This window comes from Rosa rugosa, chromosome 7 (assembly GCF_958449725.1).
Source record: "Rosa rugosa chromosome 7, drRosRugo1.1, whole genome shotgun sequence".
Lineage (NCBI taxonomy): Eukaryota > Viridiplantae > Streptophyta > Magnoliopsida > Rosales > Rosaceae > Rosa > Rosa rugosa.
The window spans coordinates 39,068,189-39,140,277 of record NC_084826.1 but is presented as its reverse complement, the minus strand read 5'-3'; the positions used below and the strand labels follow the sequence as shown (position 1 = coordinate 39,140,277).

The 72,089-nt window shown below is 40.6% G+C and overlaps 3 protein-coding genes and 2 long non-coding RNA genes across 7 annotated transcripts; 1 reads left to right on the top strand and 4 right to left on the bottom strand.

Annotated features, from left to right (window-relative positions):
• The first annotated feature begins 14,518 nt into the window (after nucleotides 1–14,518).
• LOC133720668 (uncharacterized) lies at nucleotides 14,519–16,966 on the top strand. Its single transcript, XR_009851963.1, has 4 exons — nucleotides 14,519–14,642; nucleotides 14,719–16,062; nucleotides 16,318–16,349; nucleotides 16,637–16,966. It is a non-coding gene; the product is annotated as an uncharacterized LOC133720668 (long non-coding RNA).
• Nucleotides 16,967–17,145: 179 nt separating this feature from the next.
• On the bottom strand, nucleotides 17,146–21,273 carry LOC133720666 (uncharacterized). Of its 3 annotated transcripts, none has more exons than XM_062147085.1 (10): nucleotides 21,161–21,273; nucleotides 20,365–20,617; nucleotides 20,033–20,237; nucleotides 19,812–19,902; nucleotides 19,557–19,705; nucleotides 18,729–18,972; nucleotides 18,523–18,627; nucleotides 18,189–18,371; nucleotides 17,891–18,095; nucleotides 17,146–17,791 (listed from the first exon to the last, which is right to left on the bottom strand). In XM_062147085.1, the coding sequence occupies exons 2-10, from the start codon at nucleotides 20,606–20,608 to the stop codon at nucleotides 17,304–17,306; spliced, it is 1,914 nt and encodes a 637-aa protein (XP_062003069.1). In that variant the 5' UTR covers nucleotides 20,609–20,617; nucleotides 21,161–21,273; the 3' UTR covers nucleotides 17,146–17,303. The 3 variants fall into 3 exon arrangements, with proteins under 3 accessions (XP_062003069.1, XP_062003067.1, XP_062003068.1); XM_062147083.1 differs by lacking the exon at nucleotides 21,161–21,273 and adding an exon at nucleotides 20,811–21,121; XM_062147084.1 differs by lacking the exon at nucleotides 21,161–21,273 and adding an exon at nucleotides 20,766–20,788.
• A 9,246-nt stretch (nucleotides 21,274–30,519) lies between these two features.
• On the bottom strand, nucleotides 30,520–32,999 carry LOC133722334 (uncharacterized). Its single transcript, XM_062149218.1, has 7 exons — nucleotides 32,716–32,999; nucleotides 31,616–32,496; nucleotides 31,450–31,536; nucleotides 31,302–31,341; nucleotides 31,159–31,200; nucleotides 31,021–31,077; nucleotides 30,520–30,922 (listed from the first exon to the last, which is right to left on the bottom strand). The coding sequence occupies exons 2-7, from the start codon at nucleotides 31,714–31,716 to the stop codon at nucleotides 30,878–30,880; spliced, it is 372 nt and encodes a 123-aa protein (XP_062005202.1). The 5' UTR covers nucleotides 31,717–32,496; nucleotides 32,716–32,999; the 3' UTR covers nucleotides 30,520–30,877.
• A 1,999-nt stretch (nucleotides 33,000–34,998) lies between these two features.
• On the bottom strand, nucleotides 34,999–43,630 carry LOC133722332 (uncharacterized). The gene is made up of 11 exons (XM_062149217.1): nucleotides 43,467–43,630; nucleotides 42,443–43,006; nucleotides 40,893–41,070; nucleotides 40,564–40,792; nucleotides 39,993–40,132; nucleotides 39,385–39,674; nucleotides 39,072–39,284; nucleotides 38,489–38,977; nucleotides 36,633–37,295; nucleotides 35,740–36,279; nucleotides 34,999–35,560 (listed from the first exon to the last, which is right to left on the bottom strand). The coding sequence occupies exons 2-11, from the start codon at nucleotides 42,713–42,715 to the stop codon at nucleotides 35,333–35,335; spliced, it is 3,243 nt and encodes a 1,080-aa protein (XP_062005201.1). The 5' UTR covers nucleotides 42,716–43,006; nucleotides 43,467–43,630; the 3' UTR covers nucleotides 34,999–35,332.
• Nucleotides 43,631–66,143: 22,513 nt separating this feature from the next.
• On the bottom strand, nucleotides 66,144–68,137 carry LOC133723434 (uncharacterized). The gene is made up of 3 exons (XR_009853003.1): nucleotides 67,622–68,137; nucleotides 66,817–66,886; nucleotides 66,144–66,271 (listed from the first exon to the last, which is right to left on the bottom strand). It is a non-coding gene; the product is annotated as an uncharacterized LOC133723434 (long non-coding RNA).
• Nucleotides 68,138–72,089: the final 3,952 nt, after the last annotated feature.

Genomic DNA, 72,089 nt, shown 5'->3' with positions numbered 1-72,089 from the left:
CTCCTTGATCTCTCCTTGTGTGTGTTTCCTCCACCTTGAAGCACCTTGAATTAAGAACTCCTTCTTATACTCCTTCTTGTGCTTGTAATCTCCTCCTTGATGTAACAAGTAAAGCCACAAAAATATATGGCCTCTAAGGATCTTCACCAAGTGAATCAAGAGATGAAGAAAGATGAAAGAAAAGAAGAAATTATGCAAGTGTTCTTCTTTCCTTTAATTTCTGAAAAATGGACCAAGAGAGAACTCTCTTTCTCTCTCTCTAATCTGAAAATAATAGTGTGGAGACACTCACTTTTCTTTGTCCATGCTTTCCCTTTTATATAATAGGAAATAACTCCAATTACTAAAAGAAAAATATTGACTTTCATAAAGCCAATATTTTGGCTGGTCCATACATGTTATTGGGCACTAAAAATGTGTCTTGGGCTTTCATTTAAATCTCATTTAGTGAAGCCCAAGTCCACACCAAAAAACCCGACAATCGTTTAGGCCCAATAGGTTCGGTTTTACCCGAAAATCCTAATTATGTTCAAATAATAAATCTAATTAATTATTTGCTCATAACCAACTCTTGTTTAATCTTCTTCATATACAATCTCAATGATCCACTTATATGGTGTGCGATCTCTTAGGTTCTAATTAACAAGGCAGTGAAGTTTATAGAAACCATTCTATTTTGTTTACGAATCAAAAACTCCATTTTTGATTCTCCCTTGTTATTAGGATAATAAATGTTTATTAATCCTCGGGGACTTCACAAGTCATGAGTGACGTCTTGCAACATATCATGACTACCCTAGTTAATGTAGAATGACAAAGAACCTATTCAATTGGAATTACAATACAATACGGTCCTTCTCTTACACTATGTTCTAAATCACATCATCGGGGTATGGAATTGATATGTCAATCCCCTAATGTGATTTTCATTCTTATGTGATTCTTAGAATGTGATTAAAAACTCCTTTTTAAATCTCATTCAATGCTTTGGCCAAAGACTCATTGAATCACATCTTTGAACATACACCTTATTTACTTAAGGATAGAGATTCCTTGTTGTACACTCACATGTCTCCATGACCGAATTGATTATACCAATGAATGCATCTATTATATCCATTAAGGGACACAATGTTATTGCATCATCAAGAGATAATCCATTCACTCATAAGACAACTATGGTGTCTCAGGTCAAAGGACTAATTTGTATTATTGCAATTTAGAGTTCAAGTTTGACATGTAAGTAAGACTCCATACAAGAACTCTAATGATCGCGTTCAGTATACTCTTTAAGTTAAGAGCACCCACATACTTGTATTAGTGTCTCTACACAAATGACAAGAGACATATCATCCTCCATATTGAGAATACATAGTATGTGCTAGTCTTTCCGGATTATCAATGTCCAAGTGATAATCCTATGACTAGGAACCTTTTAGGATAAGAGTGTGAAAGAGTAAATGTCTCACACATCTAACTCTTTAGATTACTTTCTCTTTAACTCATATTCCTTGGACCTTGTTCAATCAAATATTAAGTATAAGCAATGAACAATAAACTTGCCCTTTTGAATAATAATAATTACAATAATAATTACATCAAAATGATTGTTTTAGGACACAATTCCTTCAATCTCCCACTTGTACTAAACCCAATCAGCCATGAAACGTACACCCATCTTCTCAAGATGTTGTTCTAGCTTTGCTTGTGATAAAGGCTTAGTGAATGGATCTGATATGTTATCAACAGATGCTACTTTGAGAATGTTAACGTCTCCACGATTAACAATCTCCCTTATGATATGGAAACGTCTTTCGATGTGTTTGGATTTTTGATGAGACCTTGGTTCCTTGGCTTGAGCAATTGCCCCATTGTTGTCACAGTAAAGTGGAATCGGTGACTCAATGGTAGGAACAACATCAAGTTCAGTGATGAACTTTTTCATCCAAACTGCTTCCTTTGCAGCCTCTGCAGCTGCAATGTATTCTGCCTCAGTAGTGGAATCTGCAGTAACGCTTTGTTTGCAGCTTCTCCAATTTACTGCACCTCCATTCAAGGTGAAGACAAACCCCGATGTGGATTTTCTGTCATTCACATCAGATTGAAAATCTGAGTCTGTGTATGCTTCCACTTGCAACTCTGATTGCAAATCACCACCTCCATAAACGAGGAATAAATCTTTAGTCCTTCTCAAGTACTTAAGGATATTCTTAACAGCATTCCAGTGTTCTAAACCTGGATTGGACTGATATCGACTAGTTATGCTTACGCCATAACTGATATCAGGTCTTGTGCATAGCATCGCATACATGAGGCTCCCTATTGCAGATGCATATGGGATCTTGCTCATCTTTTGCACTTCCTCAATCGTTTGTGGGCACATTTTCTTAGAAAGGTGAATGCCATGTCTGACAGGCAGAAAACCCTTCCTAGATTGTTCCATGTGAAATCTATTCAGCACTTTGTCTATGTACAAGGATTGAGATAATCTAATTAATCTTTTTGATCTGTCTCTATAGATCTTTATTCCTAGTACATAGGCAGCTTCTCCAAGATCCTTCATAAGGAAGGTCTTGGACAACCAAACTTTAATTGAAGATAACATTCCTACATCATTCCCAAAGAGTAGGATGTCATCTACATAAAGTACAAGGAACACAACAGCACTCCCACTGACCTTTTTGTAAACACAAGGTTCATCCATGTTTTGTGTGAAACCAAAAGATTTGACTGCATCATCAAAACGGATGTTCCAACTCCTTGAAGCTTGCTTGAGTCCATAGATGGACCTATGAAGCTTACACACTTTATGAATGTCATCTCTAGACGCAAAGCCTTCAGGTTGATCCATATAAAGCTCTTCCTCAAGGTTGCCATTCAGAAAGGCAGTCTTTACGTCCATTTGCCATATCTCATAATCATAGTGAGCAGCTATAGCAAATAATATCCGAATGGATTTAACCATGGCAACAGGAGAGAACGTATCTTCATAGTCAATGCCCTCTCTTTGCTTATAGCCCTTTGCCACCAATTGAATTGTGGTGTTCCAGGAGGAGCTAATGAAGAAACAATGCCTTCTTGTTTGAGATAATCAATAAACTCATTGCTTAAGTATTCGCCTCCTCGATCGGATCTTAGAGCCTTAATACTCTTGTCGGTTTGTTTCTCAACTTCATTTTTAAATTCTTTGAACATTTCAAAGGCTTCAGATTTGTGCTTCATAAGGTATATATATCCAAACCGAGAATAGTCATCGGTAAAAGTTATGAAGTATGAGAATCCACCTTTACTAATAGTGGACATGGGACCACATACATCGGTATGTATTAGGCCTAAGAGTTCTTTAACTCTTGTTCTTTGTCCACCATAATGTGACTTGGTCATTTTTCCTTTTAGACAAGACTCACAAGTAGGCATAGGATCAGATCCTAACGACTCTAAATATCCATTTTTGGATAATTTGTGAATTCTATCTTGGCTAATATGACCAAGCTTAAGGTGCCACATCTTAATGGGGTTAACCGTTTCCCGAGATCTCTTAGATCCCAAAGCATTTTCCTTCATACAATTAATACTACCATCTAAAGCTAGATGAAAGAGACCATCAATAATATTAGCATGACATATCATGCGTTCATTAATAGATACAAAACCACTTAGTTTATCAAAAACTACTCTATAACCATCCTTCAAAAGCATGGAGATGGAGATAAGGTTCTTTATACATATAGGAAGATAAAGACAATTATTTAACTCCAATGTATCTCCTGATGGTAACTTCAAAATATAAGTCCCCACGGCTTTGGCGTCAACTCTTGTGCCATTTCCAACACGTAGGGTGATTTCTCCAGCTTTAAGCTTCCTTGCTCCCACTAGGTCCTGCAACGAAGTGCAAACATGGTGAGATGCACCTGAATCAATTATCCAAGTGGAAGTATTATTAACTGTAAGTATTGATTCAATCACATTGATCATACCTGCTGTTGAAGACTGGTTCTTCAAGGATGCAAGATAAGCTTTGCAATTCCTCTTCCAATGCCCATCCTTGTTGCAAAAGAAACAAACACCTTTTGGTTCCTTTTGTTCCTTCTTCTTCTTCTTTTGGACTGCTCCTTTAGGCTTTGCCACTTGTTTCTTCTTCCCTTTGCCCTTGCCTTTGGACTTGGAAGAAGAAGCGACAATGGCCACACTCCCACTCTCTTTCTTGATTTGCTTCTCAGCTGTTACCAGCATATTGAGAAGATCAGAAAGACTATGATCCATTTGTTGCATATTATAGTTCATTATGAACTGAGAAAATGAATCATCTAGGGAGGATAGAAGAAGATCTTGAGCTAGCTCCGCATCAAGTGCAAATCCAAGGTCTTGAATTTGCTCAATAAGGCCTATCATTTTTAGACCATGTTGATGCACAGGAGCACCCCTCACATGCTTTGTCTTAACAAGCTCATTGACAGCTGTGAATCGCACATTTCTATTTCTCTCACCAAACAATTCAGTGAGATGAAGTAATATAGAACTGGCGCTATCCATATTCTCATGTTGCTTCTGAAGTTGTGAGTTCATGGATGCAAGCATAACACATTTAGCTTGCGTGTCATCATCCTTATGCTTTTGATAAGCAACACGTTGCTCATCGGTTGCATCTTGAGCCAATGGAGTGTGAGGAGGTGCATTTTGTAAGACATAAGCGATCTTATCGAATGTCAATACAATTTTCAAATTGCGGAGCCAGTCATTGAAGTTTGGGCCCTCAAGACGATTTTCATTGAGAATTTTGGTGATAGGATGTCCTGACATATTGCAGTCTACATAACATAAAATAAAAGAAGTGAGATTGATTTTAAAACCAAGTGACTCGGGTCTTAAGAATCAAATGGCACCCTCTCACTATTTTAACAAATTCCAAATCCCTCAAGGAATTCGAGAGTATAAATTAAAACTCTTAGTGAGTATGGAAGACTCATTTTCATTAAGCCAACCGCATCATAATAGAACTATAGGTCAACTTAATTTCCATGAGAGGATACTCTTATCCAATCACATCAAATGTGAATATCCATAACTTTGGCCTCTAAAGTAAGTAAGTCTCACCATAATAGGATATTGATAAATTACTCTAGTTAAGCTATACCCATCATCTCATGTAAGTATAGGGATCAAAAATTAAATCTCATCATAATAGAATATTGACCAAGATTTGTCCCTACCTTACAACATCAAATGTTGAATAACCTCTTTTTAATGCTCCTAGCAAGAAATACCCCCGTTCGGAATGATATTCACATGTAAGAACATCTAATAGGAGATTACAATGTTGGAAGGCCACAAAGAAGCATTCATAATGTCTTCTTCGTTTTTCAACTTAATATCACTTTGAGGGAATTTTAAGGTCTCATCTTTAATAATCTCATTAATAACAATCACATTGCATTTGCTTTGATCCTAATGCAATCACATTTTCATTATACTTGATCTATAATAAAATACTCCCACTTAATTGTTTTTCGGAAAAACAATTTGATTTCATCAAAAACATTTTTCAAATGGAATCATGGGAAGTATAAAATTACTTGATCAAGTGCAACGAACATGCAATTATAATAGGTCACATAGGATGATTATGGACTTGTTGTTTGATCCAACATGAGCCAATATGTTGGATCAAGGTCATGTTTGGGTGGTTGATTTTAATTACGCGTAACGATTACGAAAATTAAATAACTAAGCTAAGCTATTACACTTTGCACTTGAACTTATTTCAAGGCTTGATGACTTCAAACTTCTTCTTTGGATCATCATCATGTGCCTCCATTTTCGATTACAAGAGTGGATAAGGGGCATACAAGCTCCCATTTAAATTTAATCAAACTTGAATAAATTAAATAAGCTACTTAGTTACACAACCAAATGAATTAATCAAATTAATTACATAACCCAAATGAATTAACTACTTTAATTACATAACCACATTCATTCAAAATGAATAGTCGGCCAATCTCATGCTCAATTATATTAGGCCATAGTCCATAATCATCCTTTAATTAACCAAGATTAATAAGGTTAATTAAACAAGCATATTTAACTCAATCAAAATAAGTTAACCACTAAATTACTTTAATTTAAGCAAGTAAATTAGTTGAGTGATTTATGAGATGATGTCTTACATCATGCATCATTAACTTTTGGTGAGTAATTTAGGGGATAATGTTTTACATCATGCATCACCAACTTTTGGTGAGTGATTTAGAGATAATGTTTTACATCATGTATCACAAACTTTTGGTGAGTGATTTTAGAGATAATGTTTTACATCATGCATCACCAACTTTTGGTGAGTGATTTAGAGATAATGTTTTACATCATGCATCACCAACTTTTGGAGAGTTATTTAAAGAAACTAATAATAAAGATGACTAACTCTACCAACTATTTGGTGAGAGAAACATGGAAATGATTTTATGTCATCATTAACTATTAGGTAAATAACAATTCATGAATTTATGGATCAAAAGTGAGAGCAAACACCATGGAAAAATGAGCTAGTTCACAACTAGTTTAGAGATATTCCAAAAAGCTGGAAATAAAATTCCAGCTTTATGTTCTTCCATTGAACACTTGTTTACTTCATCTTTGAAGCCAAAACATGCATCCCCTAAAGCATATATCATCTAACATGTTTCTAAGATTAACATTTTAATTAAGAAACATATAGAACCCCTTAATACATATCTCATATGCATTAAAGTTTCATAAAACTTAAACCACTTCTTACATGTAATTTCTAGAAACCTTTTCTTGCTATCATAAAATCTACCTTACATCACATGCTTCATAACTTTTATGATAAAGCAAATTTTATGATCTAAATTACATATTACTCTAAGCTTAAGAAAATCACATCAACAAACATACTTAGCCATGTTTATAACATATCAAAATTAAGCCAATGGCTCTGATACCAATTGAAGGAATGGATGGATTTCAAAACTTTTTAATTAGTGCGGAATAAGTTTAACAATTAAACTACTAACTAAACATAAAATCCATTCCTTTAACCCATGATCTTGGCTTATTGTGATATGTATATAAACATAGCATGCATGGTAAGGAAGAACAAAGAGGGAGTTTATGTTCTACTCACCCTTGGAGCGTGATTTTAATCCGATCCAAGTGAACCACCAAAGTTCCTCTCCTTGATCTCTCCTTGTGTGTGTTTCCTCCACCTTGAAGCACCTTGAATTAAGAACTCCTTCTTATACTCCTTCTTGTGCTTGTAATCTCCTCCTTGATGTAACAAGTAAAGCCACAAAAATATATGGCCTCTAAGGATCTTCACCAAGTGAATCAAGAGATGAAGAAAGATGAAAGAAAAGAAGAAATTATGCAAGTGTTCTTCTTTCCTTTAATTTCTGAAAAATGGACCAAGAGAGAACTCTCTTTCTCTCTCTCTAATCTGAAAATAATAGTGTGGAGACACTCACTTTTCTTTGTCCATGCTTTCCCTTTTATATAATAGGAAATAACTCCAATTACTAAAAGAAAAATATTGACTTTCATAAAGCCAATATTTTGGCTGGTCCATACATGTTATTGGGCACTAAAAATGTGTCTTGGGCTTTCATTTAAATCTCATTTAGTGAAGCCCAAGTCCACACCAAAAAACCCGACAATCGTTTAGGCCCAATAGGTTCGGTTTTACCCGAAAATCCTAATTATGTTCAAATAATAAATCTAATTAATTATTTGCTCATAACCAACTCTTGTTTAATCTTCTTCATATACAATCTCAATGATCCACTTATATGGTGTGCGATCTCTTAGGTTCTAATTAACAAGGCAGTGAAGTTTATAGAAACCATTCTATTTTGTTTACGAATCAAAAACTCCATTTTTGATTCTCCCTTGTTATTAGGATAATAAATGTTTATTAATCCTCGGGGACTTCACAAGTCATGAGTGACGTCTTGCAACATATCATGACTACCCTAGTTAATGTAGAATGACAAAGAACCTATTCAATTGGAATTACAATACAATACGGTCCTTCTCTTACACTATGTTCTAAATCACATCATCGGGGTATGGAATTGATATGTCAATCCCCTAATGTGATTTTCATTCTTATGTGATTCTTAGAATGTGATTAAAAACTCCTTTTTAAATCTCATTCAATGCTTTGGCCAAAGACTCATTGAATCACATCTTTAAACATACACCTTATTTACTTAAGGATAGAGATTCCTTGTTGTACACTCACATGTCTCCATGACCGAATTGATTATACCAATGAATGCATCTATTATATCCATTAAGGGACACAATGTTATTGCATCATCAAGAGATAATCCATTCACTCATAAGACAACTATGGTGTCTCAGGTCAAAGGACTAATTTGTATTATTGCAATTTAGAGTTCAAGTTTGACATGTAAGTAAGACTCCATACAAGAACTCTAATGATCGCGTTCAGTATACTCTTTAAGTTAAGAGCACCCACATACTTGTATTAGTGTCTCTACACAAATGACAAGAGACATATCATCCTCCATATTGAGAATACATAGTATGTGCTAGTCTTTCCGGATTATCAATGTCCAAGTGATAATCCTATGACTAGGAACCTTTTAGGATAAGAGTGTGAAAGAGTAAATGTCTCACACATCTAACTCTTTAGATTACTTTCTCTTTAACTCATATTCCTTGGACCTTGTTCAATCAAATATTAAGTATAAGCAATGAACAATAAACTTGCCCTTTTGAATAATAATAATTACAATAATAATTACATCAAAATGATTGTTTTAGGACACAATTCCTTCAATTAGCACTCCTATACTCTTCAAGCCATCTAGAAGCCCACTAAGACATATATGTTGGCGTGAGTCACTCTCCATAATTGTAGGAATTGTAGTATAATTAGGATTGTATAGTTAAGGAAAATATTATGTAGTTAAGGGGGAGAATATCACGGTTTAATTAGTTTCCTATTAGGAATGTGTATACTTTGTATATGTACGTACTCCATCTTTGGAGAAGATCAATACATCAGAAATTCCCAAACTTTCCCTCTGTCTTTGTTCTGTTTGACTTGGTATCAGAGCAGAGATCTGTCTGGACTCTGTTCGTTTGTTTCCACTGCAAATTTGTCTTTGTACTCTTTAAGAGTTTGTCCTTTGTCTTCATACTCTGTTCCTTTTTCCCTAAAACCCTAAATTTTGCAATACCTTGCCGTCACCCTCTCCTTCCTTAGCCGTGTCAAATTTTGTGGTTTGTGTTGCTGCTTGAAGAAGAAGAATGGCAGATTTGTCCCTTAGTTCGTTGTTCAACAGTCAGGTGACTTGCAACTATTGTAAAACTGTTGGCCACTACAAGAGTCAATGCCCCAAGCTGCTAAGACTCAACTTCAATAACTCTGATTGGAAAAGAAGTAACAATGGTCAGAAAAGCAACGCGGCAATCCAATTGGTGCAGGAGCAAGAACCTGATTTCTATGATGTGGGGGGTCAAGATCAAACTAAGGGTAATGTTTCCCTAAATCAGGAGAATCGAGGTAAAATTGGTGTCGCTTTAAATGTTTCTGGCTTTACTGGTAGTAATACATGGATAATTGATTCTGGTGCGTCTGATCATATGACCTATGATAAGTCTTTCTTCGTCACGTTGTCCTCCCCATCCATAACACATGTCTCTAATGCCAATGGTGAGTCTTTTCCGGTCTTAGGAATTGGGTCAGTCCAGGTTACACCGTCCATTACTCTTTATAATGTCCTTTATGTACCCTCTTTATCTCATCATCTTTTGTCTGTGTCTCAATTAAACACACAAAACAAATGCTCTGTCACCTTTTATCCTATGTATGTTATCTTTCAGGATCTGTGTACTCGGGTGATAATTGGCAAGGGAGATCTGAGGGAGAGACTGTTTCACTTGGATTGCATGTACGAAGGACCGACACAAGCACCATCAAGTCCACAAGGTCCTGTTGCCCTGACATTGAGTTCTGATCGGATGAATGAATTGTGGTTGTGGCATCGCCGTTTGGGTCACCCATCCTTTGGTGTCATGAAGAAGTCCATGCCTTCCCTTTTTTTGGGAATAAGTGATTCTAGTCTACATTGTGAAACCTGTTCTTTAGCCAAGAGTCATAGGTCTAGTTATCCTTCTAGCTTTCAGTCTAGTATAATGCCTTTTGAATTAATTCATTCCGATTTATGGGGACCTTCCAAAAATTCAACTCTTTCAGGAATGCATTATTTTGTTTTATTCATTGATGACTTCACCAGATTAACTTGGGTTGTTTTGCTTAAGTCAAAAGATGCAGTTTTCTCTGCCTTTACAGCCTTCCATAATCTTGTTCGTACCCAATATGATGCTCGTATTAAGGTATTTCGGTCTGATAATGGGGGGGAGTTTGTTAATCATTCATTTCGTGATTACTTCCAATCTCATGGAATTGTTCACCAAACCACTTGCCCACAAACACCAGAACAGAATGGGGTCTCTGAGCGGAAGAATCGTCATTTGTTAGACATGGGTCGCGCCCTTCTCCTTAGTGCCAATATGCCTAAATACCTTTGGGGAGAGGCAGTGTTGTGTGCCTCCCATCTTATTAATCGTCTCCCATCTTCCTCTCTTCAAGGTCGTATTCCATTCGAGGTATTGTCTAGTTATGTCTTTATCCCATCTCTTAATACCCTTCCTGCTCGTGTCTTTGGTTGTGTAGCCTATGTCCATCTCTATAAGAACCAACGTTCTAAGTTAGATGCAAGGGCTCTCAAGTGTGTCTTTGTCGGGTATGGGACTCAGTAGAAAGGATACAAGTGTTATCATCCTCCCTCTCAACAATTTTATGTCACCATGGATGTGACATTCAGTGAGGATACATGTTATTTTCCACCTTCTACGACTTATAGTCAGGGGGAGCAGGGTGTTTTTTATGAAGGACAGTGTCAAACAGGGCCAACGATCGATTGCTTTATCTCAAACGATCGATCGGTTAGTGAAGAGGAAGTGTCCAATGCCCCAGAAACCAACGACACTCCTGCAGAAATAGAAAAGGCAATTGCCGAACAGAGCACTGCGAGTTCCGAAATAGAAAATGAAATTGCTGAATCGTCTAGCCTTCGCCATGTAACTGCCGAACAGAGCATTACAAGTTCCGAAATAGAAAAAGCAATTACTGAATTGTCTACTCTTCGCCATGCAACTGCCGAACAGAGCATTGTGAATTCCGAAATAGAAAAGACAATTGCTGAATCGTCTACCTTTCAAGAAGAAGCTCCTAATCATTCAGTCTCTCCCTCTCCATCAGTGGTCTCCCCTGTTCAATCTTCATCTGAGGTACGTAGTAGTTTGCCTTTGTCTCATAACCCACCTTTGTCTAATAGTGTTACTCCTTTAAATGATTCTACACATGTTCAAACACGAGTCTTACCAGAACGGTCCAATCGTGGCCAGCCTGCCAAGAAATATGAACCAAGTTTGTGTGCTAAGACCAAATATCTTGTAGCTAATTATGTGTCTACTCATAGGTTGTCTAAACCGTATGTAGCCTTTGTGAATCAATTATCTTCTGTGTCACTTCCTAGTAAAGTGCAGGATGCAATGAAGGACGAGAAGTGGGCAAAAGCAATGGCTGTGGAGATGGATGCACTTGAAAAAAATCAAACGTGGGAGTTAGTATCACTACCTCCTGGAAAGAAAACAGTTGGGTGCCGATGGGTGTATACAGTGAAGCACAATTCAGATGGTTCGGTGGATAGATATAAGGCAAGGCTAGTAGCGAAGGGTTATATACCCAGAAGTATGGTGTGGACTATGATGAAACTTTTGCACCAGTAGCAAAGATCAATACAATCTGGGTACTTCTGTCTCTAGCAGCTAATCTTGATTGGCCTCTGCAACAATTTGATGTAAAAAATGCCTTCTTGCATGGTGATTTGAATGAAGAAGTATACATGGACTTGCCTCCGGGATATGGTACTTCCACTGGAGTCAAGGTGGTGTGTCGTTTAAGGAAGTCCCTATATGGCCTCAAACAATCTCTAAGAGCTTGGTTTGGTCGATTCACGACATTCATGAGGAGGATTGGGTACAGGCAGAGCAATTCAGATCATACCCTATTCCTTAAGCATCAGAAGGGTAAAGTTACAGCTTTAATTATTTATGTGGATGACATGGTGGTGACAGGTAATGATCTTGAGGAGATTAAGAAGTTGCAGAGTGCATTGTCAGCAGAATTTGAAATGAAAGACTTGGGGAGTTTGAAATTTTTCTTGGGAATTGAAGTTGCTAGAGGAAAAGATTGTATTATGTTGAGCTAGAGAAAGTATGTCCTTGACTTATTAGCAGAGACGGGTATGCTCGATTGCCAACCAGCTGACACACCCATTGAGCAGAACCATCGGTTAGCTGAGTATCCAGATCAAGTACCCACGAATAAGGCGAGATATCAGAGGTTAGTTGGAAGATTAATTTATTTGTCACACACTAGACCAGACTTAGCTTATGCAGTTAGTGTTGTGAGTCAGTTCATGCATAATCCTAGTAAGGCTCATATGGAAGCTGTAGTTCGGATTTTGAGGTACTTGAAGTCTGCTCCTAGAAGGGGGTTGGTGTTTTCTAAGCATAGGCATTTGGATGTTTTGGGGTATACAGATGCAGACTGGACAGGTTGTATAACTGATCGACGGTCCACTTCCGGATACTTTACGTTTTTAGGTGGGAATTTAATTACTTGGAAGAGTAAGAAGCAGAAGGCGGTGGCCCGTTCTAGTGCTGAAGCAGAATATAGAGGAATGGCTCGTGGAGTTTGTGAGATGTTGTGGTTGAGGCACTTATTGAGGGATTTAGGGTTCAAGCAGAAGAAAGCCATGCCCTTATTCTGTGATAACAAAGCTGCAGTTGAAATTGCTCATAATCCTGTCCAACATGATCGCACAAAACATGTGGAGGTTGATAGACACTTCATCAAAGAGAAGCTGGATCAACAAATCATCTCTTTTCCCTTCGTACCTACTGAGGAGCAGTTGGCGGACATTCTTAAAACGGCAGTTTCTAGCAAGGCGTTTTCTGACTCACTTGACAAGTTGGGCATCCGTGATCTGTATGCTCCAACTTGAGGGGGAGTGTTGGCGTGAGTCACTCTCCATAATTGTAGGAATTGTAGTATAATTAGGATTGTATAGTTAAGGAGAATATTATGTAGTTAAGGGGGAGAATATCACGGTGTAATTAGTTTCCTATTAGGAATGTGTATACTTTGTATATGTACTCCATCTTTTGAGAAGATCAATACATCAGAAATTCCCAAACTTTCCCTTTGTCTTTGTTCTGTTTGACTATATATAGAGGATTAAAGCAACCATTATTCCAAACTATGTCATTCCTCACCGTCCAAATTGCCCAGAGTAGTGTTAAGACCATTTCAACGTCATGGACAGGCAACTCACACACCAACAATCTTACCCACTCGCTCAAGGAAGAGGGTGGATGTGTGGTAGGGTTCATTTTGAGTGGCACATGATGTGGACATTTTTACAATCCTTGAAAAGATGCCTCCCGTTTTCCACTTTATCATAACAAAAGACACAGTTATGCAGTTAATAGTTTTATCAATGCAATGACTTGCAGTCATGTTGTTGACCCAAGAAAACAGTTCCCACATTTCTAATTTTGAACTTTTTTATTTTAATATTTGTTGGTTACTATTCTACCCTTTATATCTTGGAGTTTTTTACCGCCCTATTAGTTTATGTAATGTGAGTTATAAAATCATTTCTAAGATCATCGATAATCGCTTATGCCTTCTTCTGTATAAGTGCATTTCTCAAAACCAATGAGCTTTTGTACCTGGACGTTCGATTTTTTATAATATTCTTATAGCTCATGAGATGTTTTCTAACTTTCATCACACTAAAAATAGACTTAGCTCGCTAGCTAGCTATTAAGTTAGATCTTGAGAAGGCTTATGATTTTTTAATTGGGATTACATTCGCTTTTGCCTTTGTAAGTTTGGTTTTCATTCTACCTAGACAAATTTGATTATGAACTGTATCTCTTCTCTCACTTTTTCAATTCTACTTAATGAAATTTCCCAAACTGCTTTCTCCCCTGCACGAGGGATTCGACAAGGTGATTCTTTATCCCCTTATATCTTTCGATTGTGTATTGAACCTCTCATACATAACCTCAACAACCTTACTTCTAATACAAGAAATCAGGTAGGGATTCTTTCTTCTTCTGGAGGGCTTGGAGTTTCCAACTTCTTCTTTGCTGATGACTGTCTTATTTTCTCTAAGGCTTCTACTACCGCTGCAAAGCATATTTCACCTAACTCTAAAGTTGTTTTCTAAGGCTACTGACCAGCAAATTTACTATATACTAAGCGTCCTACACTGTTCCTAAGCACTGTTCATCACTGTTCCTATGCAATGTTTATCACTGTTCACATCGAAATGACGGTTTTGCCCTCATTCTAAATTGTTTTACGGCTCTGCCATCGTTCTGCCAGACGCTACCGTCGGTTTCTTCTTTTTTCTACAGCAGTATAACCGTATAACCACGATTGCTCTCTCAATTTGGATCTCCACCGTGAATCCGACTCTCAGCTCTCCCATATCAATATCGTCGACGAACAGGTAATTCGCGCCTTCAATTGCTCCAAAATCTTCCATCAATTTTCAGTTTTGACATATCTCCATCTGAACTTTTCAGAAAGTGATAGAGATAGATTGAGAGAGAGAGAGAGACGAAGGTTTTCTGTGTCTTTTGGGTCTTCTCACTCTTCTGCGAGAGAGAGAGAGAGAGGAAGTGAAGGCTAATTCCAGGGAGAGGAAGAACAGGAAACAGGAAGAGGAAGAAGAATTTGATACACCAAGTTCATGCTGGGAATATGTGAGAATTGAATTTCAGAATTTGCATTTTTTTTTTCTCTGTTTGATGAAAGCTCTGTGGGTTTTGAAGAAGAAAGAAGAACAAGAATATAGGAGCTTGAAATTCTTCACTGATTGGTAAGGTTGGTAATTCAATTCCATTTGTTTCCCATAATTGGAAGAGCTGAAGTTATCTGATTGGTAATATATGAAATTAACAGTTGAAGAAGGTAGATAACTCAGAGAAAAGGAAGAGGGGGACGGGAACAATCGGTTTTTTTTTTTTTTCAGAATCACAGCTCTATCTGTTTGTGGCTATTTGTATTTTTTTTTTTCGTCGAGTTTTTGGGGTTGCTGTGTTTGCATGGTTTTTGGGATCATTGATTTTCTGATCTAAATGTCTGTGTTCTAGGTGTTGGTGGCTGTGATCTTAATTTCAGAGCCAATTTGGACTCTAGAGCTTGGAATATCATCTGGGTTTTATCTGTTTTGAGTGTTTGAGTGTTTAATTTTGAGATGGGGTGTAATGATCTTCACAGTCTCTGCAAGCCAGATCACTGGGACAGTTAGCAATGAATTTCTTGACTTCTCTGTTGTGTGCAATGTTGGGAGCATATTTTCATTATTTGTTGACTGATTTTGTTCCTCCCATGTTTTTTTTTTTTTTTTATATTATCATTCTGTTCAATCTTCTTTTTCTTTAGAACATACTCAACATACTAAACAAATACCCAAGCTAACAGATGATGCACCCTGCTCTTGGGGTCTTCTTATGTTTCCTGTGATATCAATAATTCAGATGCTAAAGTGTTTAATCCCAGATACTTAAAGACCCAAAAAAGAATTGATGATACTTCTAATGTGTACAGAACATTTACATTACTTTGTAGTCAACTTTGGCCTTCACTTATTAACATCTAAATTTGTTTTGTTGATGCAGCTTTGGCATCATCTGTATTTGAAGTTTGATCATGTGTAGCTCATAATTGTTGTATCGAATCGTATATCCCAGTTTCAACTGTACCAATGATAGCACAGTGAAACAAATGTTCAATTGATAGGTCATGCATCGATCTTGGGGCAATCGATGTGGAAAATATTATGTGTTTCTTCCTACTACTAAAATATGCTTTTGGATACATGTTCAGGTGCATCAATACGTGATGGAAGAGAAATCCTTTTAAAGGTAATTTTGAAAGACATACCATGCTAAGAACTTAACTTTTATAATATTCAGTTATAATATTACCTTTGGTATTTTTTTTAATATTTTTTTTTATAATATTCAGTTATATGTATCAGTAACTTTAACTTTTCCATACCAGTTATACTCATACATTATAGTATTTAAGTTACTCATATATATACTTATTTGGATTAGATTAGGCTAAGGTTTGATTAGTAAAGCTGATTGTATGTTATGCTCTTGGTTTTGGTGCAGGAAGCTTGCTGATCAGTATACTGTCATTGCAGGTCAGCTGTATTTTTGTTACTGTTTTCAGTTTGTTATTGTGGAGCTCTAATGTTCTTAAATGAATACTATGTAAATGAAGTGGCTGTAGAACATTTGAATTTCGATTCATTGTCCCATTTATTTCTGTGGTTATCTATGGCATCACATATGTTGCACGGTCTGTTTGATTTTGCATTCCATCTTATGAGTATTTTTTTTTTAATGTTCAATTTCTTCTGATTCATTCTACTTCCTGTTTTTTTTTTTTTTTTAATATCTAATTTTTTTTAATTCATTCTTCTTCCAGATTTGTAGGAGACTATTTTGAGCTACAAATTAAGTGCAATCACAACAGTGAAGTGGTCTGCTCATTATTTTCTTTTAGTAGTAATGAAAGTATGATATGTAAGTATAAATATTGACGTGATACAATGAAATTCAAGAGACTCAACTATAACATACAAATTTGAGACAAAAGAAAACCCGCAGCATCGCGCGGGAGAATAATCTAGTTAATTACCATAAGTCTACCTTATTTTTTTGGCAAAATAGTCAAATTACCCCCTGATTTATCCCATGATTGTCGATTTACCCCCTGACATTTTAATTTTGAATATTTACACCCCCACTTTTTCAATTGTTGCCAATTTACCCCCTACCGTTTATTTTTGGATTTTTCATCTAATTTCTCCGTTAGCTTAGTTAGCACATGAGGAGTATTTTCGTCTTCGAATCCGACATAAAACTGCTATTTGCCGTTACCTTGGTATCAATAATGTTGTTCCTTGGAAAGACCTTATTAATTCCAAGGATAAATCCTTTAAGGTTAAATTTTCATAAACTCAAATATTGCCTTTTGCTTAAAGGTTATTCGCTTGATTTATGCTGATAAAAAAAGGGATTCTAAGTCAATTACATTAGCTCACAGCCTCACATATATCCATAAAATCATTGAAGAGTAGCAAAACGATTTCCTAGTTGGCTTTGCTGGGTGTTGTTTTGAGGCCAAATCCAAAGGGGAAGAGAGGGTCATAATGTGGATCCCCAACATTCATAGGCAGCTGATCAACAGTTTTAAACCAAGTGCGAGAAAGCTTGCCGGTGAAACCATAGTCACCAAACAAAACATCAGCAACTCCTTGGCCTTCACTTCCTGGAAGCCACGCCGCAACCAGAGCATCTAGCAGGGGAACATATGGTTGGATCACAACAGGACGACCGGAGATGACGATGACAACACACTTCACAGCACCACAAACATTTGTAATGGTTTTAAGGCCCGCATCAGGGAGAGTCAAATTTAAACTGTCACCAAATGTCTCCGCATATGGTGGTTCTCCTACGACAACGATGGCATAGGAGAAATCATTTGACTTAACATACTCCGCATCAGGATTCTCCTTATACACCACTTCGGTTTCTGGATCAACTGTGTTCTTTATACCGGTTAGGATTGTGGTACCTGCGGGCATGTTGAACAAAATATATAGGTTATAAATAATATGGACATATTTTGATTTTACGGGGAAGAGAAGGGGCTATGATTAATTTAATTAACTACCATGTGTGAGATTGTTGCCACTCAATCCCTGCCACTCAATGGTCCAACCACCACACTGATAACCAAGATTGTCTGCATGACTTCCAGCTACAAGTATTTTTGATGTCTTCTTGGGAAGGGGTAGCAATGGCTTGTCTGCAGATTCACCATTCTTTAGAAGAACTAATGATCGCCTCACAGATTCCCGAGCCAAGTCTCTGTGTTCCTGTTAAATTTATTATCCGAAATGTCATTCAATTAGTTTAAGAATGCTCCCCATTTCTTGTAGAGTGGTAGTGTCAACTGTCAAGTACTTTACCTGACTGCCAAGCTGGTTGACGAGGCTGAGATCAGCCAACGGATTCTCAAATAGCCCCATTATAAACTTAACCCGCAAAATTCTCCTCACTGCATCATCAATTCTGCTCATGGGAATGATTTTATTTTTTGCCTGGAAAGTTAGACCATCAATGAATTCTGTATAGTTGTATGGAACCATGATCTGTAGGTGACAAGCAGTTAAAACAGAAGGACGTGTTAGAAGACAGCCAGATAACATCGATAATCAAGCTAGCTAATTTATTTATACCAAGTAAAGAAAGAAGGAAATTTAACCAATTAATTTGCAGATGGAGATGGACAATAATTATTACCATGTCAATGCCAGCATTGATCCCTGCTGTAATCGAGTATGAGTAGTTGGCATGAGGTGGTGAGGTGATTCTGTCAATACCCTCCCAATCTGAGATGACAAAACCCTGAAAAACAATGCAATGTGACAACGGTATCGTACTCTATACAATGTGAAATTAATGGATGAAAGGGGACGGTGCTGGAATTATAAATCGATTAGAATTACCCTGAAACGGAGAGTATTCTTAAGAAAGCCAGTGACCAGATCACGGTTAGCATGCATCTTGACTCCATTCCAGCTGGAGTAAGATACCATAATGGTTGCAACACCTTCGATAATTGAGTTATAGTAGGCTGGCATGTGAATGCTGAGCAACCCATGCCTGTTTATCACAGTGTTATTCTCATTGATGCCTTTGGTTGTTCCACCATCGCCCACATAATGCTTTGCACAAGCTGCAACCTTTTTACTACAAACACAACAATAATTAAGGTCAATATTTCAAAACTGTAAATATTTTTCTTTGTCAGCCATGTTTAATTGTAATTACTAAAGTAATTACTAAACAGTGAAATACTGCAAAGAAGCTTGTGGATTATGGATTTTTTTTTTAGTCACAATCAGAGTGCAGAAGTTTCTGCAAAGACGCTTGTGGAATACTGCATAATTCCTCAACCATATAAATAAATCCAAACTATAACTTTCACACTATGGTAAACGTATCAATCATCTTTATCCAAGTGGACTGACCAACCACAATTGAAATCAATGAGTTGAGGTTGGTTTCAAACACCGATCAATCAAGCAGAAGAATATGTACGCAAACCTCAATCTCTCAAATCAGATGGAGAAAATCAGAAATGGATAAGGCCGATCGAGGGTCACAAATACTATACAACAAAACTCTCTAATTATAATTATGAGGAATTACCTCATTTGATCAAGGGTGAAACTTAAATGTAGGATACTTTTTACTATTTACTGAGCTTGTGAAATGCTAAAGAATGTTAGGTAACACGTACAAGCAAACAAGTACATTAATTTGTTTCTTACTTTCCAGCTGCTATAAAGGGAACACCCTTTCTAGAGTTAGGTGGTATATCTCCTTGTAATCCAGGTATGATCTGAGTCATTGCTTGAACAACCTTATGATCTTCACTATAGCTTTCGTAACAACGACCCCATCTTGGATCTCTACAAACCTGCGCACGCGCACAGATCGAATTTTTTAATGAATTATATATACAATGAGCATGGATTTCAACTAATTTCACACTGCATTATGAATGTTGTAGTAACAATTATTACCGCTATGCAAGGTGCAAAGACATATGGAATGCCTGTGGCTCTAACTTCAAGTGCAGTTGCAGCTCCAATCTTCTTAACAAGCTCAGGGTCCCTGTAGTTGATCCACCACCGATCGATTCAATATCCATATTCATGAGGAATCATTGAGAACTGGCTAGCAGATTTACGTTATTAATTAAGTAATATATAGATTATGGATTGGATATAGCACTAGTACTTGCCTGGTAGCTCCGAGGCCAACATTGTGGGGAAAGATTGTTGCCTTGTAGACATTATTGTGGCCATGAACAGCATCAATACCATAAATCATTGGAATACCGAGGCGAGTTGATAGAGAACCCTTTTGAAAATCATTCACCATTGTAACCCAAGTCTCTGCAGAAGCTTGTTTTGATGGCACACTCCCACCGCCGCTCAAGACACTCCCTGCAGGCCAAGCCATGCACCCCAAATTGAATAAAGAAGTTGTACACAACACAAAATAATGGACATGTTATTGGATGCAGTGAGTTTGACAGGTAAAACAACAGAATGATATATCCTAGTTAATTACCAATGTAGTACTTGTTCATGACCTCAGCTGAAGCAACACTGCGGTCTATCTGCGTCATCTGGCCAATCTTTTCCTCCAAAGTCATCCGGCTCAGTAGGTCATTGATTCTAGTATTCAAGGGCTGTTTGGGGTCCTTATATTTCATGTATCCTCCTCCACCTGCTGCTTCTGCTGTTCTCATTGTCGCCGCTGCTATACACAAGCATAACAGAAGAAGCCCCCTCGTCAAGGAGACAGGCATCATAGCTATTTCCTGTCACAAATTACATATATCAATATTTACAAAGTCACTTTTGAGGTAAATATATGAAGAAGCAACCATCATTGAATTAAAAAACCAATAATGAATATATGCAACAGGAGAAGTAGTTGAACACTTGAACTAAAGTCTAAAACTAGACCGGTAGGCAATTAACAGAATGATGGTTGCTCTGCGCGCGACTTACAGAGCTCTAATACCAGTAGGCAATTAACAATCAATCTCTGCTCTGTTCAAAGCAGAGAGTCGTCAGAGGCAGAGAGACTCAGAGAGAGAGAGAGAGAGAGAGAGAGAGTTGTGAAGTTGAGATTTCGAAAGACGGGGGTGGAATTTATAGAATTTTATGGGCTTTTTTAAATTATTGATGGACCAATTTGAAGAAATATGACTAAGACTATTCCCTTGTTTGTTTTGTTGATTCATGAACTGGACTGACATATAATCAGCTTGCGAGTGCTTTTTACTTTGACCGGGAAACAACAAAGAGAAAAACAAAAGAAAAGAAAACTCATATACTCCAGAGGACAAGGCACACACTTCTGTAACCACAAACAGATCGGAGATGATTCCTTGTAATGGAAGAGTTCTACATATCCAAGAGTTCCTACTTCCTACACGCTTCTATATTTGCCAAGTAAATCGGGTATGAAAAAGAATATAAAAGCGGCCCATAATGGTATATGGAGTTGATTCAAAACTATTTCAACCTTTGCAATTGATGCATTAATTTCAAAATGGGTTTTTACAGGTCACATGGGGTCTACCCACCCATAGTGTAGAAAATCATGACTATTTTTTATTCATAATGTGAATTTATTGAAGTGAACAAAATAAATCAGTGTACATTAAGTTTCACTCACTCAACCAGCTATTTTCAATACTTCATTTGAAATTTAAGTTGATGAATTTGTATTTAGAGTTTGAATGATCAGTAAGAGGCACTGTACTATTCAAAATTTGAATGATCATGCTTATCTTTTTCTTTTTAATAACACGGACTAGGGCATCTCCAACATGAATACTTATTTTTAAAAAATTGAAATTTAATTAATTTTTGGCTAAGGCCCTTTTATGATTGCTTTGCTTTAAAAAAAAAAAAAGGTGCAGCTATTTCCACCATACTAAACACTTTGTTCACCCTATAACCAAATTTTTATTTTAAAATTTCAAAATTGTCCTTAACTACAATTATTAACAAAAACAATGAAATGAGAAAATAATTTTATCAATAAATAAAAGTTTAGCCAACAGACATTCATTTTATCATCTCAGCTTTCTTGACCCAAAAAAATAAATAAATAAATAAATAAAATTATCATCTCATCTTCTTCATCACTAGCCTATCAAACAATTAGTTAGACGAAATTTTTCATGTTATAGCAACAAGTGAAAAGAATTGTTGGTTAGTATTATTTTGTTCTACTTCATGTGATTCTATGTCACAATAGTTGATGAAGGGAGAAGATATAGAAGAGGAAAAAAACCGAAAGAGTAAAACATGGGATTGCAGCACGACGGTGTGCTTATTTTTTCTCTTTTTTTTCTTTTCCAGTTTCACATTTTCAATGGTGATATCTCTTTTTTTTTTTTAATTTTTTTTTTGTCTAAATTATTTGATGTGAAATTGGAAGTTTCAAGATAAAAATTTAATTGTAGGGTGAACAAAGGATTTGGTAGGGTGGAAATGAGAAATTTTTCTCTACTACCGTCACACCAAATAGATTGTGTGACGGACCAATAAAAATCTTCCATGTGGATATTTTCACCAACTCAGATCCACGTTGAAAACCAATTTTCTAGAATACCCTCTCTTCTCTGTACCGAAACCTGAGTTCTCTTTCTATTCTTTTTCTTCTCTAACCCCTCTGCAATTCATTAGGAAGAAACCATAACCTCAAACAAGATGAGCAATCGAATTTGAATGTCTTATGGGATAAAAGATCTCATAAAATTTATTTGAAGAACTAATCTCCCTGATTTGATCTATGTCCTTGAGCTTATGTCAAAAACCTCATGAATCTGATTCACATAACTATTCTTTTGTTTGGAGAAAATCATTTCAATTAAAATGAGAAACTGTGCTGTAGAAGATTAATTAGAAATAATTGAATTTATTTAGACCTGGGTTTGTAGAACTGGGTATTTTATCCAACTGAAGTTCATAAGCAGAAACTGCGTTGCATTGATCCACCCACCTAATTAATGTCATCTTCCATGCGTGGTCTTGACTTTCTACAATATGTTTGGTTTGTTTTTTTTTTTTTTTTCTTTGGTGAAGATTATGTTAATGGATATCAAAATTTCTCACTAGTTCATTTTTTTTTATGAAGGGTTGCTTCACAGAACAGATTCACTTCTAATTGATTTATGGTTTTACGATTGAGTTTCTTCTTGATTTCATCTTTTTTAAATTTAGTGCTTCATGAATTTCAGTTTGGTGGTTTCGTAGGGAGCAGGTACCAGTGGGGATGGAAGAAAATTTTCTGGTGTTTGGAGAAAGATTGAAGGGAAGGGGAGCAGGGAAAGGGGGAACAGGGAAAGGGGGAACAGAGAGGGTATTCAGAGAAATTGGTGTTCAACGTGGGTTTGAGTTGGCAACAAAATCCACATGGGAGTTTTTCATTGGCCCGTCACATAATCTATTTGGTGTGACGGTAGCATGGAAAAATTTCTCGGGTGGAAATAGCTTCACCCAAAAAAAAATCAGCTTCTCTCTAAAATTTTAGATTTTATTGTGTTTAGTAAATAAATAAAGAGTGAGGCTATTGTCACCTATAATTTTCTTTGTTCACCCTACTTGCTCATTACACCCTACATTTTAATTTCAATTATTAGATTTACTTATCAACCCATTTCTCTTTCTAAGAATATCTTCCATCATATGACATATAAAATTAAAAAAGAAATTTTGTTTAACGAAAATTTCTCATTTAATTTATAACAATTAAAAAGACGTCCTAAAATATATTAAAGTTTCCTAATAAAATCATAATTTGATTTACTTCTATTTTTTTATTTTTTTTCATTCAGTTTCAATATTCGTTTATTTCAATCCATATTAAAAAAAAATTAGTAAGTGCTACTATGAGCAATGAAAAAAAGATTGATTTTTTTTTCGTGTTTTAAATTTTTTACTTTCAGTGTTTATAAAGGTATTATAAAGATTTTGATGAAGTTAACACTAATGATTTTGTGAATTGAATAACGAATTAACGATGAAGACGCAACAAAAAGATAAAAAAGAAAATTGTAATAAATTGAAATTTGGATGGAGAAGATGAAGATTAATGTTATCAAATTAAGTAGTTTTGTATTTAATTAGTTATGTATTTAGTTTTCCTTAAAGATTTAAATTTTAGAAAATTAGTGTACTTATTAGTCATTTTGCATTTGGGTAATATAGTCTTTCAATAATTCAAATATTTGTAGGGTGAACAAAGAAAATGGTAGGGTGGCAATAGCCGCACCCATAAATAAAAAGCAGGTTTAATTAAAAATTATAGGTCACTAGCAGCAGATTTTAGAAACAATGCAAATGTTGCTTATAGAAACTGCTTTCAAATAAAACACGCTTTGAAGTGTTTTAGGGTGTGTCCTGTAACGTTTTATGAAACTATTTTTGTAATACTGGATTGTAGAATGAAAACAGGGAATTAAACTACAAGTTTATAAGATGTAAATACATGTTCGGCACAAGTATTTCAAAATTTGAAATATTAAAAACATATCTATCACTCAGTTTATATATATATATCAAAAAAAAAAACATATATAGATATGTATGTAGCACTCAGTTTATACAATCTGAAACTCTATTTTTTTTCTTCAAAGAGAAAAAATCATTTTTAGTTTTTCTTTAGTAATTATGAAAGATTGACTATTTTGTTTGTATTGATCATGAATCCTTTATTGGTTGTTATGAGAAAAGAAACAGAGTATTGTGAAGGAGACTGAACAAGAAGAACCAAATCCCTCAATTTTGTTTATAAAATATATCATATAAAATTGCAAGCTCTTGAATCTTTAGTTCAAAAAGATAATTCAATCAAATGTCTCAACCTTAATTGTTAATTCCTCTCGCCCATGAGATAATCCAATTATATTGAAGCATAAAATGCCGAAGCTTTCACCCTAAATCATCCATATAAATTAGATCTGACACATGAAAGAGGGATTTTCTAAATCCTTCATTCTTCTCCACTGCATGATGATCTGCAAGTTTCAATTGATTAAAAAAGATGGGGAAGAAGAAAGTTAAAACAGCAAATAAAGTAGATGAGATCATGAGAAGAGAGAATACGTCTTAATGGAAATTGTGGGAGAGAAAGAGAGAAAGATCAAAAAATAGGAGAAGAGTTTGTGGATCTATGTGCTTAAAAGTAAAAAATAAAAATAAATCACTTTCTCTAATTGCAGGGTGGGTTGTTTTCAGGAAACAAGGAAAACGTCAAAAAGTCATTTCCCATATTTATTCATAGTTTCTGAATTGTTTCCTAAAATTTGTTTTCCTTGTTTTTTAAATTTAATGCACCGAACGCAAATTACATAAGTTTTTGAATTCGTAAAATAAAAAACAGTATCGCAAAATGATACCGAACGGGCCCTTATGTACTGACAACACTTTAAAAGTATTATTTACCAAACATGAACCTATTTTAATTCAAAGCTGATTATTCTCACAACACAGTCGCAACAGTTTTTTTTTTTTAAAGTCACAGCAATCTCAAACTAGTGCTAAGCTTTTATGTACTGACAACACTTTAAAAGTATTATTTACCAAACATGAACATGTTTGAATTCAAAGCTGATTATTCTCACAACACAGTCGCAGCAGTTTTTTTTTTTTTTAAAGTCACAGCAATCTCAAACTAGTGCTAAGCTTGATGTGCAATAGACTAGCTAAACAAAAGCTAAATTTAAGTTTAACTAAAATATGGGTGTGTGTGTTTGGTGGGGTGGTAAGGCTTTGGTCTCATATATAAGAGGTCAGGAGTTCGAGCCCTATCAAAGGGTGGGAATGGGGTGGGGTTTTAAAAAAAAAAAAAAAAAAAAAAAAAATGTTTAACTAAAATATCTAGCTAGATAGAAGAGAGAATTTAACTAAAACTTAAGTTTAACTCGGAATTTAGAGATTCTGTTGGAGCAAAACTCAAAAAGTAACTAGTTATATTTTGGGTGGTGCTATTCACACACCCATTTTCTCTATTCACACACCTCTTTTATTTATTTTTTTTATTTTAAGGGGCTGTGACCACTTATCCAATTTTAGACTAAAAATTGCCCACTTACTCTACTAAGAGTTTTTTAACCCCATTTACCCAATCTAACAGTGTTTGACAGTATTACCCTCATACTCCCTCTATCTCTCTCTCTCTCGACTCCCCTTCTCCTCCTAGACTCCATCTCTCTCTCTCTCTGTGCCATGGCTGCTCCGGCGCCCCACCTCCGACTTCGGGCCAACACCTCCATCAAGTCAACACCGCCAGGTCCCCCAAGCCAGCCCCAAGATCGGAGCACTGCATCCGGATTCAAAATGAACCTCCGAGCGCCGCCGTCACCCAAAACAGACTCTCTCTCTCTCTCTCAAACCAGACTCTCTCTGCCATGGCTGCTCCGGCGCCCCACCTTCGGCTTCGGGCCAACAACTCGATCGATCCACCTCCGGCGTCGCCGTCACCCAAACCACAGATCCAACGATCCAAGGCCCATTGCAACAACTCAGCCCCAACGCCGATCCGACTCCAATCCCAGCCCGAATCGACTCCGCTCCAACATCGCTATCACCCTAAAACACGCCCCGACCACTCCTGCATCGGCCTCACACTCCGGTGGGTGCCCAGAGATTTTTTTTTTTTTTTGGTATCCCGAGTTTTTTTTTAATTTTTTAAATTTTTTTTTGTATCTGTAATGTACTCATTTTGGTTCACTTGAGGGCAATAATATGATTATTGGAGGGTAATAATATGATTATTGGAGGGTAATAATATGATTATTGAGGCAATAATATGATTATTAGGAGACAATAATATGAGTATTGGGGGGCAATAATATGATTACTGGGGGGCAATAATATGATCAATTGTGTCTGTAGTGTATTCATTTTGGTTTTGGGAGTTTATACAATTCACTGGACGGAAATAATATGATTATTGGAGGCAATAATATGATTTTTGGGAGGCAATAATATGAGTATTGGGGGGCAATAATATGATTACTGGGGGGCAATAATATGGTTACTGGGTATTATTAGGGGGCAATAAATTCAGATACCGGAATCCCGACACCAGTCCGGTAGCCGGATTCCGGTCACCGGTCGCCGGATTCCCATCACCGGAGTCGGCGGTCCGGCAAGGTGGAGGATGATTTCTCCCTCTAAGTGAGAAAGAAGAAGAGGGCAAAAAAGTCACAAAAATAAATAAAAAAGAATTAATTGGGTATTAGGGAAATGATCATTTCCCCTTATTTTTAATTCAATTTTTTTTACAAATTACCCCAACTACCCTCCCTTGCAATTTTGATTTTTTTTTCCTTTTTTTCTTTTTTTCTATTTGGCAAGTCAATCATCCCTAAATCCTAAACATTTATTTTCCCACATACGAGGACTTCAAAACTCTTTGTGATTCCTTATTTTCCCGCAGGTGAAGACTAACATTGTTGACTATGTTCAATCGTATTTTTGCTATTCTGGCCTTGCATAATACATTTTTATTATTTTTTATTGCTAGATTAGCAATTACATACTCATCATTGTGTATAAACGGCTGTGGATTTTTGGCTAGTTCACTATAAGATGCTTTGATTCCATGTTGATCAGTGTACTATGCTACTTTGCAACATTTGAGATGTTATTGCATAGAATCTAATTGTTACATACTGAAAATAATGTTCCAAAGTCTAGTTTTTTTTTTTTTTTTTTTTTTCAGCCTAATGTTGAACTTTTATTTGTGGGTGAGTGTTCTTTCAATACAGTTATCTAGAATACATTATATTAAGAGTTTCATACCATTGATTATGCATGTGTCTGCATTTGTGTAAGTCCTCAGGTAAGTCTTGTTCAATCATTTCATTTTGAACTATTCTCCAATTTTTTTTATATATATATTTTTTTTGTACCTAGTCCCAAATTTGCAGACTGCGTTTGAAAATAGCTTATTGCCAATCTTTAAGAGACAAGAAACTCTAATAAGCTAGGTGCAATAAACCCGAGACAACAAAGGAGTAAAGCATGCATCTTACCCCTCCTACTTGTATAAGGACAAATTTTGCAATTTAGATTCAATTGGATGAACGTAATTACCTGGGAACCATATTCTTTGTCTAATAACACAGGTCATTCCATTTAATGAATGTATTATTTTTCCTTCATTTATAGGTAAAAAAAAAATTGATTTATTGTATAATGATTTTTGATTCATGATTGACTTGCCATATAGAAAAAAAATAAAAAGAGGGAGGGTAGTTAGGGTTATAAAAATAAATTGGATTAAAGTAATATAAAAAAAGAAGGGGTGTGTGAATAGAGAAAATGGATGTGTGAATAGCACCACCCTATATTTTAGTTTTAGCTATGAAGATAGGTATCACGGTTGGAAATGCTCAAGTTTAGAAATTTGAGGTGGACTACTTTTTAATATATAATTTTTTTAACTAAAATTAAGCTATAAATTAAAGTTTTTTCAAAATCTGAGGTGCGCTATAGCCCATCGCATACCATATGTAACTATGCCCTGGTTTGTGACATTTGTATGGCAGAGTCTATAATTTATATAGTCCACCGCAGACTATTTGTAGCTGCGCCCTCGTTTCTGACATTTGGATAGCCTAGTTTATAATTTGTATTTATTATCTGATCGAAGTGTCTTAAATTATCAATACTCAAAACAGCTGATATTAAGGTACTCAGGTCAGAATGAGCTGGATAATTTAAGAAGAGTATTATCTGGATTTTCCAATCAAATTAATAAATATTTGAAGAGTATTATTTGGGTAATCAAATTAACAGATATAAGCTTTAGCGTTCTTATCAACAACAACGTACAAAGTCGTTTACATGTCTAGAAGCCGCCCACGACAACATTTCTAGAACAAATCAACAAATCACGCCGACACGCCCCATGTGCTATCTATCTGTTTTATTTTGTTATTTCTTTTTCTCTGTTTTTTTTTTTCTGAATTAATGAAATAAACGTATTTGTAGATTCGTAGAATCCTTTATAATTGTTCTCATCTCTACTACTAGAAATGGAGGCTTTCTAACCTTTTTTTTTTTTTTTTGAAATAGGGCCTGTACGGCGTGCCGCCCTCAAGCCTTGACCATTAATGAAACCTCAGAATACATGGGGGGGACATGATACCTAAATCCCAGATCACAATAAACATAAAGAGAACAACCTGAGATAATAACGAGAGTCTCTACAGAAAATATGTATTCTAACAAGCACCAATTAGCGAAGAGTGCATCATTGGCTACTCTATTCGCTTTACAAAGATGGTGACATACCGGAAAGATTTTGCTCACGCGGAGCCATAATTTACTATTACTATCAGCTTTCCCACTATGTTGCCACCGAAAAACAATTTCGATGACACTAAGTTTCATCCTGCCACTGGGAGGCTGCGACCATTTGACGAAGCAAAGAACTTGCCGCCTAACCAGAGCAGACAAGGCACACAAGGTGTGCAGTCCAGGACAGAGCCCACGTCGCCCTCTACTACAATTCGGTAGGGACTTATTTCAGGCATAAAGCCACATTCAACTAAAAGAAAACAAATTAAAACAGAAATTATAAAAATCAACCACTTCGGGCCCAAAGAAGTATCCCAGGCCCAATACCCAAGCAAAATGGCCAAGTGACTGCATGGGCCTAAGAGTCCGACCCAACCCAACGCCCCAATTCGACCCGTCGCCGCCGCCTCATCACCACCGCTGCTGGATCGCTGAACCACCGTGGCACCCTCGCCAAGCAGAGCTTCGCTCAGCGCCGCACCTCCGGAAGGATGAGCGTCGCTTAACGTCGCAGTGCCAGATCTGGAACCTTCAGTGAGCCGAGCCGCAACAGATCCAATCGATCCGTTCCACGACGACGCCAGGAGAAAATGGATCACGATCTCTCTTCCCCGCAACCACACCCCGATGCAAACCCCTCCACAGACCATCCTCCATACCCAGCAATCACCATCGCCACCGCTCTCAGCCTTTACCGCCCCAGATAGAGACCGATCTGAAGCGTTAAGATCCTGCCACTGAAACCCCTCTCTTCGGCCACCAATGCAGACACGCCGACGCCCAAGATAAAAGGGGAGGAGACCACCATCTAAACTGGCTCGTCCGACGACGTCGCCCTCAAGACGCGCCGCCGGACGGAGCATGAAGAGCTTTGGAAACTACCAAGCGCGTGTAGCGCGTTCAATAGGTTTTTTCTTTTTTTTTTGCACAAAATCTCTGTAGCATATTTATTATTTAGTCTAAAATTTCTAACCTTTCTTTTAGTATCAAAGGGGTTTTACCAAATTTTAAAGCTCATAATAACCTTACATAACATAATTAATCAAATTAAGCCAATAAAAATCCATAAAGAAAAAAAAATAACAATATTCTTTTTACTCAATCTATTTTTAATCAACCTCACAATATCATCCGTTAGACTATCTAATATCCGGAAGGCTGTAGGCAAGCTTTTATCCAAAGATGACTAGCTTTTGAGGCAACAGCCCAATGATGCATTTTCGGGTTTATTATAACACGACATCTGATAAAGATGATCTCTAGCCACACCATTCCGGCAGGCAAGTCAACAAGCACAACGGTACACAAATTTAATTCTCAAGTTCATTTTCATAGATCACTTCTATCAAAGATCAGCCACGAGGCCATTTTATTTTTACTAGCCTTCCTGCACGCGCTATGCGCGTGCAGAAGGGCCGCGCTCGCGCGTGCGAGTTTTGTTTTGGACAATACATTCCGCATATGCACATTGTAATTCCTCTCTTACTATGCCTGTGTCATATTTCGCTCGAGAGTGCAATATAATTTCCATGTTGGACATTACCTAACTCTCTCATATGCAAACATTATACTATAGTGGTATTTGGCTTTACCCATTCATTAGTAAAAAATAAAATTAAAAAACATTAAACTTCATACAAAAATGTGCACTATATATACAAATGTTTACAATAGAAACATACTTTTTAAAAAGAAACTTCTATATATGCCTATATACATATGTGTTCAATAAAGTCCACATGCTCCAATCAACTCCATCTGAGCCATCCATTTGTCAACAATCGTTGCCCATACTACAAATTAAGAGTACAAAAAAAAACAAAATCATTATTGAAAAAAAGAAAAAGAAAAAAACAGAAAGTGTCTTTGGTTTTTACTTTATAGTACACACCATGAAGTTAGATAATTCCCTTACTGCAACACCCTTGGTCCAATTATTGGAAGAGTTCTGTAGTGACAGAAAATATTAAATTCTTAATTGTATGATTTGACCAAGTATAACATATCAACGAACTCATTATATAATCACCTCAATATCATGTTTCAAATCCTCAAAACGCTTGATGTAGAACTGTTAGGAGGAACAAATAATTATTGTTAGGAAACTTCATAATAGTTCAATATCATGCATATATACTTGCTCCTAGGTATCACAATTGAAATCTATAATACCTTAGCCAAAAAGCTGTTTTGTTCACGATGCTTTTGCCTCCTGCTCATCGATATGCAGATTTTTATGTGAAAGAAAAAGTAAACAAATTGCTATGACTATTGAAGATACATGCAATAAAATGAACAAATTATGAATCACAATGAATACCTAATGCGCAAAACCTTTCTCCAAGTTCGTTTAATGTGACCAATATCGTGTGTCATCAACTCTGTACGTGCGTTTCTGTAGCGCCAACTGTAAGATTTTCAAAAGGTGACAATTAAGTAAGTAACTATACTTGGAAGAAAACAAAACAACGTAACAGAGTACATACTGTGCATGCTTCTTTTTCTTCCACTCTTTCAAAATCAGCTCACTGAGATAAGCGGTGTTAATTTTTACTGATTGTCCCATCCGCCAACCAGATGAAAACATGGAAACACGTCTCCTAAAGCCCTCGTCTCTTTGGAACTTTTTCTTTTGTTGAGGGCGCCTAGCTCGTACCTTTCCTACAAATAAAAAAAATTACACAAACTCTAAGGTTGTAATAAAAATAATGCAATCAAATATGTAAGTTTATAATATCCTTTATCCATTGAATAAAGAAGTACCTGGAGCTTAAGGGCCGCGCTCGCGCGTGCGTATTGTTCGTTCTCTCTTATGCGCGTGCAGTTTGTTATTTTTTCTTTTCTTTTTACTGTATTTTTTTTTTTTTTTTTGGCCTTATTGCACGTGCGCAAGGGCCGCATGCATTTATGCAATATCTTTTTGTATTGTTTTTCTTTAAATTGACATTGTATAATAACCTTTGCTGTGTGAATTTCTAAATCTTTTTCCTAGTTAGGAACATTCACATAGAAGAGTTGGTCAAAAGAAAGCATTATGGCGTCTGTTTAAACATACTTCTCTCTTCCTCGTCATCTTTCTTTACCAAATTCTTCAAATTTACAACTTGAAACAGATGTATTCAACTCTCAAACTTGTAAATAAAAAAAATTTAAATGTGGCCACAAAAAAGCGGTCCTGTGGTTTTTTGATTTCATGCACTACCAAAATCATGTCCTTCATTTCACTACAATTCCCCATCAGCCTTCCTGCTATGGAATAATTGTAGCAACATGCATGCTATAGCTTGCCATTTATGTGAATACATGTTTCTTGAAGTCACTTCAAGGCTTCAAGCTTCCACCAAGATTATGATATCAACAGCCAGTCCTGCATCCAAAGGGAAGGGGGGGGCAAAAAAAAAGAAAAAAGGAATAAGGAAACAGAAGATTTGAAACCAATTTACTGAAAAGAAGAAAAGAAAAAAACCAATCTCATTTGGCCTTCCTAGCTCTCTATTATTTACTGATTACAAAGATAACTATATGGTTGACTTAATTTCTTAAAAACTAAACAATATCAGCAAGCATGTAAGAAAAGAAAGCTTACAAAGTATCCCTGCAATCCAACGCTGACTATCCATAATCTCTGAAAAGATATTTAAATCATAAACATGACTGATTGCAACTATAACTTGCAAAGTTTTGGATACTACTCATGGTTTGGATAAACTCATCCCAGGATAAATTTATCAGTTATGGCAACAGAACTAACAATCAAAAGGTGGAAATACAAAAACATCTACAGCATATATCCAGCCAAATCTCTCCCTCTCCCTCTCCCTCTCCCTCTCCCTCCTCCCCAAGCAACTATTAGGTTACTTGAAAATTGATTAGCATACCTTGCAAGTTGCAACACACAATCTGCAACACACACCAACAAATTTTGATATGAGTATTCAATAGTTACGGGCTAGAGACAAAACAAAGTACCTTTCATAGCAAACCCAACCAATTTTGATGAAACAAACCAAGATGTTCAAAAGATAACTAAAAGTTATATCGATCATGAAGAAGAGAAATATCAAAGATGAGAAACTCACTTAGTCACTGCTGGCCATTGTACTTGTACCCAAACTCATTGTCTCTGCATCAATTCTGGCAACTTATCGAACAAACCAAATTAAACCAAAGATACAGGTCAGAGAAGACTCACTTGGTTTGAACCCCTTATATAAATTCCAAATCTTCCAGACCTAAAAATGAAAATTACTAAACCTTCAATTCAAGGACTCAAACTTTAATTGGCAATCTGCATAAGCATGCCTTACCTTTGTATTTCTCAAAGTCTTCCTCTTTCTGTTTCGGTCATGACAACTGCATCTGAATGGACCCCTGCAAATGCTGATGAACAAAATCATGAAATTAATCCATCATTTTCTCCATTCATAGCAAATCAGTTGCATACTAAACCAAAGTACTAAACAGTATAAAGTAAAAAACTCAACCAAAATGTCTTTACAGTTCATTTGCTCTGCTTATGTTCCATTTTATATCTGTTCATAACTTGATATTATTCAAAGTTACACCACTATTGCGATACAAATTGTCATTCTTAAAATAAAACCAACCCAACCCATTGCCTGCCAAAGAAAGAAAAACATAAAAGCTCTTTTAACGACCTGTCCAGATCAATAGAATCTCAATCAAAATCAAAACCAATTTGCTACTTGTTGATAACCCAATAAACAAAACCAAAGAATCCCATTCTTCTGTACCTAACTCAGCAAAGCACATATGCCATTCCCCAGAAACAAAGTTCCCTACTTTCTGATACCCAACAACCTCAATTGCATGTATCTCTAAACTAAGCCCCATCTTTCACCCCTCTGGTAAATAATTATGCACGCCTTAAAATCAATCCCATTAAAAACAATTGACTGGGTAAACAAAATTTGGAAAAGACTAACAAAGTGAAAAGGAATTGAATACGTCTAACAACAATGAGGATTTGAAAACCAGACAAAAACCCAAAACACATTTAAATATGGAAAAGCAAAAGGGCAACAATTGATACAATAACAACATTAAGAGGACTAAAAGCATTATTCAATGCAAGTGCAGAAAGAGTTGTGGGTGAAATCAGTTAATACGCGACTGATAAGAAATATAAGGCACCTAGACTCACCCAGAACTGCAAAATCTTCAAAGAGAACAGGTTTTGATTTCCTCTTTTCCTCGTTTCTTTATTCCACGTTGGTTATCTGGCTTTCTCCGTTTGCTTAAATAAGTGAAAACTTGAAAATAACCCAATGCAGCAATTAACATATGAAACTTCAATCGAAAACGAAAACCCAAATACATGGAATTTGAAATTTGAAAATTACCCAATAACAATATCAAGTCTGACTTCAAGTGAATCTGCAACACTGTCAGCCGAGTTGATAATAATTTTCTCTTATTTGTTTCTTTCTCTTTCTCTTCCTTCTGGGTTTGATTCTGCTCTGCTCTTCTTTCTTTCTCTGTTTTCTATTTTCGTATGAACTGTAAATTGGAAGAAGGATGAGTCCTGATGCATCCATTTGTACACCGATTTTCTCCCACGTCGTCTTGAGCATCCGTCTGTGTTGAGATCGTGGCCCGGCAGTTCTTCTCTGGTCTGGAGATCGTGTGCGATTGGGCTTTTTTTTTTTTTTTTTTCTCTCTCTCTCTCCGCCGAATTCTCGGGAAATTTTTTGTTTTTCTTCTCTTCTCTACCTTCCCGTAATTTTTGTTTGCCTTTTATTGTCAAGATTACCATCATATCCTTTGGACGGTATTTATATATTTGTGGAGTTTTAATAAATCGTGGGCATTACAGGTACTTCAAAAATTTAACCATTCTGCCTGCGAATTGGCTTAATTAATAAAGATATCATTTGCCAGCATTATTGAAATGACAAGATCATTTTCTCCCTCCCCGTCTCTTCACTGAGAACAAATTGTTGGAGGGACCTAAATAATGACGGTGTCAATTGCTACATTACATTGCAGAATGTTCACCACTAGCGGTAAATAAAGCGAGTGCTGGAAGACTATAAATTTGAAGGGGACGAACTATATCCCCCGAGCTAAACTATACAGTTAAATTTACAGCTGGAATTCAACCAAAATCACAAAATAAATAAATATATAAAACGGACAGGAGCCTAGATTTCTACCAAACAAAGCCAAATCAGATGCTATCTTTAAGAAGGGTTCTTGACAACCTTAACACTGTTGTAGAAGCGCCTAAGATCCTTCATGGCCTTTTCCTCGATCTGGATTGAACGAATAGATGAGGGTGCATCCACCTCCGGTTTGAACCAGCGGTTCAATCCAGAAGAGTCCAATGGCGAACCTTGACCAGTAGTGACTGAGAACCCAGCTGTTTTTGTCTTTGGACTGTGAGACAGATTATGCTGTTGTTTTCCCTTCTGTTACAAATAAACGAAGGCAGATATGAGCAACTGAACAAGATGGTAGCATATGGCAACAAAAACAACTCAAGTTACAGAATTTCAGAACACGCATAAAGGAAAAAGTAAATATAGTGCGTATGTATAGTTTTTAAAATTCAAACCAAAGTTAATACGGAGACATGCTATTCATATACCTGCTGCATTTGGATGTCCCTAAGAGATGGACGTGAAAGAAGCGGAGGAGTTCCTGAAGCAGTCCAAGGAGGTGTACTTCTATCTCCTTCATTTGCCAGTGAAGCAGGGCTTGAGACAACTGGTACTGAGCCTACTGGGATTGGCTTAGAAGGCAAAAACGAACTCAATAGGATCTTCCCATCACCTTTAGCAATGACAGGTTCTTCCAAGGGATCTTTGTTCCTAGTTGGCTGATGCTCCTTAATTTTAATTTGCTCATCTTGAATGTCACGAAGAGACGCAAATCCTTTGGAAATTTTAGCCCCACCCCATGCAGGACCCTCACTTTTTTGGGTTGGTGGAGGAGCAATATATTTAGGGGAGTCATCAAGTGCACCGCTCAAGAACATTGAAAGCCCACCTTTTTTACTTTTCTTCTTGGAAACTGTTGGTGATGGCAAGTGGTTCTTTGTTGAGTCTAACTTCTCTTTCGGGACACATAAAGCTGACTCTGTAGTAGTTTGGCTGGTCATAATCTCTCCAACCATGGAAGCTTCCTCCTGTGAGACATTACACTTCAAACAAATAAGAAAATGGAGATAATGATGGTGGTATGTCTTCAAACTGTTATATTCCTCCTACACATTGCTTTCAAACAAATCAGAAAATGAAGATAAAGATGGTGGTGGGTCTTCAAATATTTCTCTTAGAATACATTACAGGAAACAACTACGCATGTGTTAAAAAAGTTCCTGAATCATTCTTGCCAAAAGTTATCTCCTACCCCATTCAAAATAATCAAAATTTAAATAAGACATCTGAAAGTTGACTGACGCACAAATTAAGTCAAGAACTATCAGTACCCATTCAAAAACCAAACTTGATTAGTGCATCAAGTTATTAGTCTGCTTACCTTATTCTCTGAGTTTTCAGAGACTCCACTGTTCAAGAAACCTTTTACTGAGTTTGGTTCTGCTTCACTTCCAGGAAACCGAGGCACTTGCATTGCGGTCTGTTTGTTCTTTCTCCTCTGTTTTCTTGAAAGCTCAACCTTTTTGTTTCCTTTTCCATCTGGCAGCACTGAAGATGATGCCTTCAACTCTGTTGTCTCAACTGGAAGCCCAAGCTCAGCAAGTGAACTCTCTAGAGCTGACCTTGTTTGAAGCTTTTTAATCTGCTGGTCATCAAGAAGATACCCATTAGATTGTTTTTCTTCAAGCATCTCAATCTGCTGCAGCTTTTTCCGCAAGGCTCGAACTTCCTTGCCAATACCTTGATTTGGATCATCTTTGGGTTGTAGAAAGGAATCTGGTCTGTGGTGTATTCCATTTTTGGAGGTAGATTGCTTGGTATGACTGTCACGTGTTCTTTGAACCTCACTCTCACTATCTTCCTCCTCACTATAAATAACAGCAGGGAAAGTAGCTGTTGGAGTTGGGAGACGACGGTAGCTCCATGGTTCAGATGACTTCAAATCCAATGATTTTTCGAGGTTAGCTAGAATATCTGGTGAAGCTCCAGCAATAGCTTGTGATGATACGGTGAAAATATAGTCAAGGTTCCGTACAGCAATTTCCTGCATTCAACAAACATAAACAGCTTGAGTAATTAAAGTAAACATGTAATAATGCTATGCATAAGTTGCATAAGCAGTCGCAAGAACAGAAGCATGAGGTGAAACAAAAGGGTGTGCCAGTGAGACCAAAATAACTTGGCTTCTACTGCAAACGAAGTTACTAATGTAACCTTTTTAACTATTTTGAATAAAAACAACATAAATTCAGAAATGCATTATAAATTACATAACGTGGTAACAGATCACAATGATTAGAGTTCTCCAAAAATAGTTGTAACATTCTTTCTTTCTTTCTTTCTTTTTTTTTTTTTTTTCCCAATAGGTCTTTTAATCGTGGGACGGTAGACAACCAACTAACAATAAATAGCGGGAAAAAAAAAATTAAAAGTTCAGTTTTACGTCAGACACTAATTTTTTATGTACAATGATGATAATGACTTGTTTTAACTGTTTGGCCCATATTAGAAGCATACGAATGTAGGCACTACATGTAAGAAGGGAAATGGACTGGCCCGGAACAAAAAAGATTGTCATCTAATCCGAAATAAATTCTGACTAAATGTTCCTAGAGAATGTGAAAAGAATAAGAGAACACAAGAATTTTAGAAGGAAGAGAGGTTTTAAAGCTGTAGCAGGGGAAATAGAACTAGGGAGGTTAGGGGAGAGAACTCAGGCACCAAGCCTTCCATAAAACTCAACTTTACTTCATTCCACTCTGATTTGGAACTAAAACAGGTAGCCATATATATAGGCTTAAAATTCATCACCCTTAGGGTGCCAGAATACGATAAGACTCATCATTAACTATAGATCCTTGGAATACTTAAGACATTTGTACTCACCCTAAGACTTAAATAGACTCTTAAAAGCACTAGAATCGTTAAATATTCTTCATAGAACTGAAGAATGATTCCTGGCTTATTTATACTTAATGATTTTAATAAACCAAATCATTATACTACCATGGAGACTTTACTTTGGACCAAAACGGGCTGGGCTTAGTCTTAGGCTTCCGGTATTTCTTCTCTAACCAAGTTGTGGCTGGTGCATTAAGAACCCTCAAACAATTGGAGGATTAACATGCATGTATTATTTGATGCTCAGAAAATTCACAAACCTACAAAAAGTGGATGCAGATTTAAATCTGTAGAATTTGAAACAGCTGATAATTAGTAGTCCATGAGGAGTATTACCTCACAATACTTCCTTAGATCATCTGCCATGAGTGAATCTGCAATTTCAAGAAGTTGAATTGCATTTCGTGGCTCCACTAATTTCTCTGCAGCCACTTTTTCACAAATACTTTTTAAGCTTGGTACGGCTTTCTTGCTGGAATCATCATCTTGTACAATAGGTAAAGGATTCTCTGAGCACATGTCATCAAACATAAGATCTTCATCAATTTCTTCTAGTTCATCTCTGATAATTGACTTCTTCTGTGGAACCTCCACCACATTGGAAGTGTAGGCAGGATGATAAAGAGAACCAATAATTAACAAATGTGTTTCACCAACTGAAACGGAAGTAGCCCGCTTTGTACCATGTAACCGAGTTGCAATTGGTGGCTTATCCTTACCATTTTTCCCATCCCACATGTAAACATCACCTGTAGCTGTAACAGTGGCAGTCCAGTACTTCCCTGCAGATATGTTCACCAAATTTCTTCCGCACAGCGAGTAAAGCTATAAATAGAAAAAACATACATATGAGTGTGTTAGCTTTTCTCACTCGAAACTTCGAAAGTGACAACAGATACACTGGTGTCATGAAGTAAACCTGTTGGCATCTAAGATCAGGATCCGAAGAAACCCAATAAAACAAAGCACCATCATCGGTGAGAGCCATGCTATGTACCGCCCCTGCAGCTATTGAAACCACATGGAGCCGTTCCTTGCGATGAAACTTCAAAGTGGAATTTCCACCCTTTTTCAAATTTCTAGAGACAACAACCCGTTTTGGCGTAACAAGTCGATGACCCCAAGTGTAAACCTGCCGCATGCATGTAGGATTTAGCTCAAGTAAAGCTGACATGCGGAGAATATGTAAACCCAACTGGATAATATCTAGTGTTGAAATTCCTTAGAACTACCTCTCCATCAACTCCCAAGACAAGTGTGTGATATTTTGCTGCTGCAACCCCAGTAAAAACCTTGCCTTTCAAATATTCAACCACTCTAGGAGTGTAGTTTGATGCAGAGTTGGATGTACCATAGCCAAGCTGGCCCTCTCTATTGCCACCCCATGTGAAAACTTCACCTGTATCAGAAACAACAGCAGTGTGCTTGTTTGCTGCAGCAACAGCGACAACCTTCGACCTGAGGGAACTCACCCTACGAGGTGTAGGTTGGGTGTCCACAGAAGTGTAGCCAAGCTGACCCTCTGCACAGCATTTTCCTTATTCCTCAGTACATCAACCACAATAATTTGTTTATTCATACCAAACATTAACTGACTACGAAAAACTCTGGTAAACTACCATTGGATCCAGGGGAAAATAAAATAACTGCAACTTAAAAATATTTCTCTCCTCCCATGGATCTAAAGCCAATGGTGGTTCACCAAGAATTCCTTGGTCAGTTGCTGACCATGTGAACACCACCACTATAAACAAACCCATCAACCAGGGATAAATATATGTGGGGTACTTCGGGAGAGTAGTTAGCATTTTAGTAAATTTCAAACCCCTATACCATTTACCTCGGTTGGATCCCCAGGTGAATACCTCCCCAACATCTGTTGCAATAACAGTGTGATGTTTAGCTGCAGCAACTGCCTTCACACGACGGGACCCTAGACCAGACGTTACCTGCCGAGGAGTGATAACCGCAGCTTGACCGCTGAAAACATAGAATTAATGTATTCAGTCGATGATTAAGAAAACATACAACATGAGGATTGTGCAGTGAGGACATCCTCAGTTGGAAATATGGAAAAATTCAAGTCTACTTTGTCCAGAGAATTGTTGTATACACAAAGAAAGTTCCAAGTAGAGTTGTGACCACCAGAAACTACATTCCTAATTGGCTAATTTCCATTAAATAAGAAAGCATGCATATCTACATCATTCAGTACATGGCCATCTAATAGTTGAAAGGGTTATCGACTCGAATATAATAACATGTTAACAGAATTCAACTAATTTGAAAAAAGGGAATGATAACAACCTGTGCCAAGAACTTCCGAATACAGAATTTTATGATATAACAGAGAGATGTGAAATCAATGAAGGTTGATATCTGTATCATCAAGAATACAACTATGTTTATACCTGTGTATATCAAAATCAGGGTGCCCAAGTCGTCCTCCTCTTCCAAATCCCCAAGTATAGACTTCTCCTCGAGCAGTGACTGCTACACTATGGAATTTAGCAGCAGAAATGAACTTGATTACAGAATCATGAAGAGCATCAACCTTGCATGGCAACTTTTGTATGTGTGCATTTCCAGTTCCAAGTTGATAGTTTGTGCCACTTCCCCAACTGAAAACCTCCGTAGTTACTGAAGACAACAACAATCATTTAGGCAATCCCTATAAGTATATTCATACTGAAAATAAAACATACGAATCTCAGACATCATGTCAAAACTTGGTAGATACCTGAAGTCCGTCCACTACCAAGAACTTGCAACACAGGCCCAGATATCAGATCAACAGGTGTTCGGTATTTAGAGTCCTCCAGTGTGATAGAAGCACCACACTGGAGAAGTATACTTGCCACAGCAAGATGACCAAAATGCAGAGCTCTGTGAAGGCTACTCCATCCTGATTCCCCATCCTGCAAATAATGTGAATTTGCAATGAGCAACAAGAGAAGCAGTTTGATTAAAACACCCGAATGAAATACAAAAGTATCAATTCTTACTTTCTGAAGTTGTACAAAATAATTGGTAAGCATCGAACGAAAGAAACACAAGTTTAATCTAGAACCAAAGTGAACAGAGTCATACTTTCATTTGTAATTATCTTATTTAGCTGAATGTCTAAAACAATTTTGATCTAGAAGTTCAGTCCGTATTTCTTATATGATTAATACGCTGTTTGCTACCAATTACCAAGTTTGCTCCAATAAATTTCACCACTTATTAGCAATTCTATAAATAGAATGATAATCTATTTATTGCAAACAAAACAGAAGTCACTACCAACTTACAACTTCCATGACGTACTACTTCACCATATGCAAAATTCTAGTAACGCTCTAGTCTTATCAATAAATACAGAATAAATATGCTGATTAACAAATCAACTTAATCATCGAGGACATTACCTGTAGACACACAACTGCACCTTTTAAAGACTGGAAAACAAAAACTAGACTACGGAACTTTCAAAGTGTGACGATTAAAACTTCCAGTAGGATGAGAACAAAATAATAGCAAACTGAATTTACAACTGTTTCAGGGAGATCCAAGAAAGATAATTGTGAATTGTTTTGTAGCGGAATTGGTAATGGGAAACAGTAATGTAAACATTACTCACCATCATCTATTTGTTTGTTTCCTTTCATTTTAAATCTGAGCCCACTAAGATAAGGTTTGCACAAAGTTATTATATAAATGATAGGCATTTTGTCGGAATTCATTAAACATTAACATAAGCTCCCATAAGCTACTTCATTCAGCATTCCCTTTCAGAAATTTTAATAAGATCTTGACTTTTTGCCCAAGTCTACGCTAACATCCAATAGAAAATCACTTCATTTATACACAATTAGATGACAGAAAGAGAAGAAACAATTTGGTTGCTGATCATAAAATTTGACATTTTTGGAATGAGAGTATTTGAGATTCGAGGAATTTCGAAACGATGGAATTACTAACAATATGGTATAAGGTCAGTCCAAATGATTGCGAGGCAGAGGTGGTACCAGTGAAATTACTAACAACATCAGTGGGAATGGTGGTGCCAGGGATTGTGGTTTAATCACAGACTTCTTTCTTATGAACAAAAGTAAGAAAATTATAATACAACATTCCCTAAGTTCTGAGTCTAGTCTACCTTTTTAAGTATAATTACTCCCTCCAAAGCAAGAAAAGTATGATTCACTATAAGTAGTCATAAGAAAATCTGGAAAATATAAAAGAAACTGCTTTAAAGATCAATAATTAACTAATTAAGGTAACTTAAAGATGAGAACAGGAACAAACCCTAGCATCTGGGTCAGCACCAGCTGCAAGAAGCCTCCTAACAATGGGAATGTGATTTCTCCAGGTTGCAATATGAAGAGGAGTGAGACCAAATATGTTTCTTGAATTAATATTACTACCACTCTTCTTCACAAAGGCTAGTGCTGAATCCACATCAGCCAATGATCCTTCTTGTACAACAAGCCACAGATCTTTGTGGGCTCCCCTTGACAAAACTTTACTACGAGCATGTGTCTGCAAATTCTGCTTTTTTCCTTGAAGTGAAACATCCATTTGTCTAATCACAAGCTGACTGCCACTACTTGACAATACAGTAGCTGCCACCAGATAATATTTAAAGTCAGATTCTTTGAAGAACCCAACAGATGTTTACTTCAACAGGTCCATGTTGAAGTTGGTTTGCTGTAATCCTTGCGTAGAGCAACTTTCCAATCTGAATTTGAAGCGATCGCTGTTGAGGTGATATTAGAAAATGGTACCCACAATCATCATCAGCATCCTTTAAGTTGTAGAAGACATCCCAGCACAGTTCATATGAGATTGATGATCTAAGGAAGCGACATTCTGCATATTAAGGTACTGTGTCAGTGCTAGTACAACTACAACATATGTTAAAACGAAGGAGCTTCAAAAAGTGATTACATTCACGAAGATAGAAGAAGAAACTGGTGACCATGTTTTAGCATGTCATTACAAAATGTAAACTATCAACAGAAAATCCTTTGGAAATTATAGGAATTGAAGCAAAATGTATGACCCAAACATTGACCTGAAATTTCAGTAATGCAGCAACAAGCCAAACATTGGCTTCAACTCATGACCTCTTTCTCCTTTCAAATTGGCAAGATGCCAACTTTAACACAAAATTGGCATCAAATCAAAAAATAATCGATACCCAATTTATTTATTTGGGCAAAAGCTCAAAACTTGACAGAAACAGAGCGATAACTACGAGATGGTATAGACTCTAACAACAAAATTGAATCACATACAAATTATCGAAACAAAAGAAATGAAATTGCACCTGATTTGTCCGAGAGAGATCATGACATTGGGTCGTTAAGTTTACGCAGAGATGAGAATTTGATTTCTGTCACAACTAACAGAGAGAGAGAGAGAGAGAGAGAGAGAGTATCGAACCCTTTTCCTCACAACCAAAGCAAAGGCCCCCCCTCCAGTCTTCAACTCGAAGGGTGTTTTGGGGATTTCCAAATAATCGGGGAAATCTGTATTGACGACGAACAAACCGTTGAACCGAACTCGATACGGCCTCCACATTTGACACGTCCCACACCCTCTCACTCTCATTTCAACACCACGATTGTTCGCCACGTGTCTTATACTCTCGCTAACCCCTTCTTCTTTGTTTTTTTTTTTTTCCTTCTTTTTTTTTTTTTTTTCCCCTTGCATATATGGTTTTTGGTAGATAATTGTACATACTTGTGCATTTGCAAGCATAATTAGCTATAATGAGCTACGCTCATGGTACCGCCAGAGGTACTGACTCCCACCAAAGGAGTAGCCTACGGATGCACAGCCAGGCGAGCTACCGCCTGAGCCTCGGATTGCCACCAGATCACCGCCGACGCGCCGCCACGCGCCGTGCCAAGATAGCATCAGAAGCTCCTGACGCTAGGAACTGAAGCACATCAGTCCCACATTGAAAACAAGGAGAAGATCAGCCTTCTCCTCACCTATAAAAGGTTCTCTCCTCTCTCCTCATTAATTACGCATTTACTACTCATTTATTGTTATGCTGTCTATATGCATCGACTGACTTAGGCATCGGAGAAGTGAAGACCGCCCAACGCGGTCTCCCTCTGACGCCCTGTCTTTCATTTGACAGCTAGCGAAGATCACCAAGTCCTCAGAGTAGCGGTCCGCCCACCGGACCCGCGTTAAACGAAGGTTCGGTTACCGCCGGACTTTGAGCATTAACATTGGCGCCGTCTGTGGGAATCCTTGAACAAAAGGTCATCCCACCACAATTACCATGACTAACGGTAGCGGGGGAAACGCTGAAGAGCAGGCGGACCAATCCGCCATTCCCCAACCCACCAACCCAGCGGTAGGCATTAACCGCGCACTATTCAGCACCCCAGCCAACCCCGACGGTGAGGGAAATCCAAGTAGCAGCCGCCCACCGGGCCAAGATCTCACCACTATGTATGAGCTGGCACTGGCGGACCTTCACAAGGCAAACAGAGAGCGTGAACAAGAGCGCAAAGAGAAGGCCGAGGCCCAAAAACAGGTAGCCACATTGATGTCACGGTTCGATGAACTAAAAAGGACGCTTGAGGCAAACGCCAACCCAACGCAAAGCGAACAGTCACGGAGCACCAGGCACAGCCAGCCTAATACCGGCATACTGGTACCGGCACCAATCGTGCGGATGCAGGTCCCGCTGAACCCACCAGAGCTACTGGGAATGGGGCCGCCCCCCGTGCCCCAGCTATTGGAGCAGGAGGCAGAATCATCGTCGCACACCTACCGCTCGGGGACTAGGGCTAGGACTGAGGGCAATCCACCTGTCCCTAGGCAAGGACCAGTCCAGCGGAATATCCGGTCAGACCCCGCTGGTGACACAACCGCCCAAATACTGGAAAGGATGCAACAGTTAGAGTAAAGGTTAATTCGGGCGGAGTCGGGCGCCCAAGCGCCAATTTCAAATCCGCTTTTCGCGTCCAGGCCTGGACCATTCACCGCTACAATCTTGCAAGCTGTCAGGCCGGCGCATGCAAAGGCTCCAAAAATGTCACATTACAGCGGTAGGTCCGATCCCTTCGTCCATATGGACACCTTCAAGAAGGTCACCAACAACAAGGGATTTGATTACGCCACTTTGTGCCACTTATTCAGCGAAACGCTGGACAGTGAGGCGATGAACTGGTTCTTTGAGTGCCCGCCGGGATCCATTGACTCATTCCACGCGCTATCACACGCCTTCCTCTCTCGGTTCATCTTATTGTCCGCCGGACATCACAACACATGTCAGCTGTTCAGCGTCAAGCAAGGGGCAGACGAATCACTGAAGGCATTCGTCACAAGATGGCGGGCGGCAGCATCTCAGTGTCGCGATCTAGACAAAACAATGGCATCGGCGGCTTTCAAGCAGGGACTCCTCAAGGGGCCATTCCTCTCTCACCTCAACTACAATCATCCAAATGCGGTGTATGACCACGTCATGAGTGAAGCGGTCATTCATGCCCAGGCAGAATTCATCACATATGGAGAAACCCCACCGCCACCAGCAACACCAACAAAGTCAACACAACCCTCCTCCAGTCATCAGGAGACCGCTAGCAAGACCCCTGCGGCGCCGCCAACTGACAAGAAGAGGGAGTGGCAACAGGGCCACTACCAGAACAAGCGGCAGAAGGACCAACACTACAACAAGGGCAACCGCCCATCCCATGGGGATAACCGCAACAAACAAACAGAATCCTCTCAGCGGTATGCAGTGTTTACAGTCCTCACAGCCTCGTATGAGGAAATATACAATCAGTGCAAGGATCAGATCCCACCGCCACCCCCAGGAAGATACCCAAAAACGGGAAAACCAAGAAACACCGGCAGGTGGTGTAAATACCACGAGGACAGCGGTCACAATACCAACAGCTGCAATGCTCTCAAAACGGCCATTGAAACCTTGTACCGTGACGGCAAGATGGAGCAATTCAAGGTGCGCCAACCGCCACCTGTGATCACCAACATTGAGCCCTTGGGCCGCATCAACACCATCGACGGTGGTGCTCCAATCACCAACATGTCTCACAGGGCAAGGAAGCGCTATGCACGCGCTAATCACCCAAAAGAAGTCTGCAACATCCGCTACGAGAGATCTGCCAAACTCCCGAAGTCTGGTTGGGAGCCCATTACCTTCTCAGAGGAGGAGGAACGCAGAGTGCATCTACCCCATGACGACCCATTCTTGGTCGACGCCATTCTCGACAAATGGTCAGTGGGGAGAATCCTGGTGGATAGCGGATCCGCTGTCAACGTCATATTCAGCGGTTGCTACAACCACCTCAAGCGGAACAGGAAATTACTCCAGGTTCATGAGCCATTGCCCAGCTTCTCCGGTGACGTCACACAACCGCTGGGTTCTGACTACATGCGGTTGACTATTGGCACTAGTCCGTGTATGGCGGAGATACATACAGAGTTCATAGTCGTCGATTGTTTCAGCTCGTATAATGCCATCATTGGCCGACCGGCACTCAACAAGCTCAAATGCATCATCGCCGGGTACATGCTTCTCATGAAGTTCCCCACACCCAACGGCACGGGCTGTGTGAGGGGAAGTCAGCAGTTGGCACGAGAATGTTATTCAACGACTATAGCACGGTCAACGCGCCGCCATGAAATCCTGACGGTGGGAAACCAGGCACCGCCAACAAATATCTTCGAGGACCCCAGGGATGACGAGAAGAAGTATGTAAAGAAGGAGCCAGTCAACCCAGAAACGTCGTTGAAGGTTGTCTGCATCTCGGACGAGCACCCTGAGCGGACAGTCCGCATAGGCGCCCAATTAGACCCAGAGGTAGCGGCGGAACTCACTCAATTCCTACGTGACAACTCTGCCGTCTTTGCATGGTCATACGCAGACATGCCAGGTATCTCCCCTGAAATCATCACGCACAAGTTGAGCATCAAACCATCCTTCTATCCTATCAAGCAGAAGCGGAGGGCCTTTGATGAAGAAAAGTACCGTGCAATAGGAGAGGAGGTTGCCAAGCTCCAGGGCATTGGGTTCATCCGCCAAGTCATCTATCCCCAGTGGATTTCCAACCTGGTTATGGTCAAAAAGCCCAGCGGAAAGTGGCGGATGTGTGTCGACTTCAAAAATCTTAACAAGGCATGCCTAAAGGATAGTTTCCCACTACCCCGAATTGATCAACTGGTTGATGCAACCGCCGGACATGAGCTCCTTAGCATGATGGACGCTTTCTCCGGCTATAATCAGATCAAGATGCATGCCGGCGACCAGGAATGCACCACTTTCACCACTGACAAGGGCATATACTGCTACAATGTTATGCCTTTTGGTCTGAAGAACGCCGGCGCAACTTATCAACGACTGATGAATGCCATGTTCGCGGAACATCTCGGAAAAATAATCGAGGTCTACGTGGACGACATGTTGGTCAAGAGCATAAAGGCTAACGGACATGTGGCAAACCTCAGAATCATAGTAACCATTCTCTTGGCCTATGGTATGCACCTCAACCCAGAAAAATGTTTCTTTGGCGTCACCGCCAGCAAGTTTCTGGGTTATATCGTCAGCGAACGAGGCATCGAGGCTAACCCGGACAAGGTACAAGCCATCCTCGACATGAAGGACCCTGAGTGGAAGATACACGTCCAGAGCCTCCAGGGCAAGTTAACCGCCCTTTCTCGATTCATCTCCAGACTCACTGATAAGTGTGCCCCATTTTTCAAAGTCCTCAAAACGACTCACAAGAAAGTCATCAACTGGAACCCAGAGTGTCAGGCGGCGTTCCAGGGCTTGAAAGAATACCTGGCAGCAGTCCCACTCCTTTCCATTCCTGTGCAAGGAGAAACACTGTACATATACCTAGCGGTATCAGTGTCAGCGGTAAGCTGCGCCATTGTCCGGCGTGAAGGCCAGGAGGAACTCCCAGTGTTCTACGCCGGCAGAGGCATGAACGGAGCAGAAACAAGATACCCTCCCTTAGAGCAACTCGCTCTCGCACTTATTGTTGCCGCCAGACGCCTCCGCCAGTACTTTCAGGCCCACACAATCCATGTATTAACCAATCAACCGCTGAGACAGGTAATGCAGAACCTTGAACACTCAGGGCGCCTCAGCAAGTGGGCCATTGAGCTCAGCGAGTTCGACATTGATTACAAACCAAGAACCGCCATGAAGGGCCAGGCAGTGGCAGACTTCATTGCTGAACTCACCGAGTGTCAACTCGAACCCAGCAGGGAGACAGAACCCGGAACGGAAATGGTAACCGCTGAAGAGCCGGCTCCCCAGCAGTCAGACTGGAACCTGCATGTGGACGGCTCCGCTAGCGCCAAGGCTAGCGGCACCGGACTTAACAGGACCGGGGGGGGGGGGGGGGGGGGGGCTGTACGCGGAATACGCGTTGAAATTCAACTTCAAAGCTTCAAAAAACATGGCGGAGTATGAAGCACTCATCGCCGACCTACTCCTCGCCATCGACTCGGGGGCTGACAGCGTCAACATCTTTAGCGACTCTCAATTAGTCGTTAACCAGGTCAACGACAGCTTCCAGGCCAAGGACCAACAGTTAGCGGTATACTTGGGGTACGTTAAAACACTGCTCAAAAAATTCAAATTTCACACCATCACACAGATCCCCAGGGAAAAGAATGCCAAGGCTGATTCACTGGCGAGACTGGCAACCGCTCAGCCACATCAAAGTCCAGCGGACACAAGAGTGGAGTGTCTTGACAGGCCAAGTATTACAAAAACCCTGGCGGAGATCTTCAACATTGAGGTCAATCCCAGCTGGATGGACGAGATTATTGAGTACAAGCGCAACGGGACATTGCCAGAGGACAAAGTCAAAGCGCGACAGCTCCAGCGGAGAGCAACCCGCTACAACATCCAGAATGGCAAGCTTTACCGCCAGGGATTCACCCATCCCAACCTCCGTTGTTTAACCCCAGAAGAGGGAAAGGTCGTGCTGGCAATGATACACAGCGGAGAATGCGGAAACCACTCGGGCTCCAGATCCTTGGCCAATCGCACAATGCGACAAGGCTACTTTTGGCCTACACTCGGTGATGACGCCCAGCGGATATCGAGATCTTGCCACAAATGCCAACAATATGCTGATCTCCCACATGCACCGGCGGAACCACTGTCAATCATCATCGGTCCATGGGTTCACTCAACGTGGGGCATGGACTTAATGGGAAAATTCCAAACCGCCAAAGGTCAGTTCAAGTACATCATTGTTGCTATCGACTACAACAACAAGTGGATAGAGGCAGAGCCACTGAAGGCAATAACTACCGCCAAGGTAATTCACTTCCTCTGGAAGAACATATATTGCCGCTATGGTGTCCGACATACAATCATTACAAACAACGGCACACAGTTCAACAACAAGGAACTCATATCTTTCACCGCCAACCTTGGCACCAAAATGAGTTTTGCGTCTGTCACTCACCCCCAAACCAACGGCCAAGTCGAAGCAGCAAACAAGATAATCAAGAAGCTGCTAAAAAAGAAACTCGACAACGCCAAGGGTTTATGGGCGGAGAAGCTTCCGGAAGTTCTATGGGCCATCAGGACGACCCCAACTTCCACCATTGGCGAAACTCCTTTTTGTATGATGTTCGGAACTGAGGCTGTCCTACCTATCGAGGTAACTCAACCTACCGCTAGGGTCAAAGGCTACTGCCCAGAAACCAACAGCGACGGCGTCAATCTTGACAAGGACCTCCTAGAGGAAAGACGACACAAGGCCCATTTGCACAATCTGCAAAACAAGCAGCGGATATCGCGTTTCTACAACACCAGGGTCAAAGCCCGGAACCTCCAATTGGGGGACTGGGTAATGAAGGAAGTAATTCCACCGCCAACAAAACTCCGCCCAACTTGGGAAGGTCCTTACAAAATTGTGGAAGTCGTTAGCCCCGGCACCTTCTACTTAATGGACAAGGCTGGCGTCACAACGACCCACCCTTGGAATACCGAACACCTTCGGTATTACTACAAATAGTCATACCGCTACCCAAGAGCATCTTGACTTAGCTAAAATTTTGTTCAATATTTAGCTAAGGGAAGCTACCCAACGGGTACTACCCTGCTTTTGTAAACGCTGATCAGTCAGCTATCAATGAAACGAGGAATTATTCAAACCATTGTTACCAAGTCTAGCACTGAGGGCAACTGGCAACGGCAGCAATAGTCAGCGGACCACGTCCGCTACATTGTGCACTTGGACCAATCTTAATTCCTTTAATGTTTCATTGATTGACAAAAGAAAACTCAAGTCAAAACTCTAGCGGTACAGGCATATCATGACAAACACAACAAAATTTCGAAATGTCACTTCATATACGTAGGGCTGGGACTCCCCACCCAAAAATATTCATTACATAAAAAATTACGCCTCAACGGCTACAAAAAAAAAGGGGAGCTCAACATTAATTTCAAGGATTGGCACGACTGCCATCAGGGTCTTCACCTTCGGCATGCGGCGGCGGATGTAGGCGGCTTGTTTGATCAGACCCTCGAGCGGTGGGACTGGGAGTCTCTATTGTACCATCCGCCCGGGTATGGGCAGCCAGAAATCCAGCACGCGACACCTCCGACTGAGTGGGAGGTGGGGTCCGTTGAGGACCATCCGCCGGACGCGTGCTGCTTTCTCCACTACCCGAGCAAGCACAGTCAACCTGAGCGGGGGCCATACCCTTCGCCGGCGGAGTATTCTTAGCTGGCGGCATGGCGGGCAGGGACGCCTTCGCCCAATCAATAGCGCCCTTCTGCCTCAGCATCTCCACGTTGGCAACGGCACCAGCCTTCGCCGCCTCAGTCAACGCCTTCTTATATTCCGCCGACTGCTTGAACGCCTCTACAGCGGCGGCCGCAGCACGACTTCCCTCAGCTCCCAGGCAAGCGACTTCACCCTCCAACCTCCTCACCTCGGCCAGTCTGGCGGCAGACTCCCGCTGAAGGATCTCAACCTTCTTATCCTTGGCGGCCACCCGATCTTGGAGCAGGGACATATCTTGCTCCAGCTTGGAGACATGATTATTCCGCTCCAGGTCCCATTCAACGGCGACGGCCAGCTTGCCACGGGCATCCGCTGCGTCACAGTCAGCCTTGCTCAGGCGCCGCTCCACGTCCGCCAGCCTGTCCTTGGCCTCCCCCAGCTCCCTCTGAAGACCCTTCACCTCCTCCCTGAGCTCCCGCTCGACCCGAGGCTGTTTCGACGCAGCCAGGAACATCTCGTGCAGTCCAACCGAGAGATGCCCAAAGGCCGTGCTGAAGGGCGATTGGTCAACGGCGGTTGAGCGTACAATCCCCTCTAGGCCGCAGAACCCGAGCCGCTCGCAGAGGTGGTAAAGAAATTCCCGCTCATCGTCATTCAAGAACTCTGCATACGCGGAAAACGAGTCCAGGTCGCTCACGGGCGCCTCTCTCTCCGCGACCACGGGAGCCTTGAGCGGAGCCTGTCGTGCCCTCTTCTGCTGGCGGGCCCCAATGGTTTCCACATCATCCTCCTCTTCCCCGCCCGAGTCATTTTGGCGGCGCCTTCGCTGAAGCCCCCGTGTGCTTCCAGCGGGAGCAGGCCTTGATCCCCTCAGCGGCGGCTCCAACCCCGCAAGGGTGACGGTCTCCACCGGCGGCACCGTTTTCTCCTTGTGCGCCCCACGCCGGTTGGCAGGCACCCTCTCTTTCAGTGGCACAGCTGCAGAAGGGCCTTTACTCCCGCCGACAGCCCCACTAGCCATACCAGTCCCCGCCTGAACGACGGGCGAGCCGTCACTACCAAGATGAGAGTGGTGCGGCATAGGTAGCACCACGGGAATCTCGGACTGGCTTAGCACCAGTGTTTCTGGATTAACAACCGTCTGCTAAGCCGCCAGCCCGGAGGAGTACATGCTCTCCAAAAAATTATCGATCTCAGCACGATCCATGGCCTTAGCAAAGGCGTCGCGACTCGCTTTGTTACCCGGCGGAGTTTCTAAAAAAAAAAAAAAAAACGACTTAGCCTGGGGCAAACTTAACTAAGGCACATGCACTATGGCAAAGACTGCCTACCAACGGCACGACTCAATTGTTGATCGACCAACAACTCCCAACCAGTGAGAAGGCGAAAGTCCAGAAGATTGCGATTCCGCCAACAGCCTCTGATACGTGCCACGCGACACTCTTCTTCACGAGTCAGGTTATAGAGCAGGCCCGCTACAAAAAAAAAAGTGAAGTAACCGTTAGTACAAACTACAAGGACTATCACAATAAAAATCGCCAACTTTGGTCAGCGGAGACCGACACAACCTCGGATAGGTTGAAACTCCGACTTAATCCTAAATGTCGGCTCCCCCTCATTGGATCCCGCTTGGTATTCCCACCCCGCCGTGGCAATACAGAAGGTACCCCGCCAGTAGGACATGGAATCCTTCATGTTCTCAACAAGCTTGGAAGCCCCCCGGCGGCGACTCAAGTTCACCTGCCCTCAGCAACCTTGGCGCTTCACGTACACCAGCTCGTAGAAGTGTAGCACCTCCGCCACAGTTGGCCCCTCACAACCGGACAAGCGCCATAACGAGTTCAGCGCCATCATCAACCGCCACATGTTGGGACAGATCTGCCCAAAGGCGAGGCCAAACTCGCACACCAGGATTTGGATATTTGGTAGTAGAGGCAACGACACTCCTTGGCGGAAGATCGCCTCGTGCACGGCGGCATACCCCGCTGGCAGGATCGAAGCCTTTTCGTCCGACTTCGGCGGGCGCAACTTCACTACACCTGGCAACCGAAACATCCACTTCAACCGGTTGACGGCAGCAACGGTCATCGGTCCTCCCGCTTCGTCAACAGGTGTGCCGTCACGGAGGACCCACGCTGACTCAGTATCCTCCCCATCCAACTCTCCCCCGTCAGCGGAGCCGCTAGCTGCACTATTACTCGCCAACCGCTCCTCACGCCTATTTCGGGCAGCGGTGGCTTCCCCCGCCCTAGAACTCTCTGGACGCGAAGCACGACCCATAGCTACTTCCCAGGGTATGGTTTGTAGAGGCTCGATCTCTAGCGGTTCTGGCAGTGAGGTTCCTGCACGGGCAGACGGACACAACGAGTCAATAAAAATTCTATCCGCCACGCTGAACGACACGTCAGACCTGGAGTCCTCACTGCTCGAAATCTCTACGACGTTAGCCATCCCAAACCCTAAAACCCAAATCAGTCAGTTCACACAAGATCTAACCTATCCCTATTTCAGTTATACCCAAGAACATCAAGAACAATTACCCAGAAAATTCCAAAACAAGAACAAAACGCACACTCAACCCAGATTCGACCATCTAGCAAATCCCTAAACACCAACTCTCTGCCAAAAAACCATAAACATACCCCCAAACTTCACTTTACACCCTCAGTACACACCGGAGGAGAACAGATCATACCCCAAAACAAAAACAACAAAACCCAGAAACTGGCAGTAAACAACACAGATCCAATGAAACAGGAATGGGATTCGAGATACCAACCTCAAGACAAACTTTGGTCTGATTGAGAGCGCTTGTCTTCACCGGTGAAGATTTCGTCCCCCCAGGTTCGATAACTCCACAGAATCTTGGTAGTCCTCTTCACAAATCGCAGACGAACAGAGCTTGAAGACGACGACTCAGGTTTGAAGTTTTCGCAGAAGTGTCAAATCTCGCTAAGTTCCCCCCATTTTATGTCAACGTCAAAGAATTCTAGGCCGTCCGCTAAAAAACGACATTACGCACTAGCCGTACACGTGTCCCATGTCTGCACTTACTCTCCGGATTAACCGAGGCGACGCCTCGGTTACAAAATCCATAATTACTCGCATTAATGGCGAGAAGACGGCCAGCCTGAGAAGGCACGCCCCCACACGCTAACCCTTTAGAAGCCAGCCACGTGTCAACCACCTTCAGACGAAGCGTCTAATGGAAGTAACCACTTTAGAAGAGACCACCAATCGTCGGAGGTCTCCGCTAGCGGAACTTCTCCTCTGTCACCTTCCAAGGAACGAAGTCTCCGCTAAGCGAAACTCCGCTAGCGGAACTTCTCCCTTGTCACCTTCTAAGGGACGAAGTCTCCGCTAAGCGAAAATCCGCTAGCGGAACTTCTCCCTTGTCACCTTCCAAGGGACGAAGTCTCCGCTAAGCGAAACTCTGCTAGCGGAACTTCAACGAAGTCTCCGCTAAGCGAAACTCCGCTAGCGGAACTTCAACGAAGTCTCCGCTAAGCGAAACTCCGCTAGCGGAACTTCAACGAAGTCTCCGCTAAGCGAAAATCCGCTAGCGGAACTTCTCCCTCGTCACCTTCCAAGGGACGAAGTCTCCGCTAAGCGAAACTCCGCTAGCGGCACTTCTCCCTTGTCACCTTCCAAGGAACGAAGTCTCCGCTAGCGGAACTTCTCCCTTGTCACCCTGCAAGTGAGGCAGCTTCCGCTACATGACATACCTCAAGCGGAACTCCCTTTCCATCTTGCAAGCTGCGTACTTTGCTGAGCACAACACCGCTCACTAAGATACCACCAAGCACGTCCCCGCGACGCTGCTTCCTGCTTACTACCAGCGGGGGGATTTCCGCCAGCGGCGGCTCCTGAGGCAACGCCTCATTCTGACGACGACCGCCACGCGGCGTTACGGTTAGATTACGTCCCTCCGGGACACGGGGACTTGTCAACAGTCTACGACGGCCCTGATCAGGCACGTTGACCCTCGTCACTTGGGTACTAAAGATTGGGCTCGCTACCCAACACCCTCTGCTCCGTGCAACTCCCCCTCAACAAACAATTTACCGACCATCCGGAGGTCCATCTTAGCCGGGGAGTAGGGGACTCCCTGGGGGGCCTAGCAGGGGCCCACCCGAAAGGGTATAAAGCCTTCGCTCAGTAAATCCATGGTTGACAACGCACTAACGCTAATTATGCTGTTGCAAGTCTAGCGGAAGGTAACGCTTCAAACCGCTGAGCAACTCCCCAACCAAGATTGCCCTCCTTGACTGGGGACTTGGGGGACTTGTACATACATGTGCATTTTCAATCATAATTAGCTATAATGAGCTATGCTCATGGTACCGCCAGAGGTACTGACTCCCACCAAAGGAGTAGCCTACGGATACACAGCCAGGCGAGCTACCGCCTGAGCCTCGAATTGCCCCCAGATCACCGCCGACGCGCCGCCACGCGCCGTGCCAAGATAGCATCAGAAGCTCCTGACGCTGGGAACTGAAGCACATCAGTCCCACATCGAAAACAAGGAGAAGATCAGCCTTCTCCTCACCTATAAAAGGTTCTCTCCTCTCTCCTCATTAATTACGCATTTACTACTCATTTATTGTTATGCTGTCTATATGCATCGACTGACTTAGGCATCGGAGAAGTGAAGACTGCCCAACGCGGTCTCCCTCTGACGCCCTGTCTTTCATTTGACAGCTAGCGAATATCACCAAGTCCTCAGAGTAGCGGTCCGCCCACCGGACCCGCGTTAAACGAAGGTTCGGCTACCGCCGGACTTTGAGCATTAACAATAATCTAAAGAAGTAACAGGCAATCCATCACCGCTCAATCAGTGTTACAAATACCTCTTACAATAAATCCAAAAGCTTTCTTATATTTTGATTTTTCTTTATTTTAAGAAAAAATGAGTCTCTTTTGCTCCAAGCCTCCAACAGTTTCCTTATAACTATCCTCATTTTAGGAATAGTGAGGAAAGAGAAAAGAAAACTCCCTAAATTTACAGCAATCTCTTTAGGGTTTAGCCTGTTTTTATTTTTTTTAGAGATTGCTGTAAGATAAGGAATCTGTTCGAGTTGGAGAATAAAAACAGGCTAAAGCTTTAATTTTTGCTTCCCTATTATACAGAAATAATAGGGAACCTGTTGGAGTTGCTCTTAGATGACTGTTTAGGTAGTGATCAACCACCTCCCTCGATTACTCCAAACAACATTTAGGCGGGTTGGATTTAAAAAAAAATTAAAAAATTAGGTAAAATTCTTAAAAATAACTTTTTATTTGTAAGTACTCATTAGTATACTAAACTTTTTTCTCATGTTTTCATTCAACAATGGAGGGTCTATGCCATATTTGAGACTCATACAGAACTTGGCTTCTCCAACAATAATTTTTAGGAGAGGTTGGTCTAAAAAAATGAGACCAAGTGCTAAACAAGTCTCATATATGTGACAATTCCAAAACCAGCACCATCTACAATATGCGGAGCCCGTGAGTTTTGGGCTAGGTCAGCTGAAGATGCAACATGACAAGGAAGTGTAGCGAAGTCGTGCGACGCGCTGATGAAGAGAAGGCAGATTTATCCCGTGCAGTAAAAGCGCTCTTCTGGCACATGGAGAGACAATCGATTGATGTGTGGGCCCAAAAGGAGCAGCAACTATCTCCTAGGTCATTAAACAGACAGTCGAGATGCGTCCAATTTTGAAGTGGACAGTGAAGATCGCTTCCAACCTTTTATTTTGTACTGAAATTTTCAACGGATCTATAAAGATCCGATGGCTCATATTTGAGGAAAAAATTTAATAAACGACCCCTATTAAATGTTACAAATTCAAATTTTATCCAAAAAAAAAAATCATAATCTGAAATAAATTTTTTATTAAATATTAATATATTATTGTTTTAGAGAAACGGTAATTGAGAGAAAGTTGTTGTGTATTCTCATTGATAATAGGGGCCTATTTATATAGAGGATTACAATGCATAGAATCTGAATTGTACAAGGAAAGGTAATCATACAATGAATGGATATCTCTAAGATTCTCCAAGATTATCTCTAATTAAAACCCTATTACCAGTAGGTCAAGTAACCTAGAGTTTGGGCCAGACACAAAATAGAGATTTACTTGAGCACTCCCCCTTGTGTAGCCCAAACGTGGTGCTCCTCTAGTTGCCTCGTCAAAAAGCTTGTCGAGTAACAAAAACCCTGTGGGAAAAAAATAACCTCGGTCGAAGGAGAAAAAAAGTACAACACACCCTTCACGTTTCGAGATCAACATGTAGACATCTCCCCTTGATGTCTGCATCTCCCCCTGATGACTACGATCATGGGAGTTAAGATAACTTCCGCAAGCCAATGCTTGCCACATGTTTCTCGAACGTGGATTTGGGCAATGACTTAGTGAACAAGTCTGCCACATTGTCCTCAGATCGAACCTGGTTCACTTTGATCTTGAGAAGCTTCTGTTGTTGCTGATTGTAGAAGAATTTGGGCGATATGTGCTTGGTGTTGTCTCCTTTGATGTAGCCTTGATTCATTTGTTCAATGCAAGTAGCATTATCCTCATAAATGCTTGTTGGCTCATCTGTGGTAGACTTCAGACCACAATTACTTTGAACATGCGTAACTATGGATCGAAGCCATATACATTCACGAACTGCCTCGTGAAGAGCAATAATCTCTGCATGGTTCGAAGAAGTAGCGACTAAGGTCTGTTTGGTAGACCTCCAAGATATCGCGGTCTTACCCATGATAAATACATAACCAGTTTGGGAACGACCTTTGTGCGGGTCAGAGAGATACCCAGCATCAGCAAAACCTTCCAAAACACTTATATCGTTTTGGGATGGAGAGAGGGAACGCAGACCACTATGTGTGGCGCCCCTGGCATATGATAGGTCCGAATCCATCGTCTCTTTGTAGGGATAGAACAAGCCCATATCTCTCGTGCCACTTAGGTATCAAAAGATATCTTTAACACCAGTCCAATGGTGTCGTGTTGGCGCAGAGCTATATCTTGCTAACAAGTTCACATCGAATGAGATGTCTGGTCTAGTGCATTGAGCTAAGTACAATAATGCGCCTATTGCACTTAGGTAGGGCACTTCTGCCTCTAGCACTTCTTCATCATCATATTTTGGATAGAATGGATCCTTCTTCGGATCAAGACTACGGACGACCATTGGGGTACTTGAAGGCTTAATCTTGTCAGTATTGAAAAACCTAAGCATCTTTTGCATATAAGCTGATTGATGAATCAGGATACCATCTTCACGATGCTCAAGTTCCAAACCGAGACAAAACCGTGTTTTCCCAAGATCTTTCATCTTAAATTCGGATTTCAAGTGTTCAGCAGTTTCCCTTAACTCTTTAAGGGTGCCAATTATGTTCATGTCGTCAACAAAAATCGCTACTATTGCAAATAAAGAACTTGTTCTTTTTATGAACACACATGGACATGGTTCATTGTTAACATATTCCTAATCAAGTAGTCACTTAGACGGTTATACCACATCCGTCCGAATTGTTTCAATCCATATAGTGAGCGTTTTAACCTTATGGCAAACGCGCTCCGTGGTTTAGAGCCACTTGATTTGGGTAACTGAAGTCCATCTGGGACCTTCATGTATATCTATGTATCTAGATCCCCATATAGATACGCAGTAACCACATCCATGAGCTGCATGTTCAGTTTTTCGGAAACTACCAAACTGACAAGGTAGCGGAACGTAATGATGTCCATTACGGGAGAATAGGTCTCCTCGTAGTCGATTCCAGAGCGTTGTGAGAAGCCTTGCATCACAAGGCAAGCTTTGTACCTTACAATCTCATTTATCTCATTACGCTTTCTAACGAATACCCATTTATGACCAATTGGTTTGGTGTTGGGTGGTATTGGCACAACTTTTCCAAATACCATTCTTTTCGCTAGAGAATCAAGTTCTGCCTGGATCACATCTTTCCATTTTGGCCAATCAGCTCTACGTTGACATTCATCAACGGAGCGTGGTTCGATGTCATCGGTCTCAATAATCTCACACGTTACTGAATATGCGAATACATCATCAATGATAATGGAGTTTCTTTCCCACGTCTCATGTACATTAGTGTAATTTACATAGATCTCTACTGTAACGCCCCAAGCTGCACCTCACCAGCTTAAGCACGTCACAGTGCCGCGAGTCTCTAAAACATAAACCGAACGCTCGATTTACATCCTAGAGAACCGCTAGGCATTTTGCTTGAAAACTTTTTGACACAGCGGAAGATACAAATATGCTTGAGGTGAAAAACTTGAGTTGCTGAAATCTATTTCACTCGTTCAGAACTTGGATAAAGACTCACACAAGGTTGAATTTCACTTTAAGAGAATTCAACTAAATGATGACACGAGACTAGATAACCACAAGTTCCAGAACACAAAGTTCGAGAAATAGAATTTAGAATAAGGTTCACACGGTAATTTACCGAACTTGTTCTGCACACCCAGCTCGATCCGCTATTGTCCCGTCACCAGTGCACAGTACCTGCATCCATACTGTTGTAGGGGTGAGCTTTCGTCCTCGCTGCTCAACAGGAACCCTAACTCGACTAGGTTTGAAAATTAACAAACATGTGTTTGGAGCGCTCCAGTATGAAAACATGCTTAAACCAAGTGTTTAAGAGAAACGACAAACTTTAATGTTTTTCAACTTGAAAACTGATGCATGATGCTCAAACAACTACGGCGCCAAGTCCAAGTTTTACCTGATGGCCGGTCCCATAGACCCACTACACGACCTTACCTCAATTTAATTTATCACCAGGTAAGCGTAGCGAGAGCGTCCGCTACCTAGCTACACACACGGATCGGGTCGTCATTGCGATCGCTCACCGTCCGACCGGTGTAACTAACCCTCCGGAGGTTTTGGGGATCGAACCCAAGGAAGTCAGAGCCACCCTTCGCTCTCAAGCCATCACATTTCTCACATGGTTTGGTTAGTATGCATTGCATTTGAACATAACCAAACCATACCAACTAACATGCATCATTTAATAACAATATAAGAAAATCACTAACCGAGGAGAGTCCTGAATCCCTACCTGGATTCCGATGCGTTCTCTCACGTACTCCGAGAGTGACGAACCTTCTGTTCCTCGGGTAACTGGAGTCCTAGATTCCGACATTTCAATAGTTAATAACTTTTGAACAGTTAAACGAAATCTCAACGATTAGTATATCGTCCAAACCAACTTTTCCTGGTTTGACCAGGAGTTGACCAAGGGTTGACTATTTTGACCATTTGACCATGTTTGACCAACCGAGGTAGATTCGATAATTACCTAAATTATCGAACATTGACTTGAAGTTACGTTATCGACCAAACATATATTGAGTGCACCCGATTACTAAGGCCACCCAATACATGTATATTAATCCCTTACTTATTATCAAACCACGAAATACACAAGCAAACCAATAACGACTTCACTAACGAAAGATCTCGAATTTACTTAACCGTTTTGCGGCATAGTAATTCCACAGAATTTACTATGGACACCCAAGCTTTATAGCTTCAACATATTTTTGATTTTTCCACAACCAATTCATAAATTCTAAACAGCTATCACCTAAATAACAACAACCACAATCAAACATGATAGTCATAATCCATTCACATCGACACACAACCCATTCTGCACATGCAATCGAGCTTATACACATTCAAACAACCAACTATCCATTTCAAGGCCACAACAACAGGTTATCCACTCATTTTCAAACCCAACCTTGAGCAACCAAACTTAGAACAAGCGTAATACAATCTCAGCCAAACGACCCATTCAGTTCATCTAACCTCCAAGTATCACACCAAGATCAAAACTTGGTTCGAGAGTTGAAATATACCTTGAAAAGCTACTTCGAGCAAGCTCGATTGAACAGGGATGATGACGAACTGGGAATCCAACACCAGCTAGCAGTTCTTTGGAATTTAGCTTCAGTTTAGAACGACAAGCATCAACATGTGGAGACGAGATGAAGAGCGAAACAAGAGAGGCCAGAGAAGTCGCCTGCGTCGAAGAGCAGAACCGGAACCGAGAGGAATCCAGAAACCCAATTCATCAGAACTCACTCCAATCCGAAAACTAAGTATCAAATCGTGTATATTATGACGAAGGGATGAATTTCCATACCGAATGCGCCTTGAATGGTGGCCGGAAACTTGCAGAAATCGCCGGCGAAAGCTTGGACCTTCACCGTCGGCTCTTCGTCCTTGTCAGGTGCATGGACGATCCAAGAGCATCAGGCTATAGGCGACGAAGAGGCGAAGAAGATGGTGGTCGTCCGTCGTCGATCGGTGGCCGGACGAAGTAGCGCCGGTCAGACCCTGTTGCCGGTTTCTGGGTTTCGTTTCGGGTCAGAGAGAACTCTGATTCTCTCCTCTCTCTCGATCCTTCTGGATCTCCCAACAGAGCACACATAGATAAATAGACTGACCCAATTAAGGATGAACGGCTAGGATCAAGAGGTGGAGTCGGTGGATGGCTAGGATCGCGCCATCTGTTTCCTAATTTCTTAATTTAATATCTAAAATTCCTCAACTTCGGAAAATAGTTAAAAAAATAGTTCGGGTCACCGAAAAATTCTCCGAAAATTTCCACGAACTCGTCATGACGTGTACTTCATTATCCAACTTCTAAATTGAGGATTTCACTTCACGAAATTTTCTGAAAATATTCTCGAGTACTTTAACTTTTATCGAAATCGATAAGTAAATTATCGAATTATTTCACTTAAACTCGATAAATTTTTCCGGGGCTCACAGTTCCACCCCCCTTAAATAAATTTCGTCCTCGAAATTTCATGATTGGTCAAACAGTCAACCATATTTCACCTTTCATGTTGGACTCCAGTACCCATAACATTTCCAATTCCTAATTCCTTGTGGTATAACTCGACTATTTCTAGTCATACATATCGACGCCGGAGCTAACATTTCTCTTTACCAAGTGTTCCTCATTTATTACCAACAGGATACACTTTGCTCCGCTAGTTTTCACTTTTCTGTAACCACAAGACCTTTCTCATAACAACCAGAATGAGGAATTTAACCGTTTATCACTCTCCTCCAAACACTGCCATACCTGGCATTTCCATAGACAATCTATGTCTATACCAAATAAAACTGGGTAACTACCAACCCTATTACCATTATTCAATACTGCCACAGTTGGCAACTCGTAGACGATTCACGTCTTCAACCAATCCCCGCTCACAACAAGCACACCGTGATCCGGGAATTTGAACTTAACCAGAGACATACGTAACTACCCGTAGGTATAATTATGTTCCACTCGTGGAACTCCCATTAACTATGAACAACAAGTAGACGTTGTCGTCGCTAATATGAAATTCGCAATTCACTGTGGAAGATGTCATTGTCCTCAGAAGGACAAATACCCGCGAACTTGGCTAAGCATCCGTCCTTCTAGTCAAGCTATACGAGAAAAGCACGACGGAACCTAACAGCCGATTTCTAGAAGTTATTCCACGAATTGCCACGCGACGACACATTACCAATTTTTCCTCGCCACGAGCTCACTACGTAGTCGTTTATGACTACTACTTTAGCTAACGCATGCACTCCTCGAACTCGAAGGCGAAGTACTTCCTATAACTGCGTGAACAATATGTCCCGTGTTAACAACATCGAATCATGTTGTCCTTCTTGCGACAGCCACGTGTCAATGGATTTCTTGGAACACTAACTCAGTTGAACTGACGTTCCACCTTGATAACAAGCTCCAGCAGGGGTTTCCGTCACGATTCGACGAAATTCGAGGATCACAATTTTAGGTTTACCTCATAGAGACTGAAGCCCACACGCTTCCACGTATAGATCAGCGTCGATCTTGAAAGCTTCGTAAAAATTCGAGGGGCTTATGGTTAAGCAACCACGAACAACACTCATAACGTACCTGGCGTCAAAACACTTTCTCAGGTCACACGTCATTCCGACCATGTCAAGCCATGTCGCTGAAGTCACAAGTTGTGTTCCTGATGTTGACGACGCAAGCTTTCCACCTTTTGTTCTTTGCACGTCTCTTTCTTGCCTTTCGGTTGCCAACTGTCTAGTAGTGTAGAGAATATCCTCCCTTACTACAATTTATGTTGAAATTGGCTTATATGGATAAGCAACCGAAAACAATGCCAAAACTTCGCTTTGCAACTTTCCTAAGAACAGGAATTTGAGCTCTAGAAAATTTCAAATGATTTTCAATACCAAATCTGTAAACTTCCAAGAAGGGAAGAGAAAGGAAGTGAAAATTTTACCAAAACAACTTGTAGAGAAGTTTTCAAATTTTTCCTTTCTCGTAAAGCAGATTTGGAAAAATGGCCACGACTTTATGTCCAGTCGAAATGAAGTGAAATTTTCCAGATCATTGGCCAAAATGCTGAACATTGTTGTGTTAAAATTTTCAAAATTTTGAAGCTCTGGAAGTCATTAGAAATTGATTCCACAGTTTCTGCAACGGGAAAATCAGCAAAACTTTGAGATTAAAAATCTCAGCCTTGAGACTGTTTCGGAGGGTTAATATTCCTCACCTTTGGGTGAAATTGGTTGGAATTGAAAACAATTTTCAAATCACTTTAATCGAAATACTTTTGCAACCGGAAAAACTTTCTCAAAACACAAGATCCTTTAAACCTTGGAAACAATTGAAATGGAGAAGTCTAAATGTTGAACTAGCATGATTTCAACCACAACCAAAACTTTAATAATGCAAGAAAACTGTAGAACAACACCAACCACAAAAAGAAAATAAAAGTCAACAAAATTAGCAAGGAAGAAATACTTGCAAACTTCCTAGGGTCCTTACCGGTAACACGCGTTGTTGTAAACGGCCAGATTCGCAGAGATTCGCCTGCCCTTCCTTGATAGACGTATTACTCGATAACCTTTCGTTGTTGACTTCGGCAAATGGTGGAGCTCCGAACGAACTCAACCACGCAATAGTTAACATGTTGATACCTAGAGTCGAGCAAATTGATCCAGGGAACAAATTAAGTAGGCTTGTTTCCTCGTACAGACGCGAATCTCGGCGTTCAGAAACTCGGGTCAGTTATAGCCGTAACTAACACGAGGTTCCCACCTCACATACGAGTGAGTCGAAGAAACAAAATTCGAGAAGTCGCCATAGAGGTCGCTCAGTGACATACACCTCTTCTCCTTCTTCCCTTATGACACGCTTCGGGTCCATGCTGAATCCGCATTATCTTGTTTAATCATTCCCGAGGAGGTCTACAAACTTCAAAGTATAACATAGGGTGACCTTAGTCAAACCCATAAATCTTCTAATCGCGTAGCTTTCCCGGCTACCCAAAGCAACGCCTTATATGGTACCACTCGCCGAACCATGCTTTCAGATTGTACAACCCTAAAACTCCACAAGCAACGTCAAATGGCGAGTACTAAAGCACAATTAAATCTCTCTTACTTAATTTCGAAGCCGACAGGTCTAAGCGAGGAATTTCATTCTGTTGTTCAGTAGATTAAGTAGCTGAAGATCCACTTTTCCTTGACAACCCCTAAGGCACAAGAAACGTCAACGAGTTGCGCTTGACAGGATCTTCGCGAAATGATGATTCAAATTCCTCGAGAGTTGTCAAATGACATTTCAAGGCTAACATGAGAGCAACAATCAACATCCCACATTAATCACATTTACATAAACCCAAGTTTGTCGTTCACATACCTTGCTCCATTTATTTTTACCTCATACTGGGCCCACATCTTTGCCGCGGTCTGTGCACTGTGGAGGAGCTTTGGGTGGCGATACTCATTCAAATTCAAGAAAAACAAATAAAGGATGAACAATAACTGGACTCGATAAAGATGACAAGACAGATGGAACATCGAGTCCCACCAACAATATTTCAATGAACAGGATTCACGTGAATATGCACAATTTTGGAAGTGAATCCATAAACCAATTCAACATAATGTATAAACATATAACAGTTGGACTTGAAAGAATTTAAGACAAATCACAACAATCGAGTCTGTGGAAGTAATCTAGTTCAATTTCCAAGTCCAACATTTAACAAACCAGATTCACTGAACAGAGCGATGGCAAACAACCGAATCGGTAAGTGAATTCAACAATATATCAACATTCAAAATGATACAAAATCACGCAAACACAAGTTCAATTACAAAGACAAGTCGGAACATAAGTCAACCTTTCGAAAAAGGGATAACGATTTTCAAATTAAGGGATCCAAAGGGAAAACAAACAATAGTTCCGACTAACCACAAGTTGAAGTTTTGGGGAATAACTCTAGAGTAATTTATTTGTCGCAAGTTGTATTCAGTAATTAACAACTTTCAACCTCGGTATACACTAGGGGGATCCGGTGGCCAGTCGGGCCCTAAACCGTGTGAATAGTTGTAATTATATGAACACACACGAGCAACAACCCTTTCACAACTAGGGAGAGAACCGGAATTCCATAGTAAGGAATTCCTAAAATCTCGCGCATAACAGGAATTCAAGACTCTAGACGAACCTCGAAACACGGTTTAAATCAGTGTAAGGTTTTGTTCAAAACCTCAAATGTAAAAACCACGATAAAGTTAAACAACGTTTTCCGCCAAGACTTCCCTTTTTCCGAAATCTCTTTCCCAAAACATCTTTGAAACCGCTCGTGAACTGATTTTCGAAATCCTCTTTCCGAAAACTTTCTCGAACGTTTTTTCGAAACTAGGTCTTAATAACCGAAGTCAAACCTTTTCAAACGTTAGGTAGAAATTCTAACAACTTTTCAAGTCAAAGGTTCCGACTTCCGAAACACGTTCTTGAACAACCATTTCCCAAGTCAACTTTTTACCAAGATTTGGAAATTTTCACGAGCCGACAGAAACTTTTTCGGGTATCAGAGGTTTTTTTAAATCGTTGAGATCAAAGACTCGGAAGCATTGCTCTGATACCACTTTCTGTAACGCCCCAAGCTGCACCTCACCAGCTTAAGCACGTCACAGTGCCGCGAGTCTCTAAAACATAAACCGAACGCTCGATTTACATCCTAGAGAACCGCTAGGCATTTTGCTTGAAAACTTTTTGACACAGCGGAAGATACAAATATGCTTGAGGTGAAAAACTTGAGTTGCTGAAATCTATTTCACTCGTTCAGAACTTGGATAAAGACTCACACAAGGTTGAATTTCACTTTAAGAGAATTCAACTAAATGATGACACGAGACTAGATAACCACAAGTTCCAGAACACAAAGTTCGAGAAATAGAATTTAGAATAAGGTTCACACGGTAATTTACCGAACTTGTTCTGCACACCCAGCTCGATCCGCTATTGTCCCGTCACCAGTGCACAGTACCTGCATCCATACTGTTGTAGGGGTGAGCTTTCGTCCTCGCTGCTCAACAGGAACCCTAACTCGACTAGGTTTGAAAATTAACAAACATGTGTTTGGAGCGCTCCAGTATGAAAACATGCTTAAACCAAGTGTTTAAGAGAAACGACAAACTTTAATGTTTTTCAACTTGAAAACTGATGCATGATGCTCAAACAACTACGGCGCCAAGTCCAAGTTTTACCTGATGGCCGGTCCCATAGACCCACTACACGACCTTACCTCAATTTAATTTATCACCAGGTAAGCGTAGCGAGAGCGTCCGCTACCTAGCTACACACACGGATCGGGTCGTCATTGCGATCGCTCACCGTCCGACCGGTGTAACTAACCCTCCGGAGGTTTTGGGGATCGAACCCAAGGAAGTCAGAGCCACCCTTCGCTCTCAAGCCATCACATTTCTCACATGGTTTGGTTAGTATGCATTGCATTTGAACATAACCAAACCATACCAACTAACATGCATCATTTAATAACAATATAAGAAAATCACTAACCGAGGAGAGTCCTGAATCCCTACCTGGATTCCGATGCGTTCTCTCACGTACTCCGAGAGTGACGAACCTTCTGTTCCTCGGGTAACTGGAGTCCTAGATTCCGACATTTCAATAGTTAATAACTTTTGAACAGTTAAACGAAATCTCAACGATTAGTATATCGTCCAAACCAACTTTTCCTGGTTTGACCAGGAGTTGACCAAGGGTTGACTATTTTGACCATTTGACCATGTTTGACCAACCGAGGTAGATTCGATAATTACCTAAATTATCGAACATTGACTTGAAGTTACGTTATCGACCAAACATATATTGAGTGCACCCGATTACTAAGGCCACCCAATACATGTATATTAATCCCTTACTTATTATCAAACCACGAAATACACAAGCAAACCAATAACGACTTCACTAACGAAAGATCTCGAATTTACTTAACCGTTTTGCGGCATAGTAATTCCACAGAATTTACTATGGACACCCAAGCTTTATAGCTTCAACATATTTTTGATTTTTCCACAACCAATTCATAAATTCTAAACAGCTATCACCTAAATAACAACAACCACAATCAAACATGATAGTCATAATCCATTCACATCGACACACAACCCATTCTGCACATGCAATCGAGCTTATACACATTCAAACAACCAACTATCCATTTCAAGGCCACAACAACAGGTTATCCACTCATTTTCAAACCCAACCTTGAGCAACCAAACTTAGAACAAGCGTAATACAATCTCAGCCAAACGACCCATTCAGTTCATCTAACCTCCAAGTATCACACCAAGATCAAAACTTGGTTCGAGAGTTGAAATATACCTTGAAAAGCTACTTCGAGCAAGCTCGATTGAACAGGGATGATGACGAACTGGGAATCCAACACCAGCTAGCAGTTCTTTGGAATTTAGCTTCAGTTTAGAACGACAAGCATCAACATGTGGAGACGAGATGAAGAGCGAAACAAGAGAGGCCAGAGAAGTCGCCTGCGTCGAAGAGCAGAACCGGAACCGAGAGGAATCCAGAAACCCAATTCATCAGAACTCACTCCAATCCGAAAACTAAGTATCAAATCGTGTATATTATGACGAAGGGATGAATTTCCATACCGAATGCGCCTTGAATGGTGGCCGGAAACTTGCAGAAATCGCCGGCGAAAGCTTGGACCTTCACCGTCGGCTCTTCGTCCTTGTCAGGTGCATGGACGATCCAAGAGCATCAGGCTATAGGCGACGAAGAGGCGAAGAAGATGGTGGTCGTCCGTCGTCGATCGGTGGCCGGACGAAGTAGCGCCGGTCAGACCCTGTTGCCGGTTTCTGGGTTTCGTTTCGGGTCAGAGAGAACTCTGATTCTCTCCTCTCTCTCGATCCTTCTGGATCTCCCAACAGAGCACACATAGATAAATAGACTGACCCAATTAAGGATGAACGGCTAGGATCAAGAGGTGGAGTCGGTGGATGGCTAGGATCGCGCCATCTGTTTCCTAATTTCTTAATTTAATATCTAAAATTCCTCAACTTCGGAAAATAGTTAAAAAAATAGTTCGGGTCACCGAAAAATTCTCCGAAAATTTCCACGAACTCGTCATGACGTGTACTTCATTATCCAACTTCTAAATTGAGGATTTCACTTCACGAAATTTTCTGAAAATATTCTCGAGTACTTTAACTTTTATCGAAATCGATAAGTAAATTATCGAATTATTTCACTTAAACTCGATAAATTTTTCCGGGGCTCACATCTACGTTATCAGGGATAGGTTCTGACATTGAGGCGTCCCCCAATGATGTCTCTTTGACATAACCATATTCTGGAACATTCTCATGGGACGGATTTTGAGTATCGATGATCAAAGGATCTGTTTATGCCTCATTTGCTCTCTTTCTAGGGCGAGTATCCTTCGAACCAATCGGTCTACCACGCTTCCTCGTTGGACAACGACCATAGACACCACATCACTGCCATTTTGGGCAGTGGCACCATCTCCTGGTGTCACAAGAGTGGCGTTACCTCTGGTATTTGGGACGTCAATCCTTGCAGGCACGTTTGCAGCAGGTATATGGGATCTCGTCACTTTAGCAACATCAGAAAACGCATCAGGCAGAGTGTCTGCTACGTTTTGGAGCTCGATAATTCGTCACACTTCAAGTTCAGACTGTTCGGTACGGGGATCGAGATCAGACATAGTGAGGACAGACCACGACAATTCTTGTTGTTCATGTTGAACATCTGGGTTCTAATCTCCCTCTAACGACGGGAAGACTGTCTCGTCAAAGTGACAATCCGCAAATCTAGCAGTAAAGAGATCGCCTGTCAAGGGTTCAAGGTAGCGGACAATAGTTGGAGATTCATATCCAACATAGATGCCCATTCGTCTTTGTTGACCCATCTTAGTACGCCGTGGCAGCGTAATAGGCACATAAATGGCACACCCAAAAATGCGTAAGTGCGAGATATCAGGCTCATACCCAGTCACTAGCTGTAACGCAGAATAAGGTTGGGTGGCAGTGGGTCGTAGACGAATTAGCGTCACTATATGCAGTATTGCATATCCCCAAACGGAAACAGGGAGATTGGTGCGCATAACCAATGTCTGTGTTATCTTCTGTAGTTGTTTGATAGCGGCTTTTGGGTATGAACATGTGGAACTGGATGCTCTACATCAATTCCTAGTGACATGCAATAGTCATCGAACGTTTTCGATGTAAACTCCCCAGCATTATCAAGTTGAATTGACTTAATTGGGTGGTCAGGGTAGTGAGCCCGTAGACGGATAATCTGGGCTAGGAGTTTAGCATAAGCAGCATTGCGAGTGGACAATAGCGCGACATGTGACCAGCGTGTCGACGCATCAACCAATACCATAAAGTATTTAAAGGGTCCGCATGATGGTTGAATTGGTCCACAGATATCCCCTTGGATTCTCTGTAAGAACGGAATGAGTATTTTGGGATCCTTTGCGTAGGACGGTCTCGGTCCTAATTTTCCTAAGGAACAGGCTTTGCAAAATGAGCGAGGGGCCTTAGAAGCAACCAATGAGGATTTTGGTTGGGCCTGAGTGTCTAAATCGCTATTAGAAGCAAAATTTGTGACTACATCACCCATCATGGCGTTGGAACCATGGGAAGTGGCATCCATGGCGTCATGGTCATGGGGATTAACATCCATGGCGTTATGACCATGGGTGGCGCAATTTGTGGCATTGTCAAAGTGGACATTCGCGGCCCTACGGAGGGGGTGGACAGCTGCGGCGCCAGATACGGCGGCGGCGGCGGTCACACTAAGTCCGGGAATCAATCTTTGATTCTTGCTTCGTTTCGCTCTAAAGAGTGGATGTCCGTGTGAAGTCTTTAATATACGGATCATCATATCACGACCAGGATGTCCTAGTCGGTCATGCCAAAGCCAATATGTGTCAGAATCCAAGAGATCTTCTCTTATCACATTATTGGATTGAATTGGTTGAATTGTAGTGTCGTAAAGTTCACTAGATTGACACATAAGCTTCTCTAAGATGCGCTTCCGTCTGCAATCATTAGAGGTAATGTAGAGGAACTCTTTTCCGTTCTCAGTATGCGTTTCAGCATGGAATCTGTTGGCTCTAATATCTTTAAAACTCAATAAGGTTCGATTTTCCCTAGGAGCGTAGAGAGCTTCTGCGACATTAATCAAGGTGCCATTTGGCAATAGGAATTGGGTCATTCCATGTCCTTGAACTAGACCTGATGGCCCAGCCATCGTAGTCACAGAGGAATATATAGCCAACATCTCCAAGAATAATTGCCTATGACGGAGAATGGTGTGCGTAGTTGCACTATCCGCAAGACATTGTAGTTCTCCAAAATCCATCCCTAAAAGAAAAGCTCGTAATTAAAAATGAGTCATAAAGAAAAGAACTCAACTTTTATTAATAAGCCAAACGAAATTACATCATTGTTTCTTTAGCCAAAGAAAATCTAATCCAGTAAACTAGCTAATGCAAAACAATGACAGTCGTCTAACTTCTTTCGGTAACTCCAATGCAAATGTGACCAGGTGAGTAGAGAGATGTCGGTGGAGCAAGGCTTGCTTAAGTACCACTAATCTCAAAACCTTCCTAGACATCACATTTACTTTGAAGAAAGACTAAACCATTGGCATCTACTACAAAAATAATATGGCAATTGCCTACATCTCTTGGAAAATAAAAGGACTTAATCAAAATCGCCAGTTTCTTGGCCCTTGAAGTCGTCCACCCTAAGAATGAGATCGTCATCTTGATCATCTTGCTTCATGTAATGTGCTTCCCTTGCTTCACGATACACCTTGTATGTGTCTGCAACATTCTGGGATACTCTACATGCTTTGGCCTAATGTCCGGATGATCCAGCGGAAGACAAACATCATTATGGTCAGGCTCCCTTGATCGAGGCGCCTTTGGGGCGCGATTAGGACGACCATTGTCCTTGGTGGCGTCACCACCATGGCCGGAGGCTCTGCCTCTCTCTCTCTTCACACGTTGACCTCCACAGTTCTGTGCATGCCTTTCTTGGCGGTTTCCTTCCTCTTTAGGGCGAGTATATGGACCAGAACATCCAGAATTATTCCTACTCTTAGGGTTTCTCTTCTTGAGTCCTCCATTGGGGGCGCGACTATAGTTAGACTCTGGAATAGACTTGGTTTCCACGGGTCTAGAGTTATAGTTCTTCACAAGGATATTGTCATGCTTCTCAGCTACATTCATGGCACCAATAAGCTCATGAAACCTTGTGATACGTCCTGCATTCACATCAATCCGATAATTCTTTGCAATCATTAGTGCAGAGACGGGGAAGGTAGAGAGAGTCTTCTCGATCAACATCTTATTAGTGATGTTCTTTCCACAGAACTCTATCAAAGACTTGATACAAAGGGCTTCCGAGTTATAGTCAAGTACAGACTTGAAATCACAGAAGCGGAGGCTATGCCATCTCACTTCTAAATCAGGAAGCAGGGAGTCACGAACGTTGCCAAATCGCTGCTTGAGTTCCACCCATACTTTTCTAGGGTCCTCTTCATTGAGTTACTCACTTTGGAACGCGTCATTCATGTGCCTTGTCATGAGAATTATGGCTTTAGCCTGATTCACTTCGAAAGTGGCAGCTTGCTCAACAGTGAGCACGTTCTGACTTGGCTCTTGGATGGTTTCCAGAATTCCATCAGCCTTAAGATGCTGGCGCACATCACGGACCCACCTGTGGTATCCTGCGCCTGTTGTCTCAAGTAGAACAAAGTTCAACTTGTTTAGGTTACTTATCCTGAAAAACAACAA

Excerpts from the sequence above, each read along its gene's own strand:
- LOC133720666 (XM_062147085.1), bottom strand. The coding sequence starts at position 20,608 with ATGATGCCTGTCTCCTTGACGAGGGGGCTTCTTCTGTTATGCTTGTGT. Across the intron at positions 20,238-20,364 it reads CATGAACAAGTACTACATTG|GGAGTGTCTTGAGCGGCGGT; the intron begins GTAATTAACTAG and ends CTTGGCCTGCAG. Across the intron at positions 19,903-20,032 it reads GTTGGCCTCGGAGCTACCAG|GGACCCTGAGCTTGTTAAGA; the intron begins GCAAGTACTAGT and ends GATCAACTACAG.
- LOC133722332 (XM_062149217.1), bottom strand. The coding sequence starts at position 42,715 with ATGGATGTTTCACTTCAAGGAAAAAAGCAGAATTTGCAGACACATGCT. Across the intron at positions 41,071-42,442 it reads GTGCTGACCCAGATGCTAGG|GATGGGGAATCAGGATGGAG; the intron begins GTTTGTTCCTGT and ends CATTATTTGCAG. Across the intron at positions 40,793-40,892 it reads TGGTAGTGGACGGACTTCAG|TAACTACGGAGGTTTTCAGT; the intron begins GTATCTACCAAG and ends TGTTGTCTTCAG.
- LOC133722334 (XM_062149218.1), bottom strand. The coding sequence starts at position 31,716 with ATGTTTTCATCTGGTTGGCGGATGGGACAATCAGTAAAAATTAACACC. Across the intron at positions 31,342-31,449 it reads AGAAAGGTTTTGCGCATTAG|GAGGCAAAAGCATCGTGAAC; the intron begins GTATTCATTGTG and ends ATCGATGAGCAG. Across the intron at positions 30,923-31,020 it reads GGGAATTATCTAACTTCATG|TATGGGCAACGATTGTTGAC; the intron begins GTGTGTACTATA and ends CTTAATTTGTAG.